This window comes from Nerophis lumbriciformis, linkage group LG23 (genome assembly GCF_033978685.3).
Source record: "Nerophis lumbriciformis linkage group LG23, RoL_Nlum_v2.1, whole genome shotgun sequence".
Taxonomy (NCBI): Eukaryota; Metazoa; Chordata; class Actinopteri; order Syngnathiformes; family Syngnathidae; genus Nerophis; species Nerophis lumbriciformis.
In genome coordinates this window covers 29,266,664-29,338,752 of record NC_084570.2, presented here as the reverse complement: position 1 = coordinate 29,338,752, position 72,089 = coordinate 29,266,664, and the positions used below count along the sequence as shown (strand labels likewise).

Genomic DNA, 72,089 nt, shown 5'->3' with positions numbered 1-72,089 from the left:
AACTTCTGCACACGGACTCCGGGCTTCTAAGTGTGTTCATTATTTTTTGCATGACGTCACCCCGCAGATATTTAACCACAAGACATAAAGGCAGTGTGTGAGAGCACAAAAGACAAAAGACAACTGTTTGGTTTGTGAAGATTACTTTTTCATTCGAGGTCAGGCATGTACTCGGCATGATGACGTGAGGCGCACATGCGATGCACCTGCGGATGACCTCACTGAATACCAACACGTGCAAGCACTCAAATAGTATCCTTGTCAGCAGAAAATAAAACATTTGTGTGCAAATACATTCATAAACTGATTTAAAGAAGCACTAAGTAACTTTTCAACCTTGATGAATTATTTTCATAACTTTTGGGACGATACATTACCTTACAACTAGATGAGGTATGAATGCTCCAATGCTGAAGTTGAACTGAAATGTTGACAGAATGTAGTATGAATGTAAAAATGGTTTAAATGTTGAAATCGTTTAAAGGCTCAAAATGGTTGGAATGTGGGAAAGGTTTGAATTTTGAAGAGTTTGAATTTCCAGGAAAACCGCAATTTGAAAAATGTTCAATTCATTTTGAATGGGAAAAATGTACCGGAAAACCTGGAATTCTGGGAAATCTGGGAATTTTTGGAATTTGTCAAGAGAAAACCTGTGATTCCCGAATAGGCTGAACAGTTTGAAGTTGGAACAGTTTGATTCGGGTGAAAAATGTGGAAGGTAGAACGCACCAAAATCTGGAGAAGAAGAAGAAGAAGAAGAAGAAGAAGAAGAAGAAGAAGAAGAAGAAGAAGAAGAAGAAGAAGAAGAAGAAGAGGCAATTCCTGAAGGAATTGCTTGTGAATGCTCCAATGCTGAAGTTGAAGTGAAATGCTGACAGAATGTAGTATGAATGTAAGAACAGTTTGAATGTTGGAATGGTTTGAATGTTGAAGAGTTTGAATATCCAGGAAAACCGGAATTTGGTTTGGAACTTAGGAAATTGTTAGTTTGAATGTCCAGGATGAGTGGAATGTGTTGATGTTTGAATGGTTTGAATAGCTTGAAAAATGTGGGAATTGTGCAACTTGGAAAAATGTCCCATTCATTTCAATGGGAACTTCCTGGAAATTTGGGAATTTGGGGGAAAGCGGGATTTAAAAAAAAAAATGATTTGGAACATGAATGTCCTGAATGAGCTACATTTGTTGGTGTTGGAATTGTTTAAATCTGGCAAAAAATGTTGAACCAGTAACAGTTTTTGAATTGAGAAATGGTATTACGAAATTTTGGGAAAAGCGGGGATTTAAAAAAAAATGGTAAAACAAATCGGTTGGTGTTGGAATTTTTAAAATCGGTCGAGAAATGTTGACGTAGTAACATTTTCAAATAAGAAATGGTATTAAGGAATTCCTGGAATTTCAGGAAAACCGAGAATTTTTGCAGTTCAAAAAATAACTTCATTTTATGCCCTGATTAAGAGGAACGTGTAGACGGTGGAATGGTGGAAGTGGGTTGAAAAATGTGGAAGGAGTTGTCGCCAGAAAAAAGGGTCAAGAAAGGGTTTGAAAAAACGGGAATTCTGTGAATTCCTGGAATTTCTTTTAACTGAGAAAAAAAATAGTTTGAATGTTCAAGATGAGTGGAATGTGTTGAAGGTGGAATGGTTTGAATCAGTTGAAAAATGTGGACATTTGAAAAATGGCCATTTCATTTTGAATGGGAAAAATGTACCGGAAAAGCTGGAATTCTGGGAAATCTGGGAATTTGTGGAATTTGTCATTTAGAACTTAAAGTTCTAAATGAGTTTTTCCAAATCGGTTGAGAAATGTTGAAGTAGTAGCATTTTCAATTGAGAAATTAAGACATTCCTGCAATTTCGACAAAACCGTGAATTTTTTCAGTTCAAGAAACAACTTTATTTTTGTCCTGATTAAGAGGAATGATTTGGACGGTGGAACAGTTGGTGTTGGAGTTGTTTAAATCTGGCAAGAAATGTTGAAGCAGTAACAGTTTTTTAATTGAGAAATGGTATTACGGAATTTCGAAAAAAGCAGGATTTTTTTCAAAAATGGTAAAACAAACTTGTATGTTCTGAATTGGTTGGTGTTAGAATTTTTCAAATCGGTCGAGAAATGTTGAAGTGGTAACATTTTCAATTGAGAAATGGTATTAGGGAATTCCTGGAATTTCAGGAAAACTGGGAATTTTTGCAGTTCAAAAAACCAATTAGTTTTTTTGTCCTGATTAAGAGGAATGTTTGGACGATGGAACGGTTGAAGTGGGCTGAAAAATGTGGAAGGAGTAGTTGCCAAAGAAAAGGGTCAAAAAAGAGTTTGAAAAAACGGGAATTCTGGGAATGTGTTGAAGGTGAAATGGTTTGAATCAGTTAAAAAATGTGGAAATTTGAAAAATGGCCAATTCAATTTGAATGGGAAAAATGTACCGGAAAACCTGTAATTCTGGGAAATCTGGGAACTTTTGGAATGTGTCATTTAGAACTTTAAAGTTCTAAATTAGTTTTTCCAAATCCGTCGAGAAATGTTGAAGTAGTAGCATTTTCAATTGACAGATGGTATTAAGAAATTCTTGGAATTTCGACAAAACCGGGAATTTTTGCAGTTCAAGAAACAACTTTGTTTTTTGTCCTGATTTAGAGGAATTATATGGACGATATAATTGTCCATATAACCCAATATATATATATATATATATATATATATGTATGTGTGGGAAAAAAATCACAAGACTATTTCATCTCTACAGGCCTGTTTCATGAGGGGGGTACCCTCAATCGTCAGGAGATTTTAATGGGAGCATTCGCATACCATGGTTTATATAGGGCACAGAGTGGGTGGGTACAGGCTGGCCTAGGGGCGTGGTGATTGGCTCATGTGTTACCTAGGAGGTGTTTCCGTCTATGGCGGCATGTTGTTACAATTTCGCTGCGCTTGTTGAGGGATGACAGGTCTGGACGGTAAATAATAAACAGTTTCTCTTTCAAGCATAGGTTGCATCTTTTATTACCACTATTGTAAGGTGTGCTGGATGCAAGAATTTGAAAGTGACGTCAAGGAAGTTGACGGTTTGCTTGTTGGCTTCAATCGTGATCCGTAGGCCGTTCTCTTTGAAAATTTGGCATATGCGCTTCTTGGTATTCTCGCTGCTCCTTGGCGAGGCGCGACACACTGCCAGTCCGTCATCACGGTAAATACCAAGGTTCAGATTGAGGCTAGCGAGCTGGGAGAGGAGGAAACTCCCAACGAGTTCACACGTTTCTGCTCCGTCAAAACTTCCCATAGTGACGTCAAATGTTGCATTGTTCTTTTTTTGCCATGGTGTACTGTTGTGGATGAGAATGGAGTTTTTTGCGTGGATGATGATGTTTCTTTCGTTGCCTGTGATTGAGTCGTAGTCTGAGGCGAAGTCTAGTGCTTGAGTCAGTAGGTCTTGCGTGATGGAAGGGTAAAATTCCTCGATATCAAAGGAGATAAAGTTGTGCTGTTGTTTGTCTTGGATGTTGTTGAACCATTTGATTACTGCTGCTGTATTTCTCCACTGGCAGTGTGTCGCGCCTCGCCAAGGAGCAGCGAGAATACCAAGAAGCGCATATGCCAAATTTTCAAAGAGAACGGCCTACGGATCACGATTGAAGCCAACAAGCAAACCGTCAACTTCCTTCACGTCACTTTCAACCTGAGAAATAACAGCTACCAACCATTCACGAAACCCAACACAACACTCCAATATGTGCACCATGACAGCAACCACCCACCCACCACCACAAGAAGTATACCTACCGGAATCAATAAAAGGCTATCGATGCTGTCATCTAGCAAAGCTGAATTTGACCAAGCAACCCCCCCGTACCAAAAAGCCCTTGATGAAAGCGGATACAATTTCACCCTCACCTATGAACCCACGCCAGGAAACCAGCCAAAAAAGAACAGAAAACGAAACAGCATCATCTGGTACAACCCCCCATACAGCAAAAACGTCTCAACGAACATTGGACACAAATTCCTCAATCTGATTGACAAACACTTTCCCAAAGACAACACCCTAAGAAAAGTATTCAACAAGAACAACATTAAATTGAGCTACAGCTGCATGAACAATATACGACAAATCATCTCAAACCACAACAAAACAATTGCAAATGAGCCGTCGACCCCCAGTCAGAGCGACTCCAAAACCAACAAAGCATGTAACTGCCGAAAGAAACCTGATTGCCCCCTCAACGGGGGGTGCTTACAAACATCAGTTGTCTACCAATCTAAGGTAATACGCAAGGACATTAACACATCCGACACATATGTAGGATTAACCGAGGGTGAATTCAAAACCAGATGGAACAATCACAAGGCTTCTTTCAGGAACAAAAACCTGCGAAATACCACAGAACTCAGCAAACACATTTGGGACCTCAAAGACAATAATGTTGAATATTCAATAACATGGCAAATTCTTGCATCCAGCACACCTTACAATAGTGGTAATAAAAGATGCAACCTATGCTTGAAAGAGAAACTGTTTATTATTTACCGTCCAGACCTGTCATCCCTCAACAAGCGCAGTGAAATTGTAACAACATGCCGCCATAGACGGAAACACCTCCTAGGTAACACATGAGCCAATCACCACGCCCCTAGGCCAGCCTGTACCCACCCACTCTGTGCCCTATACAAACCATGGTATGCGAATGCTCCCATTAAAATCTCCTGACGATTGAGGGTACCCCCCTCATGAAACAGGCCTGTAGAGATGAAATAGTCTTGTGATTTTTTTCCCACACATACATATATTGCGCTCTACTACGGTATCGAGCACTATTTTTTGGATAACCTTATTAAGACATATATATATATATATATATATATATATATATATATATATATATATTGGGTTATATATATCTGCCTCACAATACGAAGGTCCTGAGTAGTCTTGGGTTCAATCCCGGGCTCGGGATCTTTCTGTGTGGAGTTTGCATGTTCTCCCCGTGACTGCGTGGGTTCCCTCCGGGTACTCCGGCTTCCTCCCACCTCCAAAGACATGCACTTGGGGATAGGTTGATTGGCAACACTAAATTGGCCCTAGTGTGTGGATGTGAGTGTGAATGTTGTCTGTCTATCTGTGTTGGCCCTGCGATGAGGTGGCGACTTGTCCAGGGTGTACCCCGCCTTCCGCCCGATTGTAGCTGAGATAGGCTCCAGCGCCCCCTGCGACCCCAAAGGGGAATAAGCGGTAGAAAATGGATGGATGGATGGATGGATGGATATATGGACGGTGCAACAGTTGGCGTTGGAGTTGTTTAAATCTGGCAAGAAATGTTGAAGCAGTAACAGTTTTTTAATTGAGAAATGGTATTACGGAATTTCGGGAAAAGCGGGGATTTTTTTCAAAAATTGTAAAAAACTTGAATTGGTTGGTGTTGGATTTTTTAAAATCGGTCCAGAAATGTTGAAGTAGTAACATTTTCAATTGCGAAATGGTATTAAGGAATTCCTGGACTTTCAAGAAAACCGGGAATCTTTGCAGTTCAAAAAACAACTTTGTTTTTTTTGTCCTAATTAAGAGGAATGTTTGGACGGTGGAACAGTTGAAGTGGGTTGAAAAACGTGGAAGGAGTATTCTCCAAAAAAAAAGGGTCAAAAAAGGGATTGAAAAAACGGGAATTCCTGGATTTTTTTTTTTACTTGGAAAAATAATAGTTTTAATTTCCAGGATGAGTGGAATATGTTGAGGGTGGAATGGTTTGAATCGGTTGAAAAAATGTGGAAATGGTGGAAGTTTGAAAAAATGTGGAAATGGTGGAAGTTTGAAAAATGGCCAATTCATTTTGAAAAATGGCCAATTCATTTTGAATGGGAAAACTGGGAATTTTTCAAGGGAAAATGAGGAAGTTAGAGCGTGCCAAAATCTGGAGGAGGAAGAGGAAGAGGAAGAGGAAGAGGAAGAGGAAGAGGAAGAGGAAGAGGAAGAGGAAAAGGAAGAGGAAGAGGAAGAGGAGGAGGAAGAGGAAGGGGAGGAGGAAGGAGAGGAGGAAGAAGAGGAGGAAGAAGAGGAGGAAGAAGAGGAGGAAGAAGAAGAAGAAGAAGAAGAAGAAGAAGAAGAAGAAGAAGAAGAAGAAGAAGAAGAAGAAGAAGAAAAAGAAGAAGAAGAAGAAATAGATTCATTTTGGTGTAGATAACCGTATGTGTGAATGTTTTGGAGCATTCACACAACTAGTTGAGTGACACCTGAGGGGGTCTGTGTCGCTCTAATTGGCACTAAATGACTTTGAGAAGGTGGGCAGGAACCCTGCCACACAAAAAACTACAATTGTGCTGACTTGCTTTACGGCATACGTCACTCCCCCTTTCCCCATTTCTTGAAAAGACGGAAGTCGATGTGAACGCCTGCGTGCAATTACTGATATCACAGTCGAGGCTGCAAAAGAACCAAAGAAACGAAAAGTTTTTAAATTATATATTTTTTTTAGCTCCAAGAACTAGGAGAGTAGTCAGAATAGAGGGAAAGATGAATGCAGAAACATCCTGGATGAAAACCAACACTTCCCCAAGTTGTGGTAACATTAAGATTAAGCTTCCATTATTACAGTGCATCAAGTCCATCACCTGTTCCACATGTTGTTATGTTACAGCCATTTTTATCCTCAAAATTCTACACACAATACCCCATAAGACGATGTTAAAAAAACATTTTCCCTTATAAATGATGTTTTTTAGCACCAGGAACAGGGAGAGTAGTCAGAATAGAGGGAAAGATGAATGCAGCAATGTACAGAGACATACTGGATGGAAACCAACACTTCCCATCCAACCTGACGGAGCTTGAGAGGTGCTGCAAAGAGGAATGGTTGAAACTGCCCAAAGATAGGTGTGCCAAGCTTGTGGCATCGTATTCAAAAAGACTTGAGGCTGGAATTGCTGCCAAAGGTGCATCAACTAAGTATTGAGCAAAGGCTCTCAATACTTATGTACATGTGATTTTTTTTTAAATAGATTTTTAGTGTAAAAGCAGCACTAAGTAACTTTTCAACCTTGATAAAATACTGTATGTTGATAACTTTTGGGACTATACATGAACTAGTTGAAGGACACCTGAGGGGGTCTGTATCGCTCTCACTGGCACTTAGTGACTTTGAGGAGGGGGTCAGGAACCCTGCCACACAAAAAACTACAAATGTGCTGACTTGCTTTACGGCATACGTCACTCCCCCTTACCCCAGAAGTCCATGCGAACGCCTGCGTGCAATTACTGCTATCATGGCAGACGCTGCAGAACAACCAAAGAAACGAAAAGTTTTGTCTGAGGAGACAAAGAAAAAGGGAGACTACCCGGATGAAAGGACAGTCAAGGATCAACATTGCCCTGCTTTTCACTTGGAGGCGTGAGCTCAAAGACGAGGCATTTTTAGAGCGATGCTGCCTTGGCTCTGTTCCTGCTAAACTAGGAAGTGACTTTCCATGCTTAAAACAAAATGCTAATGCTAAAGTAAGCAATCGGAAATTTGCGCTGCAGCAGTAAATAGCCACCAGCGTGATAGTTCCATACTACTTCCGCCGGTCTTTCTTTGCTTGGGACCTGCATCCGCCCCGATACATTCTTGCTAGTAGCGTCATGTTTGTAGAACAATCCAAGATCATTTCTTGAGTGTCTGCTATTTAACATCAGCCATTAGAGACAGAATGTTTGTGACAATATTACATCATGTCAGTGTGACGCTATATGCGCTAGGCATCATGGGAAATGTGCTCATTTTCCGGTAAAACACTACCGCCTTGGTCCACTGGTGCCGCCAAAATCAACCAAAACTGAAAGTTCTTAAACCTGTTGACCTTAGCTTACTTCCTGTAATGCACTAATGGGTCATTCATCAGCGAACAATCCATTGCCGCTCATGTTTTTGAGATCAAAAGCATTTGACTCCCTTTCACACAACTCTTGAGTTGATGAGCTATTAAACGCCACATTTATTTGGAGTGCAGCTGCACTTAATCATAAAGAAGATATTGAACATACTTGGCGCGATACGTCTCTGGCAAAATTGAGAATGATCACAGCCAAGTGAAAGTGAAGAGCCAATGTTGTCATTATTGTGTTATTATAAGTGAGAACATAAAGACACAAATCATTTATTTACAAAACCCAAAAGCAGTGAAGTTGGCACGTTGTGTAATTCGTAAATAAAAACAGAATACAATGATTTGCAAATCCTTTTTTCAACTTATATTCAATTGAATAGACTGCAAAGACAAGATATTTCATGTTCCAACTGAGAAACTTCTTTTTTATTTGCAAATAATCATTAACTTAGAATTTAATGGCAGCAACACATTGCAAAAAAGTTGTCACAGGGGCATGTTCACCACTGTGTTACATGGCCTTTCCTTTTAACAACACTCAGTAAACGTTTGGGAACTGAGGAGACAAGTTTTGTAAGCTTCTCAGGTGGAATTATTTCCCATTCTTGCTTGATGTACAGCTTAAGTTGTTCAACAGTCCGGGGTCTACATTGTGGTATTTTAGGCTTCATAATGCACCACACATTTTCAATGGGAGACAGGTCTGGACTATAGGCAGGCCAGTCTAGTACGCGCACTCCTTTACTATGAAGCCAAACTGTTGTAACACGTGGCTTGGCATTGTCTTTCTGAAATAAGCAGGGGCGCCCATGATATCGTTGGTTGGATGGAAACGTATGTTGCTCCAAAACCTGTATGTACCTTTCAGCATTAATGGTGCCTTCACAGATGTGTAAGTTACCAATGCCTTGGGCATTAATACACCCCCATACAATCACAGATGCTGGCTTTTGAACTTTGCGCCGAGAACAATCCGGATGGTTCTTTTCCTCTTTGTTCCGGAGGACACAACGTCCACCGTTTCCCCCCAAAATATGAAATGTGGACTCGTCAGACCACAGAACACTTTTCCACTTTGCATCAGTCCATCTTAGATGAGCTCGGGCCCAGCGAAGCCGGCGGCATTTCTGGGTGTTGTTGATAAATGGCTTTGGCTTTGCATAGTAGAGTTTTAACTTGCACTTACAGATGTAGCGACCAACTGTAGTTACTGACAGTGGGTTTATGAAGTGTTCCTGAGCCCATGTGGTGATATCCTTTACACACTGATGTCGCTTTTTGATGAAGTACCGCCTGAGGGATCCAAGGTCACGGGCATTCAATGTTGGTTTTCAGCCTTGCTGCTTACGTGCAGTGTTTTCTCCAGATTCTCTGAACCATTTGATGATATTACGGACCGTAGATGGTGAAATCCCTAAATTTCTTGCAATAGCTGGTTGAGAAATATTGTTCTTAAAAAAATCGCCCCAAAGTGGTGACCCACGCCCCATCCTTGTTTGTGAATGACTGAGCATTTCATGGAAGCTGCTTTTATACCCAATCATGGCACCCACCTGTTCCCAATTAGCTTGTTCACCTGTGGGATGTTGCAAATAAGTGTTTGATGAGAATTCTCAGTGTGAACATTAAATATCTTGTCTTTGTAGTCTATTCAATTGAATATTAGTTGAAAAGGATTTGCAAATCGTTGTATTCTGTTTTTATTTACCATTTACACATTGTGCCAACTTCACTGGTTTTGTATATGCTGGTTAGGAGTGTTTCTACATAACTTTTTCACTTCCGATACAATAACTATATCAGAGCCCTGAGTATTGGCTGATAACGATTTCGATCCAATACGATATCACCACGAATTATACATTATTTTATTGTAGTGTAGAATACTAAGGCTTGGTCAAGTGAAATCAGTCAAACAGAGAAGATGAAAAACACTAACCTGTTTATTATTGACCATTTATAATGGACTTATGCTGTCTTTAGGTTGAAGTGGAATAAGTAAAAAAAAAAAAAAAAAAATCATGTATCATCTGCAGATATATATGTTGTGAAATGAGTTATTTACACATAAATATGTTGTAAATGTTTATTTACATACCTTAATCGTTTCCAAACGGTGTCTGTAACACGGCAGTAAAAGGATGGATCAAACAAAACAGAAGTCATCGTCATGGACCCACCAGCTGCGCGAGCTCGCTCTCCAATCAGCTAAACAGACTCAATAACTCCATGGTGACATTTTGGTGAATTTACTGAGGAATTTGTGAAACTGAAACAATACAAAAGAAATGTCGTTGTAAGTTAATAATACTAACACAGACACTCGTAAACCTGTTAGCATATTAGCTAATGCTAAAGACGCTAGCTTCACCACACAAATATGCATAAAAACACTTGTACAGACATCAGTAAGTAAGTAAGAATTGTTGTAGTTATATTCTAAAACTTACAAACGTTGGGATGAATGAAGAAGAATCCATACGAGTAGAAACGCTACGGAGGACTAGAAGACCAAATGACACTTCTACTTCCGGTTGAAAGCTTTAAACAGAAGGAAATACTGTAGATGTTCACCCCGCAGCACCTGCAGTGCGCCAACTCCTCCAAAAGATGGTGCCACAGTACAAACAATAACACACCTTTGCAGCGTCTGCTAAAACTATATGGCTCCAAAGGACACAGGATTTTGCAATGCATTGTGGGGGCTGGGAGGCCATTGTTGCTGGATGTGGTTTTGTTTTCAGAGGTAAATCAACAGAAATTGTTACTGTGTGGTGTCTCCTGGCATTAATGTGGCGAATATTTAAAGACTTCTCAGTTATTGGGAGATTGCTTTTTTCCCCAAATACTGTGCATTGTTTGTAACCCGCAGCTAACTTAGCCAAACTTAGCTAACATCTTACTATATGCTACGTGTGCAACAGAATAAAACAAGCTTTGATTCAAACTTAGCAGTGTGAACATGTGGTGAACACTCCAGCATGTACCAGGTGATGGCATTAAAAGTCATGTTTGATGGTCTCTCGGCTGCGAGCCAGGCTATTCATCGTGTCTTTATTAGCTCACGCTTTGCTTTGCTTCTGGAAATGACACAAATCTCACCAAATATGTTTATTTTCCCCCGAAGTCACCATGACGACCATTGTGGAAGTTAATGATGTCGCATGTTCACGACACATTTGGAAGAAAAAAACAACTTTAGGACAGAGTCTGGCATTCAACCTAATGTAAAGATGCTATTCCGCTGTAGTAAGACCCATGATGCATTGCATTTCCATGTCACACTTTCAAGGCCTTTTTGTTGACATCAAAACGTTATGGCCGTTAGCGAAGAAAAATCCATTAATTTGTTGCACTGTTTTATAAGCCGCAGGGTTCAAAGCATTGGAACAAAAATAGGAATTTATGGAAAGTAATATGCCATTAACATAAAAGTCATATATAGCTATTTTATTCTTGACAAATGTTGTGTTTTAGATTGCAACATTGTTCAATTAAAGACACTTATTACATATGTCTAGCTTGTTTGCTCTCGTGTGCTTAGCTGTTGTGTAGCTGCTAGCATATAGACTACCATCTTATTGTCCTAAAATCTAGAATAGTCTTCCTGCCGATGTGAGACGGGCCTCAACATTGGCGATGTTTAAATCCAGCCTGGAAACACTTTTATTTAATTGGGCGTATGACTACTGGGGAGCGTGCTTTATCAGTATCATGCAGTATTATTATTAAGCTGTGCGCCACATAACGTGCTCATTGTAGTAATTAATCCCGATTTCCTCATTTTGCAAAAAAAAATAAAAAATTGTACGAATTGTTTTATTCATGTTTGTTTTGATTGGATTAGTTGAACATTGGTGGAGTTTCAAAAACACAATTAAGAACATAATTAACTTAAAATTAGCCATCAAACTATTTGGGATTGAACAAAATACGAAATAAGTAATAAACAAAAACTCTCGTTGGTATCGAATACCTCATTTGTCACGTCCACGTATTGATTGTTTTTTCCCGGAATTTCCGGTGATTTTCTCCCTATTGACAATGAATAGGAAACTGCATATCCTAAATGTCTTATCCCATTGGAACCGTTTCACCATCTACACACTCCACTCCCCTTGGACAATCAAAATACTAATTTCCAAGTTAAAAAAAATTCCAGAAATTTCAGTCCACATTTTTCAACCGCTTTTGACCATTCCACCTTCATATCATATCTCTTAGTTGGGAAAACAAAACTTTTGGGGTTTTTTTTCATACAAATTCCCGGTTTTCCAAAATTATAGGAATTCTGAATTACCCATTCTCAATTCAAACTGTTACTACGTCAATATTTTCCAACCAATTCAAAAATTTCCAACACCAACCCACTCATATCATCTAAGGCAATTGTGCTAATATCAAAATTTTCAAAAATTCCCGGTTTTCCCGAAATTCCCAAATTTCCAGGAAATTCCCATTTAAATGAATGGACGTATTCACAGTTCTACAATGCCCAAAATTCTCAAAGGTTTTTTTTTTTTTTTTACCTGATTCCGACCTTTCAACCATCAACACACACTACTCTTCCCATATGTCGAACGCAAAACATGTTTTGCGTTTCCCAAAATTCCAGATTTTCTGGTAATTTTCTCCCCTTTGACAATGAATAGGAAATATCCAATCGACTGCATATCCTACATTTCTCATCCCATTGGAACCGTTTCCACATCCACACACTCCACTCTCCTTGGACAATCAAATTACTTTTTTCCAAGTTCAAAAAAATTCCAGCAATTCACCTCTTCCTGGAAAGTTTTCAGTCCACACTTTTCAACAGCTTTTGACCATTCCACCTTCATATCATATCTCTTAGTTGTGACAACAAAAGTTTTTGGGCGGGTTTTTTTCATACAAATTCTCGGTTTTCCCAAAATTCTACGAAGTTCGAAATACCCATTCTCAATTCAAACTGTTACTATGTCAACATTTTCCAACCAATTCATAAAATTCCAACACCAACCCATTTATATCATTTAGGACAATTGTGCTAGTATCAATATTTTCCCGAAATGTCCAAATTTCCAGGAAATTCCCATTCAAATGAATGGATGTATTCATAGTTCTACAAATTTTGTTTTACCAGATTCAGACCTGTCAACCATCAACACAAACTACTTTTCCGATATGCTGAACGCAGAACATGGTTTGCCTTTCCCAAAATTCCAGATTTCCCGGTAATTTTCTCCCCATTGACAATGAATAGGAAATGTCCACCTATTCATCCTACGCTAACCCAACAAATTATAAGAAACAGAAACCAGCATTCTGCTTCCACTTTTCTCATTTGTCAAACTGGGACAGACACTTTGTTAAAACGAGGGTGCCAAAGCATGATGTGTTCGAAGAAATGGTTGGTTTTACGTTTCATGTGGGTCAAGGGGGAGGAGCCACAGCCACGCTTTACTGTGCTCCTCTTGCTTGTCCCCCGGTATTAACCGTTTGCTTGCCTGCCAGAATTGCTATTGAGACATCCAGTGGACACTTTTAGAACAGCGGTTTCTTTCATTAAAAACATTGCAGCCCATTTTTTTACTTAAACTCATCTTGCGGGCCGGATTGAACCTGTTCAAAGGCTTGATCCGGCCCACGGGCCGTAAGGTGTTAAGCATGTCTGGAACAAATAAATCATAACCATAACCACTGGTCCTAAGTTCTCCTGTCATTCCCCGGCGCATATTCCACATTGGTGTCACCAGTTTTTGGTTTATGAGGAAAATATGTTTCTGTTTTTCTTTCCGCATGCAGACTCGGCGACATGACTAAAAAAGGAGATCAAGTCGTTTAAAAGCCGGAGCTGTTTGCCACAGTGAGAGACGTGGACGTTGGAGAGCTGATTGGGTGCGGCGTTCACAAGAATGTTGCCACAGGATGTTGTCTCATCTCTCGATGTGTCGATGCACATTTCGCTACGACCCCAATCGACACTGACTTCCTGTCCTTCCCGCTGGGAATAGTCACGACTAAAGTCCCGCACGTTGCCTGCGAACCAAAGAGCGTCTTCAGTGAATGGCAGAACATGGCCCTCTGATTAGCACACAGAACGTGGGTTTGGACCCCGGCCTAGAAAGCAGCTGTTCAGAAAGCAGCTGTTGCAGATTAGAACAGCACGGAAAAAAAACATGCTTTCATGTTTCCTGCAGTAAAAACAAGTTGGATCCCAATAAATATCACTCCTCTAGAATCAACAGGTAGAGCGCTCTGCAAACATTGGGCCCTTTGTTGTCCGTCCCAGCACTGCAGGCCGGACGACTTGCATTCCACAGGTCATGTGACGCTTGGCACGTGGAGGAACAAACTTTTGCAATTATGCTCCAATGTTCAGCACCGCTAACGAAGTGCTAACATTCCACTTTTAATAGGATGCATTTTTGGTGCCAGGACTTGACTGCAATGCATGTTTGCACTTCTGAGGTTGACTGTTTGGCCTGAAGAATATCAACACTTGACCTGTTGCTCTGATGGTTTTTGTGCTGGAAATACTTGCTTTTTTTCATTGTGTGAATGTCCAAACATTCACACATATACAATTCTACACCAAAAAATCATCTATTTATTATTTTTTATTGTGTGAATGTTCAAACATTCACACATATACAAATCTACACAAAAAAAAACATATATGTATTATTGCTATTATTAAGTGAATGCCCAAACATTCACATATACAATTTTACACCCAAAAAATCATCTATTTATTATTATTATTATTATTATTATTAGTGAATGTCCAAACAATCACACATATAAAATTCTAAACCAAAAAATGTTCTATTTGTTATTATTAATATTATTGTGTGAATGTCAAAGCATTCACACAAATACAATTTTACACCAAAACATCATCTAGTTATTATTATTATTATTATTGTGTCAATGCCCAAACATTCACACATATACAATTCCACACAAAAAAACCAATATATTTATTATTATTATTATTATTAAGTGAATGTCCAAACAATCACACATATACAATTCTAAACCAAAAAATCATCTATTTGTTACTATTATTATTATTGTGTGAATGTCCAAGCATTCACACATATACAATTTTACACCAAAACATAATCTATTTATTATTATTATTATTATCGTATAAATGCCCAAACATTCACACATATACAATTCCACACCAAAAAAATTATATATTTATTATTACTAATTATATATTACTATTATTACACCACAAAAGTTTGGCGGACTCCACAGCCCACAGTTTTCATACGATTGGAACCGTTCCAGTATCAAATCGTTCAGCTCGACCGAAAATCGTGAGCTCCCAGAAAATGTTTTTAAAGGTGTCCCAGATTACCCAAAATTCCCTGTTTTCCGAAACAAAAATTAATGGGCCATTATTCGACCTTGAACAACTCCCACATTTCTCACCCGATTCCAACCGTTACACTATCCACACACTCCACTCACCTTGGACAATCAAACTACTAGTTTCCAATTTTAAAAAAACTTCCAGGAATTCCCGGTTTTCCAAAGCCTTATTCTCACCTCTTCCTGGAAAGTTTTCACAGTCCACATTTTTCAACCGCTTTTGACCATCCCCCCTTAAAATCATATCTCTTGGTTGGGACAACAGAAGTTTTTTTGTTTTTTTCGTACAAATTCTCGGTTTTCCCCGAAAAAATTCTAAAATACCTATTCTCAATTCAAAATGTTACTACGTCAACATTTTCCAACCAATTCAAAAAATTCCAACACCAACCCATTCATATCATTGAGGACAATTGTGCTAGAGTCAATATTTGTATAAAGTTTTTTGCCCAATTCCAACCTTTCAACCATCCACATACACTTTTCTTTCGATATGTCAAACGCAAAACATGTTTTGTTTCTCCCAAAATTCCAGTTTTTCCAGTAATTTTCTCCTTATTGATAATGAATAGTAAATATCCAATCGACTGCATATCCAACATTTCTCATCCCATTGGAACCGTTTCACCTTCCACACACTTGGACAATCAAACTACTATTTTTCAAGTTCCAAAAAAATCCAGCAATTCACCTCTTCCTGGAAAGTTTTCAGTCCACATTTTTCAACCACTTTTGACCATTCAACCTTCAAATCATATATTATGTTCGTATAAATAACAGATTTTCCCGAAATTCTAGGATTTCCGAAACACCTACTCTCAATTCAAACTGTTACTACGTCAACATTTTTCAACGAATTCAAAAAAATCCAACACCAACCCATTCATATCATCTAGGACAATTGTGCTACTATCAATATTTTCAAAAATTCCCAGTTTTCCCGAATGTCCAGGAAATTACCATTCAAATGAATGGACATATTCATAGTTCTTCTTCTTCTTCTTCTTAAGCCTTTAAATTCCCTAAGGAACATAGGCCATTGATGAAAATCCTCCATCCCCTTCGGTCTTGTGCCCCCCACTCCAGTTGTTGCCATGACAGCCCTTGCGCCTTCATCTCCTGCTCTGTGGTTCTTCTCCAGGTGGCTCTAGGCCTTCGTCTCGCTTTGCGGGCTCCATGTTAGAGCATGTTTCGTGATTGATCTATTGTGTCTACGCAGTGTGTGACCAATCCAGTTCCATTTCCTCCTCATGATTTGTGTTTCTATTGTGTCTTGTCTAGTGAGGCCCCGCAGGTTGGCATTGGAGATGGTGTTAGGCCAGTAGATACCTAGGAGGCGACAGAGGCAGCGGTTGAAGAATGTCTGTATTTTGTTGTGTATGTTGGCGGTGGAGAGGAGGCTACGCCGGATAGTCGAACCTCGGATCCAGGAGGAACAGTGTGGTTTTCGTCCTGGTCGTGGAACGGTAGACCAGCTTTATACTCTCGGCAGGGTCCTTGAGGGTTCATGGGAGTTTGCCCAACCAGTCAACATGTGCTTTGTGGACTTGGAGAAGGCATTCGACGGTGTCCCCCGGGAAGTCCTGTGGGGAGTGCTCAGAGAGTATGGGGTATCGGACTGTCAGATTGTGGCCGTCCGCTCCCTGTATGATCAGTGTCAGAGCTTGGTCCGCATTGCCGGCAGTAAGTCGGACCCGTTTCCAGTGAGGGTTGGACTCCGCCAAGGCTGCCCTTTGTCACCGATTCTGTTCATAACTTTTATGGACAGAATTTTTAGGCGCAGTCAGGGCGTTGAGGGGATCCGGTTTGGTGGCTGCAGGATTAAGTCTCTACTTTTTGCAGATGATGTGGTCTTGATGGCTTCAACTGACCAGGATCTTCAGCTCTCACTGGATCGGTTCGCAGCCGAGTGTGAAGCGACTGGGATGAGAATCAGCACCTCCAAGTCCGAGTCCATGGTTCTCGCCCGGGAAAGGGTGGAGTGCCATCTCCAGGTTGGGGAGGAGATCTTTCCCCAAGTGGAGGAGTTCAAGTACCTAGGAGTCTTGTTCACGAGAGAGGGAAGAGTGGATCGTGAGATCGACAGGCGGATCGGTGTGGCGTCTTCAGTAATGCGGACACTGTATCGATCCGTTGTGGTGAAGAAGGAGCTGAGCCGGAAGGCAAAGCTCTAATTTACCGGTCGATCTATGTTCCCATCCTCACCTATGGTCATGAGCTTTGGGTTATGACCGAAAGGACAAGAATTTAGTACAAGCGGCCGAAATGAGTTTCCTCTGCTGGGTGGCGGGTCTCTCCCTTAGAGATAGGGTGAGAAGCTCTGTCATCCGGGAGGAGCTCAGAGTAAAGCCGTTGCTCCTCCACATTGAGAGAAGCCAGATGAGGTGGTTCGGGCATCTGCTCAGGATGCCACCCGAACGCCCCCCTAGGGAGGTATTTAGGGCACGTCCAACCGGCAGGAGGCCACGGGGAAGACCCAGGACACGTTGGGAAGACTATGTCTCACGGCTGGCCTGGGAACGCCTCGGGATCCCCCAGGAGGAGCTGGACGAAGTGGCTGGGGAGAGGGAAGTCTGGTCTTCTCTGCTTAGGCTGCTGCCCCTGCGACCTGACCTCGGATAAGCGGAAGAAAATGGATGGATGGATGGATGTTGGCGGTGATATTGCAGGTTTCTGAACTGAAGAATAAGGTGGATTTGACGTTTGAGTTGAAGATTTGCAGTTTGGTCTTGAGTGATGTGTTGTTTGCTTTCCAAATTTTATTCAAGATAATAAATGTGGTCCTTGCTTTTCCAATTCTGGCACTGACATCCACCTCGGTTCCTCCGTCCACAGCAATAATGCTTCCTAGGTATATAAAGGTGGCAACCTCGTCTAACTGGTTATGATCCATGTTTATTGGGGAGTTGTTCTTGTTGTTGATACGCATTAAACTTAGTTTTTGATGTGTTGATTTTGAGTCCAAGCGAAGCAGTTGTAGTTTCCAGTTTGCATGTTTTCTCCTGCATATGTTGGTGTGTATGTGCTAGGAGTGCTAAATCATCAGCAAAATCCAGATCTTCCAACTGCTCGGTCAGGCTCCACTGTATGCCGGTTCGGTTATTGCTTGTTGCTTGTGTCATGGTCCAGTCTATACAGAGGACAAACAAGAAGGGCGAGAACATGCATCCCTGCCGCACCCCAGTCAGGACCTCGAAGGGCTCTGACAGGCAGCCTTCAAGGAGGACACGACACGGCATCCCTCGGTAGGTGTTCTTGATAAGGTTAATCAACTTTGGGGGAATGCCATAGTGAGCCATCAATCTCCCGATCCACACTGTCAAAAGCCTTTTCAAAATCAATTAAGTTGACGTAGACAGGAGAGTTCCATTCAATTGACTGTTCAATGATAATTTTGAGTGTGGCTATTTGATCTACACAGGATCGGTTGATCCTGAAACCAGCCTGGTTTTCCCTCAGTTTCCCATTGACTGCCTTTTGGATTCTCTCCAGTAGGATGCGGTTGAGCACCTTCCCTGGCGTTGAAAGCAGCTTTATGCCTCCGTATATTCATAGTTCTACAATGCCCAAAATTCTCAAGATTTTTTACCCAATTCCGACCTTTCAACCATCCACACACACCATCCTTCCGATATGCCGAACGCAAAACATGTTTTTGCCTTTCCTAAAATTCCAGATTTTCTGGTCATTTTCTCTACATTGAATATGAATAGGAAATATCCAAATCGACTGGATACCCCACATTTCTCGTCCTATTTAAATCTTTCCCACATCCACACATTCCACTCATCCTGGACATTCAAGCATTGCAGTTCCACTCACGCATATCGGCAGTTCAGCGGTTTGCAGACATAGGGCATTCACACACAATTCCTATGGGAATTGCAAATTCGTTGCACGTGTAATCCTTTATCATGCACTATTGCACACAAAAATAAATATATTTCTCCCCCGACAAAATGATAAAATAGTGATACTTATGCTTGTCTTTTATTCTTTTTTTTTTGGTTGAGGCAAATGTGAGCCAGATGCTTGGCTCAGCCGAAAGTGGATCACAGAGGGACAACAAAAGAGTGAAGAGCTTTGAATGAGAAAAGTAATAAAGGACGTCTGAGGTCTTACAGTTCCTTTTGTTGGCATCCAATTCAAATTTGAAGACATTATTCCCCAAATATTTATGGAAAATGGAATTACTTTTGTTCCAGAGTAAATCTCTTGCCATCAAAAAAACAAACACCATTTTTAAGTTTAATTGTATCAGTATTAACAGTCATAAGTAGGGATGTATAGTGTTATGATTTTATCGATACCAAAAACGGTATTTATCGGTACTCCTAACAGTACTATAGGTAGTTTGTGTAATTAAAGACGTGGAAAAAAAGGTTGTGCACCAGCAACATCATGTAACATCTCACAGTAGGGAAGTATTTGGTCAACACCTGCTTTTCAAGTCTTAAACAAGTCAATTATGTTTGCTAATGCAGTTGTGATGTCATCAACTTGTAAAAACCATATATATATATACATATATATATATATATATATATATATATATATATATATATATACATATATATATATATATATATATATATATATATATATATTTTTTTTTTTTATGTATACGTATACATACACATATATACATATCCATGTATACATATATATACACATATATACATACATGTATATATACACATACACATATACATATATACATACATATACACACACAAACATATATATATATATATATATATATATGTATATATATATATATATATATATATATATATATATATATATATACCGGTATATATATATATATATATATATATAAATAAATAAATAAATGTATAATAACCACATGCATAGGCAAGTTCATGTATTACTCACTGTTACAAGCAACCCTCTGAGGGCAGCCATGACTGTGATGTGGCCTTCAATGAAAACCAGTCTGACACCCCTGCCTTGAAGTGATAAAATCGTGATAAAAGTACTTTCAAAGCGACATCTTCTGGTCACACCAACTCATAAGACTACTTGAGAATGTAATTCTAAAAGAAGGGAGGCCAAGGATTGAGTTTGTAGTTGCATGCAATGATCAAAAATAATCACATGACAACATCTAAACAAGGCAGTTGGAGGCCAATAGAGCAATTACAGCTGGGCGGACCTGTTCCATCTTTTTGCAGGTTTTTCGTAATGCCCGGGGATCGATCGACGATCGACTTGCGAGAGCGCCGGTCAATGAGCATGCATAAGCTCATTGTTCGGCGAGCACTGAGAGTGAACGTAATGTGTCAGGCAGCCAGGAAGCGAGATGCCTGGTGAAGAAAGAGGCGGTGGGACCTCGAGAGGGAAGAAACAAGCCAAGAGAAGGAGGGAGGGGACAAGGAGGAGAGGGAGGAAGGGTAAGGCAGCAGGGAGAAGGAAAGACGCACAACTTGTGACCGCACAAAAGAGGGCAGAGGCAGGTAAGAGACTTGGTGTTTATTTTCAAAGTGGGCGGGTCAAAAGATAAGAATCCAGGTAGACTATGTGATGTGAGGTTGTGTTTCCATGGTAACGTACGAAGTGGTACCCTGTGGTTGTGGATCGTCGTCTTTGTAAGAGCAGTGTTCAAAAGCCTTTTTGTCCAAGGGTTTGACAGAAAAGACATACTTTGAAAGAGGGAGAACATTTCAGGCATGCACTCTTTGAAAAGGAAAACATGAAGCTTAATTGATCAAACCCACGTAATAACGCAGCTTCTATGAAACAAATCACAATCATTTTGGTTATTCTGCAATAATTAGTCTCCACGCCCTGATGGACGCCACAGATGCAGATTTGGGCCACGCCCACATGAGAAAATGTTCTGGCAACCGTACTTGAAAGTAATGAAGAGAGTCTGTTGGTACAGAGGGCTTTCGGGGGGGGCACATGTTCTTCTGCAGCTTTCCAGCCGAAAAGCCAGTTTTTCATGCAGACACAAAATGAGATGCACTCGTACTCAAACGTGAGCAACAGAGCAAATCTGTTCCATCACTTCAGCTGTGGTAAAGTTTATTAAACAAAGGATTGGCAGTGTTCGGAATAAGTAACTTTTACTACTAACGAGTAATCTAATTAATTACTTTTAGGTTCGTTAAAACGCCGTTAGCGAGAGCGTGATGTACCGTGGCACGCTACTTCTGATGTGGTTTTATGTCGACAACAACAACAAGATGTGATTGGAACTTAATGAAAAAGACTGAAAATAAGCCGGGGGTCTTCGGTCCGAAGGTCTCCAGCCAGGGGTTAACGGGGGCAACCCTCCCTGAAGCTCCTGGTTTTTCAGCAATTGAACATGCAAAAAAAACAAAACCATTTAAAGTCTTTAAATAATTGATAAATGATCAACACAGTTGACATAAATACATACCTCATTCATCCAAATGAATCACTATGTCTGTTTCAGTCACTATGTTATTTAGTCACTACAGTAAATGTGTTCACATCCACAGGAACCACATGGGTTAGCCTACTCTATACAGTATTTACAACCTTAGTAGTGTTCACTTCACTGCCTCAGACAGTTCATCTACTTGTTGACATTATTTACACATTACTATGTATGTTTCAGTCACTATGTTATTTAGTCACTACAGTAATTACATCTTGTGTTCACATCCACAGGAACCACATGGGTTAGCCTACTCTATACAGTATTTACAACCTTACTAGTGTTCACTTCACAGCCACAGATGGTTCATCTAGTTATTGATATTATTTACACATTACTTTGTCTGTTTCAGTCACTATGTTATTCAGTCACTACAGTAATTGTGTTCACATCCACAGGAACTACATGGGTGAGCCTAGTCTATACAGTATTTACAACCTTACTAGTGTTCACTTCACAGCCACAGATGGTTCATCTAGTTATTGACACTATTTACACATTACTTTTTCTGTTTCAGTCACTATGTTATTCAGTCACTACAGTAATTACAACTTCATCCACAGGAACCACATGGGTTAGCCTACTCTATACACTATTTACAACCTTACTAGTGTTCACTTCACAGCCACAAATGGTTTATCGAGTTATTGACATTATTTACACATTACTTTGTCTGTTTCAGTCACTGTGTTATTTAGTCACTACAGTAATTACAGCTTGTGTTCACATCCACAGGAACCACATGGGTTAGCCTACTCTATACAGTATTTACAACCTTACCAGTGTTCACTTCACAGCCACAGACGGTTAATCTAGTTATTGACATTATTTACACATTACTTGGTCTGTTTCAGTCACTATGTTATTCAGTCAATACAGTAATTGTGTTCACATCCACGGGAACCACATGGGTGAGCCTAGTCTATACAGTATTTACAACCTTACTAGTTTCACTTCACAGCCACAGATGGGTCATCTAATTAGTGACACTATTTACACATTACTTTGTCTGTTTCAGTCACAATGTTATTCAGTCACTACAGTAATTACAACTTCATCCACAGGAACCACATGGGTTAGCCTACTCTATACAGTATTTACAACCTTACTTGGGTTCACTTCACAGCCACAGATGGTTTATCTAGTTTTTTACATTATTTACACATTACTTTGTCTGTTTCAGTCACTATGGTATTTAGTCACTACAATAATTACAACTTGTGATCACATCCACAGGAACCACATGGGTTAGCCTACTCTATACAGTATTTACAACCTTACTCGTGTTCACTTCACAGCCACAGATGGCTAGTTATTGCCATTTACACATTACTTTGCTTCATTCACACATTACTTTGGGCATTTTTGCTTTGATGGCTCTGACATGAGCCTTCCTGGCAAACTTCTGAGCAGTTTGCATTTTCCTTTTTGTTTCTGCTTTAGTGGATTCTGCCTTGAATTTTATAGCCAATTTTTGTCTCTTCGACTCCCTCTCCACTTCTAACTGCTCCAAATGCAAAAATCATAAAGAGTACAAACAATGTTTATTCTATTCGCTAACTTCCTTTATCTGAAGGAAGAGAATCCCTCTAACATCTTCCACTAGTTGTTTTAATATATAAACCTCCCGCTTGAATTTTCCCTCTTCTCTTCTCCAACTCTCTCGTTGTCATTTGGGATGTCTGTTGTGATTTCTCTTCCTGTTTCCATGACCCGCCCTATCTTGTCTCTGATTGGTCTGTTCGTAATGTTTTACCCCAATCTTAACCAATCGTGACTCATCTTAGTAAACCCACCAACCAATCATGGATGTTCGTATACGTAAACCAACCAATCATCATTGATGTTTCCCGTATATTTTGTCCCCTGCCTGTGGAGTTGCTTCGCTACGTAACTTCGATTTTTAACTTAGTAATTTTTAATAGAATACCGTATTTTTTACCACTGAAATATCAGAAACTGTACTCATTACGGGAAAACCGTAGTTGTTGGTAGGTATGGCAAAGAGACGGATCAACATTTTAACAGACATTGTTGGTCGGAATAAACGAAGAAAAAACGGAAATATTTTTTTATATTTTACAGAGATAAAAAAAGGACTGATTTCCGACTATAGTGGGAAAAATCCCATGCCTGGACAGCGTCATAAGTGCAGCAAGTTCTAAGCAGGAAATTTATTTTTACTGGTGAACGCAACAAGCAGTATCGCACTAAAATGTACTCGATATCAAACAGGAAGAGGCAACATCACACTGTGACACAGCAGACAACAACATACTGCGATGGGAGTAATGAACAACAAATCAGTGATTGAAGTGACAAACTTGTCATCCAAACAATACACCGTTTATTGACAAGAAGATATGACAGCCATGGAAGCACATTCAATCTCTTTATTAAGCAAAGGTAACACAATTAAAAGATTGAAACAAGCTGGCGCCTAACTGCTCGAGTTAAAAAAGCACAGCTCTGCTGAAACCCTTGATGATGTCACACATCACTAGGCAACAGGCCCCGCCTTTTAACTGCACAGACAGCAGATCTCTCAAATGCATATGCCAGATATCTAAAGTTGTTTTAAGTAACGTACTAATTACTTTCCCTTAGTAATTAATTACATTTATTAAAGAGTAATTTTGTTAGTAATTCAATTACTTGTTTTGTAAAGTAACAAGTAACTATAATGAATGACTTTTTAAAAGTAATTTTCAGAACACTGTGGTTCTTTTCACCTCGACATGAAACTTTATGTCCTCTTGTTTAGAAGCTCAAAGGATGACAAACATCTGCAACTTTTTTTTTCTTCTCAGAGCTTCAGTACTTTTACCAAATGAAAAAAGGCAGAGAGCTACTTATTTGTGTAACATGTATTTGCATTGCCGGTACAAACCCTAAAAAACAGAAGCTTGTTTTGCCAGATCATTGACAAAATGTTGGTAGCTACTCGGGCTGTGAATCTTTGGGCACGTCATGATTCCATTCGATTCTTGGGAATAATAATTCGATTCTCAATTCAAAACGATTCTCGATTCCAAATCAATATTTTTTATAACATTGAGTGCCAGTTCTATGATTAACTACATTCCTCCATAAAATAAATAAACAGCACGGATAAATGTATATTTTACTTAAAAGAAAATGGTTTTTTTTTAAATAAAATTCTACCCAAACATTTGATAAAGTCAAATACAAATAAGGCAAGAGGAGAAGTATCCAACACTTCTCTTTTCTAAGGTAAACCTGTACAGCAGATATAGATCATCTACATCAACAATATGATTTATATGAGTGGCTGGACAGGACAAATAAAATGTAAAAAAAATTGAAAAGGCAATTTTTTTTTTTATCTATTAAAAATTGTTACAAATAGGAATCGCGATTAATTTGAAAAAGTTGTTTTTCTTTTTTTTTTACAGCCCTACTATCAAATATTCTTATTTCACCACAAAACCTAAACCTATTATAGTTCATCATTCATAGTTCCCTGCAGTTGCACACATTATTGTGGTGTTTTTAAGCCGGTAAGGGATGTTGCTTTAGCAAGCTTTCAAATGGGCATTGGGTGGTAGTTTGTTTGGCTCGGTAAAGGTTGGATCCCACAAAGAGAGAGGGACACTTGTGTCAGTTCAAAAACTCTTTAAAGGGCCCCCATAACCAAGTTCGCACATTCTGACTTTAAATGTTGTTACAGTGTTGGATATTCATGTTAAACAATGCTAACGCGCCAAATCATAATGTTCACGCATTTGGCGTTAGCTTGTACAAAGTTTTGGAAGCCACGCGACGTGACAATGGTATGGCATGGTATGGCATGGTATGGTATGGTATGACATGGCATGGCATCATATGGTATGGTATGGCATGGCATGGTATGGCATAGTATGGTAGGGTATGGTATGACATGGCATGGTATGGCATGGCATGGCGTGGCATGGTATGGTATAGTATGGTATGGTATGGTATGCCATGGTATGGTATGACATGGTATGCCATGGTATGGCATAGTATGGTATGCCATGGTATGGTATGGCATGATATAGTGTGGTATGGTATGGTATGCCATGGTATGGTATGGCATGGCATGGTATGGCATGGTATGTTAAAGTATGGTATGCCATGTTATGGTATGGCATGGTATATAATGGTATGGCATGGCATGGTATGGCATGGTATGCCATGATATGGCATAGTATGGTATGCCATAGTATGGTATGGCATGGTATAGTATGGTATGGTATGCCATGGTATGGTATGGCATGGCATGGCATGGTATGGCATGGCATGGTATGCCATGGTATGGCATAGTATGGTATGCCATGGTATACCAGATTTTCCGGGACATTTTTCACATTCAAAATGAATTGGCCATTTTTCAAACTTCCACCATTTCCAAATTTTTCAACCGGTTCAAACCATTCCACCTTCAACATATTCCACCATCCTGGAAATTAAAACTACTCTTTTTTCCAAGTTCAAAAAAATTCCAGGATTTTCCAGAATTCCTGGTTTTCAAAGCCCTACTTCCACCCTTTACTCTGGCAACTACTCCTCCCACATTTTTAAACCCACTTTAACCGTTCTACCGTCAAAACATTCCTCTTAATCAGGACAAAAAACTAGGTGGTTTTTTTTAACTTGAAAAATTCCCGGTTTTCCCGAAAGTCCAGGAATCCCGTAATACCATTTCTCAATTCAACATGTTACTACTTCAACATTTCTCGACCGATTTGAAAAATCCCAACACCAACCATTTCAACTCATTCAGACCATTCAAGTTTTTTACAATTAAAAAAAAAATAATCCAGATTTTCCCGAAATTCCCTAATGCCATTTAATACTTCAACATTTATTGCCCGATTTAAACAATTCCAACACCAACCAATTTAGCTCATTTAGGACATTCATGCTCCTGATCATTTTCCAAAAAAATCCCGCTTTTCCTAAAATTCCCAAATTTCCCAGAATTCCAGGTTTTCCGGAACATTTTACCGATTCAAAATTAATTTCAAACTTCCACCATTTCTAAATTTTTCAACCGATTCAAACCATTCCACCTTCATTCAACACATTCCACCATCCTGGAAATTCAAACTTCCCTTTTACCAAGTTCAACAAAATTCCAGGATTTTCCAGAATTCCTAGTTTTCGAAAGCCCTATTTCCCTCCTTTTTTCTGGCGACTATTCTTCCCACATTTTTTAACCCACTTCAACTGTTCCACCGTCAAAACATTCCTCTTAATCAGGACAAAAAAAACAAAGTTGTTTTTTTAACTGCAAAAATTCCCGGTTTTCCCAAAATTCCAGGAATTCTGTAATACCATTTCTCAATTCAACATGTTACTATTTCAACATTTCTCGACCGATTTGAAAAATTCCAACACCAACCATTTCAACTCATTCAGACCATTCAAGTTTTTCACCATTTTCAAAAAAATTCCCGATTTTCCCGAAATTCCCTTATACCATTTATGACTTCAACGTCTCTTGCCCGATTTAAACAATTCCAACACCAACCAATTCAGCTCATTTAGGACATTCAGGCTCCTAGTCATTTTCCCCAAAAATCCCGCTTTTCCCAAAAATCACAAATTTCCAGGAAGTTCCTATTGAAATGAATAGGACATTTTTCCAAGTTGCACAATTCCCACATTTTTCTACCTATTCAAACCATTCCAACAATAACCCATTCCACACATCGTGGACATTCAAACTAACACTTTCCCAAGTTCCAAACCCAATTCCGGTTTTCCTGGAAATTCAAATTCTTCAACATTCAAACCATTCCAACATTCAAACTATTCTTGCTATCCTACATTTTGTCAGCATTTCAGTTCGACTTCAGCAATGGAGCATTCACATGCAATTCCTTCAGGAACTGCTTCATCTATCCATCCATCCATCCATTTTCTACCGCTTATTCCCTTTGGGGTCGCGGGGGGCGCTGGAGCCTATCTCAGCTACAATCGGGCGGAAGGCGGGGTACACCCTGGACAAGTCGCCACCTCATCGCAGGGCCAACACAGATAGACAGACAACATTCACACTCACATCCACACACTAGGGCCAATTTTAGTGTTGCCAATCAACTTATCCCCAGGTGCATGTCTTTGGAAGTGGGAGGAAGCCGGAGTACCCGGAGGGAACCCACGCAGTCACGGGGAGGACATGCAAACTCCACACAGAAAGATCCCGAGCCCGGGATTGAACCCAAGACTACTCAGGACCTTCGTATTGTGAGGCAGATGCACTAACCCCTCTACCACTGCTTCATCTAATTAATATTTATTATTACTGTTTTAATTTGCAAGGTTTTACTTGCTTTTAACTTATGTGTCCTGTAAAGCACCATTGTGATGTTGTAAGGTGCTATACAAAAAAAAACCTTGATTGATTGATTGTTTTTTCCAACATGCCATGCACTGCAGTATTGATGTGATATGCGTATAATAGATATGGAATCACATGTACTGTGTTAGGTTAGGTCTTGCACGTCTTCTGTTGAGGCAGCGGTCAGACATGATAAGACAGAAAACAGTGCAAGTTGTTCTGGTCTCTGGGGTGCAACGAGGGTCTGGAAGGCTCTGGATGACCGAGAGGGAAAAGGAAGGGGTGTGACAGAGAATGTTGTCAGGAGGAATCTTGTTTTTCCAGGCAGAACAAATGCTGTGTGGAAGGTTCCTGCCCCGTGATTCATAGGCGATGTTTACCTAAGACTTTCCTGACTGTCCGAACACCAGGATTAGAACATAGGGGTGTTTGAGGGTTGACAGGTGCCGCGCACTATTTTCTTCCACGGTGTAAGGTGGGATTCTTCAATGTGCTTGTGGTGATGAGGCAAACATCTGCAGTGGTGCTTGTGTAAGCATCCATCTGTGTCACACACACACACGCACACACACACGCACACGCACACACACACACACTCACACACACACACACACACACACACACACACACACACACACACACACACACACGCACACTCACTCATACACACACCAAGAATCAAGTTTATCCAAATGGGGACCATGAAAGAGGAACTGCAGTTTTTTGGTGAAGTTGTCTATCGTTCCCACTTAAAGTTAAAGTTAAAGTACCAATGATTGTCACACACACACTAGGTGTGGCGAGATTATTCTCTGCATTTGACCCATCACCCTTGATCACCCCTTGTTATGAGAGACAAGAACACACGTCTTTTATTTATAGGATTTTAAAGATGATACAAACGTTTGAAAGATGCAGCTAATAGGAGTCACCGTGGTAGCCTTCAAAATCTCTAAAACTACTTCAAAACCCTTTATCAACGTTGTATATACACACTACAAGTACGTTTGTATATATATATATATATATATATATATATATATATATATATATATTTATATATATATATATATATATATATATATATATTTATATATATATATATATATATATATATATATATATATATATATATATATATATATATAATGTAGTAACATACCTTGGTAACAATATGTAATATGTACAATATACACACTACAAGTATATATATAATGTAGTAACAGACACCTTCATAACAATATGTAATATGTATAATATACACACTGCAAGTATATATATTAGGGGTGTGGGAAAAAATCGATTCGAGTTCGAATCGCGATTCTCACGTTGTGCGATTCAGAATCGATTCTCATTTTAAAAAAATCTATTTTTATATATTTTTTTATTATTTTAAAAACATTTATTAATTTATTTTTTTTAATTAATCAATCCAACAAAACAATACACAGCAATACCATAACAATGCAATCCAATTCCAAAACCAAACCCGACCCAGCAACACTCAGAACTGCAATAAACAGAACAATTGAGAGGAGACACAAACATGACACAGAACAAACCAAAAGTAGTGAAAAAAAAATTTAAATGATCAACAACAGTATCAATATTAGCTACAATTTCAACATAGCAGTGATTAAAAATCCTTGATTGACATTATCATTAGACATTTATAAAGAAGGGAAAAAAAAGAACAATAGTGTCACAGTGGCTTACACTTGCATCGCATCTCATAAGCTTGACAACACACTGTGTCCAATATTTTCACAAAGATAAAATAAGTCATATTTTTGGTTCATTTAATAGTTAAAACAAATTTACATTATTGCATTCCGTTGATAAAACATTGTCCTTTACAATTATAAAAGCTTTTTACAAAAATCTACTACTCTGCTTGCATGTCAGCAGACTGGGGTAGATCCTGCTGAAATCCTATGTATTGAATGAATAGAGAATCCTTTTGAATCGGGAAAAAAATTGTTTTTGAATCGAGAATCGTGTTGAATTGAAAAAAAATTGATTTTGAATCGAATTGTGACCCCAAGAATCGATATTGAATCGAATCGTGGGACACCCAAAGATTCACAGCCCTAATATATATAATGTAGTAACAGACACCTTTATAACAATATGTAATATATACAATATACACACTGCAAGTATATATATATAATGAAGTAACAGACACCTTCATAACAAACCTAGCCTAACAAACAGACCTACTCAGTGGCCTAGTGGTTAAAGTGTCCGCCCTGAGATCGGTAGGTTGTGAGTCATACCAAAGACTATAAAAATGGGACCCATTACCTCCCTGCTTGGCACTCAGCATCAAGGTGAAGAATTGGGGGTTAAATCACCAAAAATGATTCCCGGGCGCGGCCACCGCTGCTGCTCACTGCTCCCCTCACCTCCCAGGGGGTGATCAAGGGTGATGGGTCAAATGCAAAGAATAATTTTGCCACACTTAGTGTGTGTGTGTGTGTGTGTGTGTGTGTGTGTGTGTGTGTGTGTGTGTGTGTGTGTGTGTGTGTGTGTGACAATCGTTGGTACTTTAACTTTAACTTTTAAAATGTAATATGTACAATATACACATTGCAAGTATATATATAATGTAGTAACAGACACCTTCATAACAATATGGAATATGTACAATATACACACTGCAAGTATATATATAATGTAGTATATTGTACATATTACATATTGTTATGAAGGAGTCTTTTCCTACATTATATATATACTTGCAGTGTTTATATACTTGCAATGTGTATATTGTACATATTACATATTGTTATCAAGGTATCTGTTACTACATTATATATATACTTGCAGTGTGTATATTGTACATATTACATATTGTTATGAAGGTGTCTGTTACTACATTCTATGTATACTTGCAGTGTGTAACAGACACCTTCAAAACAATATGTAAAAAGTACAATATTTACTGTATTTTGATCATTTTAATTATTGCCAGGACTGATTTTTTCAGCGCATTCTGTTTTCAAAGCAGCGCGTTCAATGATTTATTTGATCAATACAATGTACCCAGAAATCATTTTTTTAATTGTATCTCTTTAAAACACGCTGTAAATAAATGCATATCCTCTGAAAGTATGTCTTTAAATAGCCATGAACTGGAAGATGCACATTTTTAATGAAGATACAATTAAGAAATTAATTAAACTATTTTATGGAATAATAAATGAACGCCACACTAGAAATGCAAATAATGCATGTGTTCGGAAATGGATGATGGACTTAAACATTTTAGATGAAAGAGACATATCACGGAATGATATTTGGAAAAATGCCAATAAGCCCTATAGAAGCATTAAAGATAAGCTGACTCAATTTAAGATATTGAATATATTGTAATTCACATCTTCTCAGCTGTTTAAAATTGGTGTAGTAGATAGCAAGTTATGTATGAAGTGTCGGGCAGCCGAGGCAACTCTTGTTCATTCATTTTGGGAATGTCAGAGAATAAAAGAGTTTTGGTTGAAAACAACAAAAGAAGCAATCACATTCCTTAATATAAACATCCCAATGACACTGCAAACTTGTATTCTTGGGGATCTCCATCAATTTAGTAACATATCATCAAAAAGTAAAAATGCATTTCTTTCAATATGCATTATAACAAAAAGGGTAATATTTAAAAAATGGATAGATGTTGATAGTCCAACTCATACTGACTGTTATACACAAGCTATGGAGATGATATCCGTAGAAAAAACTGCATTTAGTTTAGATAATAATGAGTCATATATTGGAATATGTGATCCATTATTTAAATTTGTATTAACTATTAAATGAACCAAAAATATGACTTATTATATCTTTATGGAAAATATTGGACAGAATGTGTTGTCAAGTTTATGAGATGTGATGCAAGTGTAAGCCACTGTGACACTATTGTTCTTTCTTTTTTTTATGTATTTATTTTTTATTAATGTCTGTAACGATAATGTCAATGAGAGATTTTTAATCACTGCTATGTTGAAATTGTTACTAATATTGAGACTGTTGTTGATAATATTCATTTTTGTTTCACTACTTTTAGATTGTTCTGTGTCATGTTTGTGTGTCCAATTGCTTTGTTTATTGCTATTCTGAATGTTGCTGGGTCACGTTTGGTTTTGGAATTGGATTGCATTATTATGGTAATGTTGTGTATTGTTTTTGTTTGATTGATTAATAAATTCTAAAAAAAATAAAAATAAATAAAAATAAATAAAAATAAATAAATAAAAAGCAGCGCATTTCCAACTTCTGGCAACAAATGTGTGTTCTAAACATGGCAGAAATGATAACAGATAACGAAGATGACTTTTTTTGGACAAATGAAGATTCACAACATTATCTTTCTGAAGCTGAAAACACTGAGGATGAACTACTGCTTCTAGAAGCAAGCACAAAGGAAGAGTGAGACATTGGAGCAGACGGAAGCTGACAGAGTGAAGTGAAAGCGACTCAAAGCTGCAAAATGGAGAATTTGAAGCCAAGCTTTTTTGACATAAATGGAGTGTTTACCCAAATAAACCGGACATACACTGTCTGGCTAGCTGTGTACAAACAAAACATGAAATAATACTTTACAGATACTGTAATAGGATTGTTCATGTTTTTCACTCATTACAGATTGCTGTCCTATCACATTGTGTTGTGTATTACTAACTCAAATGTGTTTTGTGTTGACGTAGAAGCTACCTTATCTCTTTCTGTGGTTAGCTTACACGGCTAATACCATAGCACGCTGATGCATTAGTACACCAGAAAAAGAGTTCCTCAGTGTTCACTCTTACAATAACAATGTTGCTACAGTTTGGTTATTATACAGGTTGCAGAACATACATGAAGTATTGTTGACGCTTTTTGAATGTATTTTTAAAGTGATTTAGAAGTAGAATTGATTGCTAAAATTGGCTGCATTGCTAGCCACTAAAAACAAGACCATTGTTATATGTTACAATGACCATTGTTATATGTTACAATGCAAAAAAAACAAAAAAAAACTTTTGTCTTCTTGTCTCTCATAATGATTGTGAACGATAGGCAAAACAAAAAAAATAAAAGTGCAGTTTCCCTTTAAGGCATCTGTGAATCCCTGCTTTAGATTAGATTTTGCATTCCGTTCAGTCCAGTTCTGAGCAGGGCTCGGGTCCTTTCCTGGACCTGCGGTCTTCCCTTAGGGCTGATCTCGACAAAAGGGTCTTTATCCCTTCTCTCATATTAATTTTTCCCTTAAGTATTAATTTCCTGTCTGTCTGATGTTGTGAAGAACAATATTTCCACTCGGGTGCTCGATCACACAGCGGTGGAGGGTGTAGAATAAGTGCAGGCCAAGTAAAAGGTCTACTCACTTTTGGCCTGATCTACTAACATCCAAATACATTTTCTGCAATATAGAATCACAATCTAGACAAGAGAAACTGTTTTTAGCTCACCGGTGGTGGACAATCACAACACCACAGCGCCTGGCATGATCTAAGCGGAGCAACATGCATAGTGCAAAAGTGGGTTTTTTTTCTTATAGAAGATTTATTTTTATCAAATACAAACCCCTAAACCAGTGAAGTTGGCTCGTTGTGTAAATGGTAAATAAAAACAGAATACAATGATTTGCAAATCCTTTTCAACTTATATTCAATTGAATAGACTGCAAAGACAAAATACTTAATGTTCCAACTGGAAAACTTTATTTTTTCAAATATTAGCTCATTTGGAATTTGATGCCTGCAACATGTTTCAAAAAAGCTGACACAAGTGGCAAAGAAGACTGATAAAGTTGAGGAATGCTCATCAAACACTTATTTGGAACATCCCACAGGTGAACAGGCTAATTGGGAACAGGAGGGTGCCATGATTGGGTATAAAAGCAGCTTCCATGAAATGCTCAGTCATTCACAAACAAGGATGGGGCGAGGGTCACCACTTTGTGAACAAATGCATGAGCAAATTGTCAAACAGTTTAAGAACAACATTTCTCAACCAGCTATTGCAAGGAATTTAGGGATTTCACCATCTGCGGTCCGTAATATTATCAAAGGGTTCAGAGAATCTGGAGCAATCACTGCACATAAGTGGAAACCAACATTGAATGCCCGTGACCTTGGATCCATCAGGCGGTACTGCATCAAAAAGCGACACCAGTGTGTAAAGGATATCACCACATGGGCTCAAGAACACTTCATAAAACCACTGTCAGTAACTACAGTTTGTCGCTACATCTGTAAGTGCAAGTTAAAACTCTACTATGCAAAGCGAAAACCATTTATCAACAACACCCAGAAACGCCGCCGGCTTTTCTGGGCCCGAGCTCATCTAAGATGGACTGATGCAAAGTGGAAAAGTGTTCTGTGGTCCGACGAGTTCACATTTCAAATTATTTTCGGAAACTGTGGATGTCGTGTCTTCCGGACCAAAGAGGAAAAGAACCATCCGGACTGTTATAGGCGCAAAGTTTAAAAGCCAGCATCTGTGATGGTATGGGGGTGTATTACTGCCCAAGGCATGGGTAACTTACACATTTGTGAAGCACCATTAATGCTGAAAGGTACATACAGGTTTTGGAGCAACATGTGTTGCCATCCAAGCAACGTTATCATGGCTGCCCCTGCTTATTTCAGCAAGACAATGCCAAGCCACGTGTTACAACAGCGTGACTTTGTAGTAAAAGAGTGCGGGTACTAGACTGGCCTGCCTGTAGTCCAGACCTGTCTCCCATTGAAAATGTGTGGCGCATTATGAAGCCTAAAATACCACAACAGAGACCCTGGACTGTTGAACAACTTAAGCTGTACATCAAGCAAGAATGGCAAATAATTCCAATTCAAATATGTTTCTCCTCAGTTCCTAAACATTTACTGAGTGTTGTTAAAAGGAAAGGCCATGTAACACAGTGGTAAAAAATGCCCCTGTGCCAACTTTTTTGCAATTTGTTGCTGCCATTAAATTCTAAGTTAATGATTATTTGCAAAAAAAAAAAAAGAAGTTTCTCAGTGTGAACATTAAATATCTTGTCTTTGCAGTCTATTCAATTGAATATAAATTGAAAAGGATAAGCAAATCATAGTGTTCTCTTTTTATTTACCATCTACACAACGTGCCAACTTCACTGGTTTTGGGTTTTGTAGATCAGGCCCTAAGAGCAGTTTCTACACCCTTGTGAACAATATTAGGTACACTTGTACAATTACGCTAAAACACTTGCATAACTTTTAATTGGCATAATGTCTGGTAAGTACTCATTTAACAATATGTTGACTATTTGTTTGCTGTGGAAGAAGAATTGCACAAGATATTACAGAGAGGTAATATTTAAAAAAAAAATGTTTGTCCTTACGTGGGTAAATGTTCTTAAGAAAACCTCCGTGCAGTTGTTTTGGATGTCTTTAGGGCACCGGTGTCAAACTCAATGCCCGGGGGCCAAATCTGGCATGCCACATTATTTTTACGTGGCCCCCGAAAGCCTGGAAATAATATCTGTTAATGAAATCTTTTCTTACTAAATATATTTGTTCTTTCCCTTTTGACATTAAAAATAATACACTGCATGCAATTGCATATCTTATAAAATTCAATATGATCAAACTCTAAATATTATATTATCATGTTTACCAAAAATATTTGTTGTTAAAATAAAGATGAATACTGTACTTAAATATCTGCTTGACTTATGATTTCAAAACAAATTATTAATCAAATTGTAGACTGTAAAATTGACGATAGATTTTACAGTTACATACCGCCGATTGAGTTTGTACCGTAAAATCAACTTTGGTACTGTTTTTTTCATACACAGTAAGACACTAAAACATTGAAAAAAAAAAAAAAAACATTAAAACAAGATTTTACGTTAAAAAAAAAAAACTGGCAGCTCCGTTGCTTGAATTTTACCGCTAAAAACAGTGGTATTGTTTCTCTATTCCATTCCATTTATTCCATTTATTTATATGTTACATCAAAAACCCACTGCGTTTACTGTGAAATTCCGGTGACTGAGCTGCAGTTTTTTAAAGTAAAATGTTTTTTTTTTTTTGCAGCTTATGTAAAAAAAAATATATTGTCAATGTATTATATACATACACATGTATATTCATATATTACTCTTTGTTAAAAGCGGCCCTCTGAGCAACCATAACTGTGATGTGGCCCCACCCCTGCTTTAGTGTGTGCTAGCATACTACAATGTCTCACCAGGAGGTGAAAACACAAACAAGCAACAAAACATAATCAAGTACAGGCTAATTATGGTGCGAAAACATGTTATATAATATGCTTTTTTTTTTTATCTCAGTCTCTTTACTTAGCTAAAAGTTGTGGAAACATTAAGATTAAGCTTCCATTATTACAGTGCATCCAGTCCATCACTTTTTCCACATTTTGTTATGCCTTATTCCAAAATGGAATAAATGTATTTGTTTTCCTGAAAATTCTACACACAATACCCCATAAGACAACGTTAAAGGTTTTAATTTTTTTATTTTTAAATGATGTTTATAGCACCGGGAACTGAAAGAGTGGTCAGAATAGAGGGAAAGATGAATGCAGCAATGTACACAGACATCCTGGATGAAAACCAACACTTCCCATCCAACATGACGAAGCTTGAGAGGTGCTGCAAAGAGGAATGGTTGAAAGTGCCCAAAGATAGGTGTGCCAAGCTTGTGGCATCGTATTCAAAAAGACTTGAGGCTGGAATTGCTGCCAAAGGTGCATCAACTAAGTATTGAGCAAATGCTCTGATTACTTATTTTTTTTAGATTTTTAGTGTAAAAGCAGCACTAAGTAACTTTTCAACCTTGATAACATATGTTCATAACTTTTGGGACAATACATGAACTAGTTGAAAGACACCTGAGGGGGTCTGTATCGCTCTAACTGGCACTTAGTGACTTTGAGGAGGGGGGCAGGAACCCTGCCACACAAAATACTACAAATGTGCTGAATTGCTTTACGGCATACGTCACTCCCCCTTTCCCCATTCCTTAAAAATACGGAAGTCGATGCGAACGCCTGCGTGCAATTACTGCTATCATGGCAGAAGCTGCAAAACAACCAAAGAAACGAAAAGTTTTGTCTGAGGAGACAAAGAAAAAGGGAGGCTACCCGGATAAAAGGACAGTCAAGGATCAACATTGCCCTGCCTTTCACTCGCTGACGTGAGCTCAAAGACGAGGAATTTCAGAGCGATGCTGCCTTGGCTCTGTTCCTGCTAAACTAGGAAGTGACTTTTTATGCTCAAATCAAAATGCTAATGCTAATGTCAGCTATTGGAAATTTCCGTGATAGTTCCACACTACTTCCGCCTGTCTTTCTTTGCTTGGGACCTGCATCCGCCCCGATACATTCTTGCTAGTAGCGTCATGTTTATAGAACAATCCAAGATCATTTCTTGAGTGTCTGCTATTTAACATCAGCCATTAGAGACAGAATATTTGTGACAATATTAAATCATGTCAGTGTGATGCTATATGCGCTAGGCATCATGGGAATTGTGGTCTTCTTCTGGCAAAACACTACCGCTTTGGTCCACTGGTGCCGCCAAAATCAACCAAAACTGAAAGTTCTTAAATGGGGCTGGAACAAATTTTCAAAATTAAAAAAAAATACATATTTCCCATTGTCAATATGGGGTATTGTGGGTAGAATTTTGAGGACAAAAATAATGTATTCTATGTTGGAATAAGGCTGCACCATGACAAAATGTGAATGTACCTGCTTATGCACCACACATGTAAATACAGCAAGCTCATCTGTTGTCTTCCTTACTTAGTCAAGGGAGTTTAAAATAGTTTCATTAAAATCTTCCTCGTGTAAAAATCAGCTTCAAGGTCTCTGCTGTGCAGGTGGTGTGTTGTGGTCATGACGTGTACCGCCACAGGGTTATAGATGTTATAAAAAAATTTAATTACAACCACGTTGTTAGTTCTTTCTTGAAGCGAACAAAAAAGATATCTATTTTAGGCGTGGAGTTGATTTATCCAGGGAGAAAAGTGCATACATACAGTTTCTTGCCAAAATGCTAAATCTCGGTTATTGCATCAAAACATGAAGACAGGAAGTTAAACGTAACTAGCAAACTCAATCATGTTCTGTTCCTCATTGGACTGTTTTGACTTGGTGTGAGACGTGGTGCACACCCTGGAATGGTCGCCATCCTATCACAGGACAGATACTGTATTTTTCGGACTATAAGGCGCATTTAAAATCCTTTCATTTTCTCAAAATCTGACAGTGCGCCTTATAACCCGGTGCGCCTAATGTAAGAAATAATTTTGGTTGTGCTTACCGACCTCAAAGCTATTTTATTTAGTACCTGGTGTAATGATAAGTGTGACCAGTAGATGGCAGTCACACATAAGCGATACGTGTAGACTGCAATATGACTCAAGTAAACAACACCAACATGTTATTTGTTCCATTGAAAATATCAAACATTACACACGGCGCTCAAAAATCAATCAAAATGTTTTAGTACGACTTTGGTAAGCTATGAAGCCGCACCGCTTGATGGATTGCACTGTGCTTCAACATAGGAGTATTATTATGGTGTGTGTATAAGGTAAAACATATTATCTGGTGTTTTTTCTCGCAATATTATGCAAAAGCAACTTTTCTTACCTTCTGGTACCTGTTGATGTGTATTTGGGATCTGCATTAGTCTTGAAAATATGTGCGCGTCCACCTTTATAGTCCGTAGTCAATAAGCTTCTTCTTTTTCTCTACCTTCTTGTTATGGGACATTCATCCTTCGCTGTTGCCATTTCTAATATAAAGTAGTGTAAAGTTCTTACTTATATCTGTCAGTAAACTCGCCATGGAAGCGCTAAACCATACCGGTGTAGTTAGTTTACATAATACACCCAAGGAATGTTTATTTATTAGAGAGTTCCGGTCGGACGGTTTTACACGGGACACATTTCCTGCGTTGTTGTTGCACTAGTGAGCTCCGTTTTTGATTTAAGTCAAGTCTGAATGTCATTAAAACAGTTTAGCTCCCGAAGGTGACTTACTTAGACTTAGTTCCTCCCGTTCCTATTAGAACGTTGGGTGACGAGTCCCCTCCATTTTCTCCGGTCTCTGGCGGCTCTTCTTGCTCCGTGCCAGTTGACACTCATCTCCCCCAGGTCTTCCTTGGTTGTCTGTCTCCACGTCTTCTTCGACCTCCGTCTCTTCCTTATTCCACCTTCTAGCATCCAGTCCATTGCCACACTTGCCGGTCTCTCTCTTGGCAATCGTAGTATGTGCCCCATCATTCTCCTTCTCCTTTCGGAGACAATGTCAGACAGTGCTGCTACAACTGCCCTTCTCATCACCTCCTGGTTGGAGATGTGGTCTCTCAAGGAGATCTTCAGTATGGATCTGAGGCATCGCCGGTTGAAGACTTGCAGCTTGTTGGTGATACTGGCTGTCTTCATTCACGTCCCACAGGCGTAGGTTGCTGTTGGTATGACCACTAGCTTGATGGCCGTTGTGATGGCTAAGGACGACCATATGTTTCGGCACCGTTGGAACACTTCTGCAGCTTTGCTAATTCTGTTATTGACATCTTTCTCCACGTCTCCTGTACTTGAGATGTTACTTCCAAGATAGGTGAAGTCGTCAACATACTCTAGGTCATGTTTGTCTATAGTGAGTGGTGGAAAGTGTTGTATTTGTCCAACGGCCATGGCCTTGGTCTTTTCTTGGCCGATCCGTAGTCCGATTTTTTCTCTGTGCTCGTGGAGATTGTTGGTCATCTCTTGGAGTGCGCGCTGAGTATGGCTAACCAGAGCCAGGTCATCCACAAAGTCTAGGTCGGTTAATCCGCCCTCTCCCCACTTGATGCCAAAGTTTGCCCCGGTGACGGACTTCTTCATCACGAAGTCAATGACAATTATGAACAGCTATGGCGACAGGATGCAACCCTGCCTCACATCGGTCACAATGTCGAAGTCGTTGGTTGGGCCGTTGTTAGTTTTGACTCTGCAAGTAGAGTTGTGGTTCATTCCCGAAGGTGAGCCACGTAAATAAGACTGCCCACAAAACGGTGTATCCTAAAGCGACTGTCAGAAAGCCACATTTTGACCAAAGTACCACCATCAGTCCATTCATCTTCTTCCACTTATCCGAGGTCGGGTCGCGGGAGCAGCAGCCTAAGCAGGGAAGCCCATACTTCCCTCTCCCCAGCTACTTTGTCCAGCTCTTCCCGGGGGATCCTGAGGCATTCCCAGGCCAGCCGGGAGACATAGTCTTCCCAAAGTGTCCTGGGTCTTCCCCGTGGCCTCCTACCAGTCGGACGTGCCCTAAACACGCGTAGGGGTTCGGGTGGCATCCTGACCAGATGCCCGAACCACCTCATCTGGCAAAGAACCACCATTACATGTTATGTAGACCACAAGGAAGTGTTTTCAATTTAGAAAATAAATTATAATAATATGACCCCTTTAATGCGCCCTTAAAATCCGGTGCACCTTTTGTATGAAAATAGACCTGAATAGACCCGCTCATCGGCAGTGCGCCTTATAATCCGGGGCGCCCTGTAGTCCGGAAAATAGGGTACATGTACAGCACAGTCACTTTCACACCTTTGGATGATTTACAGTCTCTGAAAAATCCAACATTCAGGATTTTGGGATGCGGGAGGAAGGCGGTGTTCTGAGAAAATGTGCTACCCATAAAAAATGTGCTACCCAACGCTACTGAGCACATCCACCGTGCGCATCCACGCTGAAAGTTTCCTCCAGCGAAATAACCACAACAGTTTAGGTGAAAAAAGTTGATATATTGTGGTTATTTTGTAGCAAAACAAAAACAAAAACAGTATAAACCTTGATTAACCTGCCAATAAGTTTTATTGGGCCCACGGGATGAGTTTGCGAAGTATAAAAATGAGCTGAAATTTTTGAAAGGAAGAAACTGCTGTTCTAAATGTGTCCACTGGATGTCGCAATAGCAATTATTTGTATTCCCTGCCGAGAGAGCTCCGCCCCCTCCGTGTTTGGACACTATGTACTTATGCTGCTTATTAGTCATAGTTGTTGTGACATTTACCAAAATAAAGTATTTTGTGTTGTACTTATGAGTGGGGACGCATTTTCTGGGCGCACATAAATATGCTGAAATAATATGTATCCGAGTCCGTGTACCTTCCGTTCATTATCAAATTCTTAAATGCAAATCAAAAAACCACATTTCGGACCCATCCATCCATTTCCTACCGCTTGTCCCTTTTGGGGACAACAGGGCCAACACAGATAGACATAAAAATATAAATATGTATATACATATACATTTATATATACATATACATAAAAATATACATATATTCCCATATACGCACATGCTGTGACGATCTGTCACTCCATTTCTGTTTGTGCTTCTTTGTTTTGTGTTCATTTTCTATCAGTGCTCTGAGCGCTGTTTTCCCCTCACCTGCCGTTGATTGGCATCCAGGCCACACTTGGTGCTAATCAGCAGCAGGTCAGACGAAAACAGCGCTCAGCGGAGACATGCAGAAAATGGATATCAATATAAGAGCACTGATAGGGAATAAACACAAAACAAGGAAGCACAAACAGAAATGGAGTGGCAGATCGTCACACACACATACATACATAAACATATACTGTACATATATACCCATATAAGCACATACATATATACATTCCATTTTTTCTATTTTCATTTCTGAAACAAAAGTTATTTATTGAGACTTTTTTTAAATGACAATAGGACGCCTGCTGAACAAAGATGTTAGCGTCATGCTAAAAACACGCTAAACGCAAAGGAAAGGCTAAAATACTGCTTCCGGTTCAATTTGTCATCACACATAGCCACTCATTTTTGCATTTTGGATGACTTTTTTTTTTTGTTTTTTTTTTTTTGTATTTTTGTGTTTATCTGGAAAAAATCAAATCCATTAAAAGGAAAACAGCACAAAATCCAATTTTATGGCAATATTTTAATGAAAATCTGCCATGTATAATAAAAATCAAAAAACAGCCCTTATTTTTTATTTTCTTTATTTGCGTTTCAGAATTGGAAATAGAAAGAACGGAAGGTACCTATCCCCTTCTAACCTCATGTGTGATTCAAGAAATGAGTCTAAATTGACAAGTTTTGTTGCAGAATAAACCACATGATGTTAGTTGAGGAAAATGAAAAAAATACATTAATAACATCCTGTCATTTGATTTTGATATTATTATACATTTCATCTTCAGATAAACTAAAAAATAAGACCAGTGGGAACATTTTAAAACTTTCCCAGACTCAATTCCACCTGTTTGATTGATGAACATTATCACATCATTTATTCAGAACGTATAAATAACAACAAATGAAGATAAAATACTATTAACCGCAACATGTAAGTGTAAAAACAACATTATGATGTCTCCATTTTCAGAATGTCCTTGCTTTATTTTTAAACAAAGAAAAAAATGTAAAGTTGTCTTTATTTTTAAATTATCATGCCATGATTTTACCAGTCCGGCCCACTTGGGAATAGATGTTCCTCCATGTGGCCCCTGAGCTAAAATGACTGACACTGCTCCATACTGCATGTTGACGGACTGAATGTCAAGCTTTTAACAAGCTCATTAATGAATAGTAATAAAAACTTTTGTTCCAAGACCTATTTCGGATATTTTCTGAAAACTTCATCCAAATCCGTCCATTACCTAAATTGCCTACTATCAGATAACGCAACTGGTTGCATTTTTTTTTTTTTATTAAGCAGCACTTTTTTTTCCTTTCAGAAAATGCACTTCCCAATGGGAACCCACTACTCCAGACCTGGGCAAATTAAGGCCCGTTAAGCTTTTCAATCTGGCCCGCCGGACATTCCCAAATAATTGTTTTAGATCTTTAAGATGGAAACTGTCGCTACCATTATGATGTGCAGTGATGTTTTTAAATGATCGTAAGTCCTGAACTATACTATACCTATATAACTATATAAATATATAACAATATATTTCAATGGTTGGAATCTGCCCTTTTGTATGATATACTAGTTACTATGGTAATCTAATGAGTTACTAAGGTAATCTAATTAGGTACTATGGTAATCTAATGAGTTACTATGGAAATCTAATAAATTACTATGGTAATCTAATTAGGTACTATGGTAATCTAATGAATTACTATGGTAATCTAATTAGTTAGATGGTCATCTAATTAGTTACTATGGTCATCTAATTAGTTACTATGGTAATCTAATTCACAGCAGCTCAGACGAGGCACCCAGTAGTGTGGGTGAGGCGCGTTTCCACAGAGTGTTTCCAGAGCGGCCAGCCTGAAATGTGGGTGTCAGGGACAGACGCGGAAGGAAATTTTTACAACAAAGTTCTAAAGCTTAGCGATATATGAAATATCAGATTGTAGGTGGGGTTTTTTACCCTTTGCGTTCATATTTCGCTGTGTTTGTTGCATTTTTGTTGCGTTTTGCTTGATTGTAAAATATGTGGATGGAGAGGGGAGTGTGACGTTCATATGTTGTCAATATTCAGTGTTCTATCCTTCATAGTTAATCTTGTGAATCCCACATTCTTTATTTTCATGTACTTCTGGGTGTCTCGTTCAGTAAAAAAAAGTTTAAATTCCATTCCGTTTTTTAAGGCGGTCTGTCATAACGTTTTTAGCATTCAATCAGACATTTTTGTGAGGTTTTGTATTAGTGTTCCTAAAAATAGATATACCGGCCTCCAGACACATTTTTTTCTCTAAACTTGGACCCCCGAGTCAAAATAATTGCCCAGGCCAAGTCCATCCAGGATTTGGCAGTTTTCTAGTAATGTCCAATAACATTGCTTCACCTTGTGATTTACCAAATGTGCTATCAATGTGTTTTTTTGGAACTCTGACACTGTAATGTGTGGTCGCATCGAGTCATTTGTATTTTGGAGCCTTCATATCAAAAATCAATTGACATTTATACAGGAAGGTGTACTGGGTTAATAATTTTGCAATGGAGTCTGCTGAAAATAATAGAAAGTGCCACTCTACATAGCAACTAACACTGTGGTCAGAGTTGGAAATGCCACAAAACACAGATATTCAACAGCTCAAGTGGACAGTACACGCCCCAAATCTGTCACGTTTCACGTGTCAGGTAAACCACGACAAATGAATCCCCTTCATACCGTACATGTTTGATCACAACATAAACGGTAAGTAATTAATGATTATAATCTAGGTTTCTACGGTATACAGTACTACTATAGTATTGCAGTACTAATAAATCAAAAACGGTACTATACTCTGTTTGAAAAGTACCGGTTCCCCATTTTTTGTTTTGTTTTCATTGCTGGTTTATGAGCAGAGGAGCATGTTCGGCAGCGCACACACACAGAGTACTTACAAGCAGACACATTTTGGCTTCAAAACTAAAGATAAAGGTGAAGTTATAACACTGAAACACCCTCAGGAAGAGGTGCTTTAAAACATGGCTAGCTAGATAGCAGCTAACATCCATCCGCAGTCTGCAGTGTTTTAGCTACTTCTAAATCACCAATCCTCGCCTCCGTGGCGACAAATAAAGTAAGTTTCTTACAAGTACCATTATCACTGGAGGACGAGGACTAGCTAAACATGCTTCACTACACACCGTAGGAGGATACAATAGCTAACGGCTAACAGCAAACTAGCGCTCCTCAATGTAAACAAAGGTCATGGGTGGATCTACAGCGAGTTGAGCTAAGCCTGGACAAAAGCAGCCATTTTGTTGGTCAGATTAAACATGAACCGTAAAAGGTGTGCGCCGTCACAGGACCAACAATAATCTGCATGTCTACGGCCCGTTAGTCGGGAAGAATTCCTGGATGGATCTTGTTTGAGAGGAAGGGGTTAGCATTTAGCAATGGAGTCTGCTGAAAATGATGGAAAGTGCCACTCTACATAGCAACCGACACTGTGGTCAGAGTTGGAATTGCCACAAAACGCAGATATTCAACAGACGCCCCAAAATCGTCACGTTTCACGTGTCAGGTAAACCACGACAAATGAATCCCCTTCCTACCGTACGTGTTTGATCACACTAGTGCATGCAACGTACGCGGAGTACAACAAACAGCTCCCTTATTGTCCACGACCTGTTCTGTCGTCCGCAAGTCGCAGACACTTCAAGTGTGGAACGTAAACTTTCCAGAATGTTCCGACACATTTGACGTAGATGTTCCCCTCATTCGTTGAGAACATTGTCAGAACTGTAGGAGGAAGTTACAGGGATTGGTCATCCCAAAATCCTGAAGGGTCTGACTAACAAAAATGTACTAGAATTAGGGTTGTACCAATACCAATATTTTGGTACCGGTACCGGAAAAAGGAAAAAAGATTGTGTGACGATAAAAAATATCGATGTAATCATAGTAGTATCGACTAGATACGCTATTATACTTGGTATCATTACAGTGGACGGATCTACCCATGGCATTTGTTTACATTCAGGTACGCTAGCTTTTGTTAGCGGTGACGTCGTTGAGCTATTGTATCCTCCTACGGTGTGTAGTGAAGCATGTTAAGCTATTCCTCGTCATGCAGTGATAATGGTACTTGAAAGACACTTACTTTATTCGTCATCATGTAGGTGAGGATTAGTCATAGTCAATAGTGAACATACTAGACAACTTGTCTTTTAGTAGTAAGTAAACAAACAAAGGCTCCTAATTACTCTGCTGACGTATGCAGTAACATATTGTGTCATTTATATTCTATTATTTTGTCAACATTAATAAGCACAAACTGTAAAAATGGATTATTAATCTACTTGTTATTTTACTGTTAATATCTGCTTATTTTCCCTTTTAACATGTTCTATCTACACTTCTGTTAAAATGTAATAATCACTTATTCTTCTGTTGTTTGATACTTTACATTAGTTTTGGATGATACCACAAATTCAGGTATCGATCCAATACCAAGTAGTTACAGGATCATACACTAGTCATAATTTAAGTTATCATGTGTCCAGAGACATATTTCCTGACTTTAAAAACATAATATAAATTTTTTTTAAAACAAAAAAAGAGTTTGTGATTCTAAAAAATATCGATGTAATCATAGTAGTATCCACTAGATACGCCCCTGTTGTTGGTATCATTACAGTGGATGTCACCCATGGCGTTTGTTTACACTGTGGCGCCGGTGAGCAATTGTATCCTCCTACGGTGTGTACTGAAGCATGTTTAGCTAATCCTAGTCCTCCAGTGATAATAATACTTGTAAGAAACATACTTTATTTTTCGCCATGGAGGCCAAGATTAGTGATTTAGAAGTAGCTAAAACACTGCCGACTGCGGCTGGACGTTAGCCGCTAGCTAGCTAGACATGTCTTGAAGCACCACTTCCTGAGGGCGTTTCAGTGTTATAACTTCACCTTTATCTTTACTTTTTAGGCCAAAATGCGTCTGTTCTCCCTTTTCTGTTTACACACTTTGTCGGCTTGTAAGTACTCTGTGTGTGTGCGCAGCCGAACATGCTCCTCTGCTCCTAAAACCAACAATGACACGACGTGACGATGCGCCGTCATGCCCGTTAAAAAAAAGAGGGGGCACCAAATATGATTCATTAGTATCGCCGTACTATACTAGTACCGGTATACCGTACAAACCTAACCAGAAGGAACAAAAACTTGTATAAATTGTGTTTTCTGTTCATTCAGGAGAATGCGGGCCGTCTCAGGACTCTTTTGCGCCTTGACGCTGCTCCTCCTGATGGGAGCGGTGCTCACCCAGAGGGTCCGGCCAAAAAAGCCCACCAGGCGCCCATTCATCCCCAGGGAGCCCGTCGTCCCCCAGCCGGAGCCGAAGGAGCCCACGGACATCCCTCCGGTCATCCTGGGCCCGCCCTCCATGTACCCCGACTGTCCCCGGGAGTGTCTGTGCTCTCCCAGCTACCCCAACTCTCTCAACTGCGAGAACCGGAACATTCGCGCCATCCCCGCCATCCCGCCCAGGGCCTACTACCTGTACCTGCAGAACAACTACATCACCGAGGTGACGGCGGAGCCATTCCTGAATGCCACGGATGTCCGTTGGATCAACCTTTCAAACAACCGCATCCAGCGAATAGAAAAACAGGTCGGACCGCTTCCTTAATTTCCAACATGATGATTATGAAATACCTGGAGCTTCTGATTTCTATTTTTATCTTCCACATAGGTGTTCCAGAAGATACCTGCTCTCTTGTACTTGTACGTGCAACGTAATCAGCTGAAAGAGGTGCCCTCGGGTCTTCCAGCAAGTCTGGAACAGTTGCGTCTCGGCAGTAATCGCATTTCCAAAATACCTGCGGGTGCTCTCAGCAAGATGGGCAATCTGACCTTGCTCGACCTCTACCACAACCAGGTGAAAGTCACAGTTTGGATAGCCAAAAGTATTTGGCCACCTGCCTTGACTCACGTATGAACTTGAAGTGCCATCCCATTCCTAACCCATAGGGTTCAATATGATGTCGGTCCACCTTTTGCAGCTATTAATTACAGCTTCAACTCTTCTGGGAAGGCTGTCCACAAGGTTGTGGAGTGTGTTTATAGGAATTCCCCACCATTCTTCCAAAAGCGCATTGGTGAGGTCACACACTGATGTTGGTCGAGAAAACCTGGCTCTCAGTCTCCATTCTAATTTATCCCAAAGGTGTTCTATCGGGTTCAGGTCAGGACTCTGTGCAGGCCAGTCAAGTTCATCCACACCAGACTCTGTCATCCATGTCTTTATGGACCTTGCTTTGTGCACTGGTGCACAGTCATGTTGGAAGAGGAGGGGACACGCTCCAAACTGTTCCCACAAGGTTGGGAACATGGAATTTTCCAAAATGTTTTGGTATCCTGGAGCATTCAAAGTTCCTTTCACTGGAACTAAGGGGCCAAGCCAAACTCCTGAAAAACAACCCCACACCATAATTCCTCCTCCACCAAATTTCACATTCAGCACAGTGCAGTCCGAAAAGTACCGTTCTTTTGGCAACCTCCAAACCAAGACTGGTCCATCAGATTGCCAGATGGAAAAGCATGATTCATCAGTCCAGAGAAGGTGTCTCCACTGCTCTAGAGTCCAGTGGCGACGTGCTTTACACCACTGCATCCCACGCTTTGCATTGGACTTGGTGATGTATGGCTTAGATGCAGCTGCTCGGCCATGGAAACCCATTCCATGAAGCTCACTGCGTACTGTACGTGGGCTAATTGGAAGGTTACATGAAGTTTGGAGCTCTGTAGCAACTGACCGTGCAGAAAGTCTTTGTAATATGCGCTTCAGCATCCGCTGACCCCTCTCTTGTCAGTTTACGTGGCCTACCACTTGGTGGCTGAGTTGCTGTTGTTCCCAAACTCTTCACTTTTCTTATAATAAAGCCGACAGTTAACTTTGAAATATTTAGGTGCGAGGGAATTTCACGACCGGATTTGTTGCACAGGTGGCCTCTTATGACAGTTCCACGCTGGAAATCACCCATTCTGTCACCCATTCTGTCACACATGTTTGTAGAAACAGTCTCCATGCCTAAGAGCTTGATTTTATACACCTGTGGCCGGGCCAAGTGATTAGGACACCTGATTGTCATGGGTGGCCAAATACTTTTGGCAATATAATGTATCGGTGTGTGTTCTTGCTCTAACTCTGAATGTCCCAGCTGAGTGACAGTGACCTGGGCAGTAACACCTTCAAGGATTTATCCAGCCTGATGCAGCTCAACCTGGCACACAATGTGCTGAAGAAGATGCCCGCCGGCATCCCCAACGGTCTCATACAGCTTTTCCTCGACAAGAACCGCATCGACGACATCCCGAAGCAAGTATACACAGGCCGTGCAGGCACACAGGGAACATAATCGCATAGAAACCTTTTGGGCGCAGCATTACGTACCACCAACAGACTCGGAAACATTTGTATGTGAATAAAATGGTAGGGCACAAACCGTTTGCGCTATTCAAAATCCTATTTATATGTCATACAACAAAATATTGGTGCCACACGGAAATGAAATTAGGTAAAAAAATTGGTAAGTAATTTATGACTATAAACTAGGGTTGTACGGTATCCCGGTACTAGTATAGTATTGCGGTACTAATGAATCAAAAACGGTACTATACTCTGTTTGAAAAGTACTGGTTCCCCTTTTTTTTTTTTTAAACGGGCATGACATTGCTGGTTTACGAGCAGACGAGCATGTTCGGCAACGCACAATCACGGAGTACTTACAAGCAGACACAGTGTGTAGACAGAAAAGGGATAATGGACGCATTTTGGCCTAAAAACTAACGATAAAGGTGAAGTTATAACACTGAAACACCCTCAGGAAGGGGTGTTTTAAGACATGGCTAGCTAGCTAGCAGCTAACATCCATCCGCAGTCGGCAGTGTTTTAGCTACTTCTAAATCACTAATCCTCGGAATAGCTAAACATGCTTCACTACACATTGTAAGAGAATACAATAGCTAACTGCTAACAGCAAGCTAGCGCTCCTCAATGTAAACAAAAGCCACGGATGGATCTACACCTGACATCAACTGTAATGATATCAAGTAATGTTGTGTCGTTCGCGAACGATTCGTTCGAACGAACGAATCTTTTGAGTGAACGTACTGAACCGTATCACTTCATGAACTGATTCTTTCCTTTCTCAGTTCAGTTGAGCTCCGCCGCGACCATGCCGGTATGAGTGGAACTGGCGCATTCTGTGACGTCGGCGAACGACGCAGCCAGCTACTCATCATGGGGGTGGGGGGGAGGGACTGAGCGAACGATTCGTTCACCGCGGATTAACGACATGAATCACTCAGTGAACGACAACGCTCTCGCTCTCTGCTCTGCTTGCCCCAATGCCGCGAGTGATTCTCCTCCCGTCGCGGGGATATGTTTCATGCCATTGGCATCCGTTCTCCATTCATCCTCCAAGCTAACGGCTAACATGAAAACAAACACACACACGCGCCCTGTCCCCATTATCTTAACACATAAAGTTATGAGAGTAGAGGAGACAGAAAGAAAGTCAGTGCAGGGCAAGGCTGAGCAGCAGCGACGCGAGGGGGAGGGGCGGGGGGTAAAGTGTAGGGCAGGCTGTTTGAGAAGATTTAAAATAAAAATAATAACTAATGTGTATGTACATATACATAGGCTATTATTTATCTTGATTTTTATATTATTTAAGCTATTTATTTTCTTTTTTATTGCATATTTAAGTTGATATTTCCATTTTTATATTTTTAAATGTAAGCTACAGAAATTTTTGTTTTAATGTTGGCTTTTCTGGCACTTGGTTTAATATTTGTTTTGTTTTATTTAAGGTAGCCTATTTATTTTCTTTTTGTTTGCACATTTAAGTTAATATTTTCTTTGTTATATTTTTAAACGTAGGCTACAGAACATTTAGTTTTTATGTTGGCATTTCTGGCTCTTAATTTATTAGTTTTATTTTGAAGGTATTTATTTTCTTTTTGTTTGCACATTTAAGTTTACATTTTCTTTGCTACAGAACATTTAGTTTTTATGTTGGCATTTGGTAAGGGTTTCTTAATTTAATATTTGTTTTTGCACTAAACAAACGAGGCCTATTTATTTAACTGTTGATTGCAAGCATTTTAGTAGGCTATAACTATTTTTTTTATTTCCCACTTTTATTTATTTCTTATTTTCATTTCAGTGCAATAAAACATATTTAACAACAGGACTCGCGAACCTACTGACACAGAGAACTGACTGTGTCGCGGAGGAGGACGTCACATTGAGGCTCTCGTTCAGTCACTGTGCGTGTCGTTCATTGGGTGCTGAGGGCTTGTGTCGTTCGCGAACTGACACACACCGAGATCTGCCGCTGGGGAAGCTGTTACTGACTGACTCATGATTCGCCGACCTGCCCACAGAACTGCTGCTGCAGAAGTGATTCGGTGATTCAGTGAACACATTTTTTGAACGAATCAATTTAAGGAACTGATTCTAGTGATTCAGTACAGTCAAAAGAACTGCCGATCCCATCACTAATATCAAGTACAATAGCGTATCTAGTCGATAGTATTATGATTACATCGATCATTTTTATAGTCACAAAATCTTTTTTCCTTTTTTAAAAGTTCATATTATGTTTATAAAGTCAGGAAATATGTCCCTGGACACATGAGGACTTTGAATATGTCCAATGTATGATCCTTTAACGACTTGGTATCGGATTGACACCTAAATTTGTGGTATCATCCAAAACTAATGTAAAGTATCAAACAAGAGAAGAATAAGTGATTATTACATTTTAACAGAAGTGTAGATAGAACATGTTAAAACAGAAAATAAGCAGATATAAACAGTAAATGAACAAATAGATTAATAATAATTTTTTTCCGGCTAGTCTCTCATAATGTTGACAAAATAATAGAATGCCAAATGACACAGTATCTTACTGCGTATGTCAGCAGACTAAGTTATCTAGTATGTTCACTATTTTATTTAAGGACTAAATTACAATAATAAACATATGTTTAATGTACCCTAAGTTTTTTGTTCAAATAAAGCCAATAATGCCATTTTTTTGTGCTCCCCTTTATCTAGAAAAGTATCGAAAAGTATCGAAATACATTTTGGTACCGGTACCAAAATATTGGTATCGGGACAACCCTACTATAAACATATTCATGCACTAAGGCGATAGACTTTTGGTAGATAAACATCATATCAGTTGAATTTGATTGTGTATATCTAAACTAAGATCACCGCTTTTGTTGGTTTTGTTCCATTGTTGAAAAATACATAACGATATTACAGTCTAAGTCTACATAATTAATGACCAAATTGGTTCAGTTCAAAACTTGGGAGACAGACTGTTTTGCAGCAAATTCCTAAAACCACTAGAGCAGGATTATTCAAATTATTCAAATTACATCTTCATTCTATCAAGTTGACCACTTTTGTCACAAAAAAATGTTTTTCAAAGGATATAAATTTGCTATCGAAAAAATGTGAGTGTTTTTTTTTTGTACTATTAAGTCATTATCCCAAAAACACAATCATTTGTTTTTTTTATATTAATACAAGACTTTTAAAAAAAAATTATCCTCACTTAATTAAGATAAATTTATTTTCGGAGTGTCCATCATGTCATCATGTTGCAAATAGCAAAGAAAATTGAAAAATGTATTAGTTCATCGTCTGGCGTTATTTGTATGTGTCAGTGCTGCCTTTTAATCATTTAATATCAGTGATAAAAGGTGGAATTTTCAGTTTTTTGGAAATGGTATGGCAAATTTTAAATGACGTCAGCCATGGTTACATAGACACAAATAATCGCAATAAAAGGTCCAATCAGCTTAAAAAAAACTAAATACAAACGCGTCAATCGGAAGATTTTTATCAGATACGATCCATTCAGACATAAATGTTATTCCGAACAAGAGTGGTGTTTTGTGCCGATCGTTATTCCGAACGGTGTTAATGTACACACCCATTTGCTTATTTATCGCAGAGTCGCAAACATGGTGGGATGGAAGACTAATGTGTCCGCTGCGGACAAAAAGGTTCGTAACATCAAGTTGCACAAAACAAGTTCATGAAAATATAATTAAAAAGTACAACATAAACAGACAGGACACGGGAGAGGAGGAAAATTGAACGAGCAAAGAATTGGGGACGGTTGTAAAAGAACTGGGGACGTTTGTAAAATCGGCAAAAGTAGTTTTTCCTTCTAGTATTTCTGGGGGAAAAAAAGACAACTTAAGATGGTTAATTCAAATGAAACGCTGTATACGCACATCATGAAAACAGTGAATTTGGAATTCCGATTAACTGAAGTTTAGATCTGATTGGAGAAGTTCTGTGCATGTAAACATTTATATACCGGATTTTCCGAAATACAAGCTGCTACTTTTTTTCCCAAGTTTTGAACCCTGCGGCTTATACAAAGGTGCGGCAGGGGTCGGCAACTCAAAACCTTGAAAGAGCCATATTGGACCGAAAATACAAACAACAAATCCCTCTGGAGCCGCAAAAACTGAAAAGCCATATATAAGTGTTGTAATGAAGGCAACACATGATGTAAGTGTCCATATTAGTTATATTAGCCTACTATCAAAATGACTATGTATCGCAGGCTGAAGCAAATCTTCGTTGACAGAAATGTTGAAATGAAATATTTATTCTACACATGTTTACAACACAAACCATTAGTAAATCAGAAGCTACTCAGAAGGTGAGCTAACTCCTGGAAATGACATAGATGTGTGTGTCCAAGTTAAAGGGAACTGCAGGCTGTCTTCTTCTAATGGATTTATTACAATCTTTGGCAAGCGAGGTAATGTTTGCTGTGGTCTGGAACAACATGGCACACAAACAACTATCAGAAATGCAGCCAAGATTACATACAGATAATGTGTCATGAGACAACAAATATGAATTATATACCGTACAAAGAGGAGAAAAGTAAAGGACATTAAATGAGCTCAAATATACCTACAAATGAGGCATAATGATGCAATATGTACATACAGCTAGCCTAAATAGCATGTTAGCATTGATTAGCATGCTAATAACATGCTTGATTAGCACTCCAACAAGTCAATAACATCAACAAAGTGCACCTTGTGCATTCTTGCACAGTATAAAATGTTTGGTTGACAAAATGAGACAAAGAAGGAGTGGAAGATTTTACATGTAAACAAACTGTTGCGTCACAGTCCACACTATGGTGAGTTCAAGAACCGCCGAAATTAGTAGGACAAAATGATGTTCACCAAATACTCTCATCAGTGAAGCATACACACAAACATATTAAACAGTGGGCTTTCTAACAACTTGGAAGGTTTGTGTCATATTTGTCCTCAAACAAAAAACATACTAAAACAAAAAAATATTTGTCCCCATCTTTTTCCATTTTTAAAAATGTTCCAGGGAGCCACTAGGGCGGCAGTAAAGAGCCGCGGGTTGCTATGGCCAACAGCCAACGGCTAAATTATGGAATGGACTAAGCAAAGAAATCAAACAAAGTACTATAATGATCCACTTTTGAAAAAAACTGTTCAAACTCAAAGTGTTAGGAAGAAGAATCCTGACAGATATCTTGAACCTTATTAAAAAAGGAGAAAATCGTATGTATCTCGTAAAGAATGAATAAAGACGTCAATGGCGTTTCTGTTTTGTCTGATCAGCCATTTTACTGCCGCGTTGCAGACGCCATTAAAGTATGTAAATAAACATTTACAACATCTTTCCATTTAAATATCTCATTCCACAATGTACTGGTATACATCTATACATCATATGGAAACGTTTATTTTCTTCTAAAATTTAGTGGGTGCGATTTATACACCGGTGTGGATTATAGTCTGAAAAGTATGGTATTATTCATGTAATATTGTATTTATTGTTGTAGTGGCAGTTTGCAGAGGTGCATAACTTCACAATAACATAGTGATAGTGTTTTCCAAAAGTGTGTCAGGTGTACCTAATGCTGTGGCCGGTGTACAGAGTGAACAGACCTAGGGTCATCATTGTCCTTTTCAGAGACTACTTCCAAGGCTTCGTTCACTTGGCCTTTGTCAGACTCAACTACAACCAGCTGAGTGACAAAGGCGTTCCCAAGGCCGTGTTCAACATCTCCACCTTGCTAGACCTCCAGCTCGCCCACAACCAGCTGGCCTCCATCCCACTCTTCAACAGTCACCTGGAGCACTTACACCTCAACCACAACAGCATTAATAGTAAGTCCAAGGCCGGGATTGTTGTTCACGCACATTTTTTTGGTTGTTGTTTTCAATTCACTGCTCCGAGACACTCTCCGCCCACCACGTCAGACAAGACCAGACTTGTGCAACGCCAAAGAAAGCCCTGTGTGAAGGTTTTGGGATTACTTCATCGGTATCAACTCACCACGCAATCATTGTTTTTATAAAACCCAAAACCAGTGAAGTTGGCACGTTGTGTAAATAGTAAAAAACAAAAAAAACTCAACACAAAGATTTGCAAATCCTTTTCAACTTATATTCAATTGAATAGACTGCAAAGACAAGATACTTAACATTCGAAATGGAAATATTTGTTATTTTTTGCAAATATTAGCTCATTTTGGAATTTAATGCCTGCAACATGTTAAAAAAAAGCTGGCACAAGTGGCAGAAAAGACTGAGAAAGTTGAGGAATGCTCATCAAACACTTATTTGGAACATCCCACAGGTGATCAGGTTAATTGGGAACAGGTGGGTGCCATGATTGGGTATAAAAGCAGCTTCCATGAAATGCTCAGTCATTCACAAACAAGAATGGGGCGAGGGTCACCACTTTGTCAACATATGCCTGAACAAATTGTTTAAGAATAACATTTTCCCCTCTTTGTGAACAAATGCGTGAGTAAATTGTTCAACAGTTTCAGAACATAATTTCTCAACGAGCTATATATTTGTAAAATCATCAAAAGATTCGGAGAATCTGGAGAAATCACTGCACTTAAGTGATAATATTACGGACCTTCGATACCTCAGGCGTTACTTCATCAAAAAGCGACATCAGTGTGTAAAGGATATCATCGCATTGGCTCAGAAACATTTCAGAAAACCACTGTCAGCAACTACAGTTGGTCGCTACATCTGTAAGTGCAAGTTAAAACTCTACTATGCAAAGCGAAAGCCATTTATCAAGAACACCCAGAAACGCCAACGGCTCATCTAAGATGGACTGATGCAAAGTGGAAAAGCGTTGTGTGGTCTGACGAGACCACATTTTAAATTGTTTTTGGAAACTGTGGACGTCGTGTCCTCTAGAACAAAGAGGAAAAGAACCATCCGGATTGTTTTAGGCGCAAAGTTGAAAAGCCAGCATCTGTGATGGTATGGGTGTGTATTAGTGCCCAAGACATGGGTAACTTACACATCTGTGAAGGAGCCATTAATGCTGAAAGGTACATACAGGTTTTGGAGCAACATATGTTGCCATCAAAGCAACGTTACCATGGACGCCCCTGCTTATTTCAGCAAGACAATGCCAAGCCACGTGTTACAACAGCATGGCTTCATAGTAAAAGTGTGTGGGTACTAGACTGGCCTGCCTGTAGTCCAGACCTGTCTCCCATTGAAAATGTGTGGCGCATTATGAAGCCTAAAATACCACAACGGAGACCCCGGACTGTTGAACAACTTAAGCTGTACATCAAGCAAGAATGGGAAAGAATTCCACCTGAAAAGCGTCAAAAATGGGTCTCCTCAGTTCCAAAACTTTTACTGAGTGATGTTAAAAAGAAAGGCCATGTAACACAATGGTAAAAATGCCACTGTTACAACTTTTTGCATGTGTTGCTATTAAATTCTAAGTAAATGATTATTTGCAAAAAGAAATCATGTTTCTCAGTTGGAACATTAAATATCTTGTCTTTGCAGTCTATTCAATTGAATATAAGTTGAAAATGATTTGCAAATCATTGTATTCTCTTTTTATTTACCATTTACACAATGTGTCAACTTCACTGCTTTTGGGTTTTGTATAGTGTTATGAAGGTGTCTGTTACCACATTATATACAGTATATACTTGCAGTGTGTATATTGTACATATTACATATTGTTATGAAGGTGTCTGTTACTACATTATATATACTGTATACTTGCAGTGTGTATATTGTACATATTCATATTATGAAGGTGCCTGTTACTACATTATATATATATACAGGACTGTCTCAGAAAATTAGAATATTGTGATAAGGTCCTTTTTTTTCTGTAATGCAACTAAAATCATGAAAATGTCATACATTCTGAATTCATTACACATCAACTGAAATATTGCAAGCCTTTTATTATTTGAATAATACTGATTATGGCATACAGCTTAAGAAAACTCAGAAATCCCATCTCAAAAAAATAGAATATTTCCTCAGACCAAGTAAAAAATAAAGATTTATAACAGCAAAAGAAAATCAAACATTTGAAAATGTCAATTAATGCACTCAGTACTTGGTTGGGAATCCTTTTGCACGGATTACTGCACCAATGCGGCGTGGCATGAAAGCAATCAGCCTGTGGCATTGCTGAGGTGTTATGGATGCCCAGGATGCTTCAATAGCGGCCTTTAGCTCATTTGCATTATTGGGTCTGGTGTCTTTCAGCTTCTTCTTCACAATACCCCACAAATTCTATATGGGGTTCAGGTCAGGGGAGTTGGCAGGCCAATCGAGGACAGTAATGCCATGGTCAGTACACCAGTTACTGGTGGTTTTGGCACTGCTGGATCATGCTGGAAAATGAAATCATCATCTCCATAGAGCTTTTCAACAGATGGAAGCATGTAGCCGTATTCCCATGGTCAAGCCACTTCTGATCTCAAGACAACGGAAGAAGCGTCTCACCTGGTGCTATGTGTATATATAACCTATTACATATTGTTATGAAGGTGTCTTTTACTACATTATATATATACTTGCAGTGTATATATAAAACATATTACATATTGTTATGGAGGTGTCTGTTACTACTAATACTTGCAGTGTGTATATTGTACATATTACATATTGTTATGAAGGTGTCTGTTACTACATTATATATATACTTGCAGTGTGTATATTGTACATATTACATATTGTTATAAACGTGTCTTTTACTACATTATATATATACTTGCAGTGTGTATATAACATGTTTATGGAGGATTTTGAAGTTGTTTTAGCGGCTTTGAAGGCTACAACTGTGTCCACCATTAGCCGCATCTTGCAAGCGTTTATTATCTTTAAAATCCAAAACCCAAAAAATACATGTGTTCTTGTTTTTCAATAATTGTGAACGTTGCCCTTTAAATAACACCCAAAAGCGTACCTTGCTCTTTCATTTCAACTTGAAGTAATAAGTAATTTTGTCTTTTATTATTTGAACATAACCACGTAAGTGCTCAGACCGAAGCTCACCCTTTCATTTGCACCTTCACAGACCAAACCGTTTCGGCCTCATCCGTGGAAACTCCAGCTGAGGTCATCAAAGTTAAACAGCCAATTACCTCAAATAAGCAATGTATTAATATCTCCAATTCAATTGTGTCTCCCATGACCTCGTTATTCCTGTTTCTCTTTGTCTTTGCAATCGTCCATGTGAGTGCGATGACTTCATGTCCCACTGTCATGAAACCTCACCATGCACTTTCTTGGCAGACATCAACGGGACACTGATCTGCCCACAAAACCTGCAGGCGCAATGGAGCGATCCGGAGTTGGTGCCAAAACTAAGGTACGTCAAGAGCGAGAGGAAGGCGTGTTCTGTAGTCAGGTGGCGACATGTCAAGTGACCTTTGTGTGCTTTCTCAGGTACCTAAGATTGGATGGAAACCACCTGAGCCCTCCCATACCCATGGATGTCATCATGTGCTTCAGACACCTCCACTCTATCGTTATTTAGGAAGCTCCACATCGAAGCTTACACAGGCTGCCTGCCAAAACGTCACTGAAACTACCACGGCGTTAAGGTCCCGAGGTTTCACGTGTTAGCGCGGCTAGCGGTTGAGGAGCGGTTGAATCGACTTATTTACGATTAGCCGTTTCGAGAAATGGCAAATTATCCACTTTTCTACACATATTCATTCTTCTATGACAAGCAGTGCATGCATGTAGTTCATATGTTCTCGAGCAGACCCGTTAACTACCGTGTAGTTGGACGTGTCCAAAATGGGCCCGCAGTTTTCACGCTCGCAAGTAAAAATGTCATGCCATTACTTTTTCTTCCCTGTACCGTCTATTATTAAGATGCTTTGTACAAATATTAAAACTTTTGTCTCGGGTTTTCTTGTTTGTCCATGCTTTGATAAGTGAGAAGAACACCACGCACCGACGGATAGCGTAGGTGACCTAACAGTGCTTCAAGAGAACGGATTTAAAGGGAAACTGCACTTTTGCTTATCATTCATGATCCTGATGTGCAAAACCCAAAACCAGTGAAGTTGGCACATTGTGTAAATGGTAAATAAAAACAATACAATGATTTGCTAATCATTTTCAACCTATATTCAATTGAATAGACTGCAAGGACAATATATTTAATGTTCGAACTGAGAAACTTTTTTTTTTGTTGCAAATAATCATTAACTTAGTCCATCTTAGATGAGCTCGGGCCTCGCAAAGCCGGCGGCTAGTTCCTGAGCCCATGCGGTGATATCCTTTACACACTGATGTCGGTTTTTGATGCAGTACCGCCTGAGGGATCAAATGTCACGGGCATTCAACGTTGGTTTGATTTCTCCAGATTCTCTGAACATTTTGATGATATTACGGACCGTAGATGATGAAATCCCTAAATTCCTTGCAAACGCTCATTGAAAAATGTTATTCTTAAACAATTTGTTCAGGCATATGTTGACAAAGTGGTGACCCTCGCCCCATCCTTGTTTGTGAATGACTGAGCATTTCATAGAAGCTGCCTTTATACCCAATCATGGCACCCACCTGTTCTCAATTAGCCTGTTCACCTGTGGGATGTTCTAAATAAGTGTTTGATGAGCATTCCTCAACTTTCCCACTTGTGCCAGCTTATTTGAAACATGTTGCAGGCATTAAATTCCAAATAAGCAAATATCTGAACAAAATACTAACGTTTTCCAGTTCGAAAGTTAAATATATTGTCTTTGCAGTCTATTCAATTGAATATAGGTTGAAAAGGATTTGCAAATCATTGTATTCTGTTTTTATTTACCATTTACACAACGGGCCAACTTAATTGGTTTTGGGATTTGTAAGACAAGAACACATGTTTTTATTTGTTTTATGCAGTCTAACAGAAGTGCAAGTGTCACAATTCAATTAAATGCAAAACAGAGGAACCCATGGATGCAGATGGATTGTGAGTAAAACAGTTCTTTACTTAATGAAAAAGGTACTCACAACAATGATCCAAAAACTAGGAGATAACAAAAAGCGACGGTGCGAAAAAGAGAACACAAAATGAGCACCGTGAAAAAAGAACAAAAGCAAATATACAAAACTAACTAAACTTGGGTCGGAGTTGCAAGACGTGCAAACTACCATCGTACATACCAAGCTGGATGGCACTGGAAATAGCCAAGAAGGGAGCAAGCAACAATTCAAGGAGCATAGGAGTCTTCGGACATGGAGAGTCAAGGAGTGGAATTGCGGAGTGCCATCCAGCTGTCGAGGTGCTGCTTAAATAGTATCGGGAAGATTGGACAGAGCAGATATTTTTCTAATGCCTTCTGATCTCTCTCTCTCTCTCTATGTCCACTACTTGCTGTACATATCCTACCAAGTCAGACCTACACTGTTTCAATATCCATTTCTCTGTTCTCAATTGTTGATGACTGATGATAACAACCCAACCTAACCGCCCCCCCCCCCCCCCCCGCCCCCGCCCCGCCCCCACACCCCGAATTGTAAATATTGTAAATAATTCAATGTATACACCCTGATGATTATCTTGTGTGATGACTGTATTATGATGATAGTATATATGATTGTATATATCTGTATCATGAATAAGTGGACCCAGACTTAAACAAGTTGAAAAACTTATTCGGGTGCTACCATTTAGTGGTCAATTGTACGGAATATGTACTTCACTGTGCAACCTACTAATAAAAGTCTCAATCAATCAATCAAGCTGTGCACGTCTCACAACTCTTCCCACAGAGAAACACAGGAACTCTAGGAAGAAGACAAACAATAAGAGCCAGGTCTGCTGCACCAACAAAGGCAAACTGAGCACACAAACCACAAGATGGCAGCAGGCGGTGACAGTAACCCCCCCACCCCCAATCAACGGACGCCACCTGGCAGACCTCCTGGTTTTCCGGGAAATCGTTGATAAAAATCAGAAATTAGTGATTTATCAATAATAAGGGAACGTGAAATCCAAGAACGATCCTCGGGCGGGTAACCCTTCCAGTCGATCAGAAATTGCACCCCCCTGGCCCCCTTCCTGGCGTCCAGAATGGTGTTGACAGTATAGGTTGGATGACCCTCCACCTGCTGAGGAGCTGGGGGAGACACTGGTGGAGGGCTAAGGTCGCCTGACTCAACGGGCTTCAGGCGGGAGACATGGTATACTGGATAAGACTTGAAAGACTTGGGTACCTTGAGTCGAGCTATGACGGGAGTGATCATCCGCTTCACCTCGTATGGTCCGATGAATCTAGGTGCCAGTTTCTTAGACTCTCCCGGCAGTGTAATATCTTTAGATGATAGCCAAACCTTCTGGCCGGGTTTGTAGTCGGGAGCTGGTCTGCGATGACGATTTGCCATGATCTGGTTACGACTGGCCGTGCGAGACAAGGCAGCACGGGTATCACGCCACACACGGTGCACACGGCGCAGGAAGGCAGTCACGGAGGGAACAGTGGACTTGACTTCTTGAGAGGAGAAAATGGGAGGTTGGAAACCATGCACCACATGAAAAGGAGACAGGCCAGTAGATGATCAGATGAGGGTGTTACGGGCATACTCCACCAATGGGAGATAGGTGGACCACAGTGATGGATGCTGGTGACAAACACATCTCAGGGCCGTCCCTAAGTCCTGGTTAGCTCTTTCCGACTGTCCATTAGATTGTGGGTGGTACCCTGATGACATGCTGACAGTGGCCCTTAACAAGTTGCAGAAGGATCTCCATGTAGCGGATGAAAATTGAGGACCTCTGTCTGACACCACATCCATGGGGAATCCCGTGAAGTCGAACCACATGGGTGACCAGAAGCTTGGCGGTCTCCAGGGAGGAGGGAAGTCTGCGAAGGGGGACAAAGTGTGTGAATTTAGAGAATCTGTCTACTATTGTGAGGATGACAGAAAACCCCCTGGAGATGGGTAGACCTGTGACAAAGTCCAGAGCGATGTGCGACCATGGACGAGAGGGGATGAGAAGGGGCTGCAGCAACCCCGCAAGAGCTTGATGGGAAGCTTTGCTCCTGGCGCAGACAGGGCATGCAGCCACAAACCTCTTAGTGACGGTGTGAATGGTAAGCCACCAGAACCACTTCTTGGAAGTGTGAGCCCATGACAAGACCTCTGGACGTAGAGTTCTTGGCACAAAAAGGCGGCCAGGAGGACATCCAGCAGGTGATGGGGAGTCCTTGATAGCCTCTGACACACGTCTCTCCACCTCCCACTGTACTGCGCCAAGGATCCAGGACTGAGGAAGGATAGTCTCTGGGGGATTGTCTTCTGTAGGAGGAGAGAACATCCTAGACAAGGCATCAGGCCTTCCATTGAGTGAGCCCGGGCAAAAAGTGATACAGAAGTCGAACCTTGTGAGGAAGAGGGACCACCGGGCCTGGCAGGGATTGAGACGTTGGGCAGAGCGGAGGTAGGCTAGGTTCCGATGATCCATGTAAATGATGAAGGGGTGTTTGGCACCCTCCAGCCAGTGCCTCCATTCTTGAAGGGCGAGGATCACAGCCAGAAGCTTTCGGTTCTCGATATGATAGTTCCTCTCCGCAGGGGAAAGGTGTTTGGAGAAGAAGGCGCAGGGGTGCAATTTCTGATCGGAACTGGAATGCTGGGACAAAACAGCCCCTACCCCGGTGTCCGATGCGTCCACCTCGACAAAAAAGGGGAGATCAGGATTAGCGTGGACTAACACAGGAGCGGAGGTAAAAAGGCATTTAAGGAGTCGAAAAGTGTGGTCAGCCTCCGAAGACCACACAAAAGGAACCTTAGCGGACGTTAATTTATTTAACGGTTGAGCTACTTTACTGAAGTCTCTAATAAAACGCCGGTAAAAATTAGCAAACCCTAAAAACCTCTGCAGCATCTTCCTGGAGGACGGTGTTGGCCAGTCTACAACCGCTTGGACCTTAGCCTGGCTTAACCTGCCCCCTCTCAACAATCACTCCCAAAAACGATACTGTGGGCAAATGAAAAGTGCACTTTTGGGTCTTGACAAATAAACCATTCTCCAAAAGTCTCTGTAAGACCAAACGGACATGCTGATGGTGTAATTTAATGGAGCGTGAAAAAATAAGTATGTCATCCAAGTAGACTACCACAAAACGGCCTATCATGTCACGGAGTACATCATTAATTAAACATTGAAAAACACCAGGAGCATTTGTGAGGCCGAATGGCATGACGCAATATTCGAAATGGCCAAGCGGTGTGTTAAAAGCAGTCTTCCATTCATCGCCTTCACGAATGCGCACGAGGTGATACGCGTTACGTTGGTCCAATTTCGTAAATACTACCGCCCCATGCAGGGGAGAAAATGAAGATTATAGCAGTGGAAGAGGGTATTTATGTCATGTCTGTGTTGATCATGTTTTTGTTTTAGTCATGTTTTGTTTTGTTTAGGTATTGGACTCTTTAGTTTCTGGTTGTTCACTCCCTTGTTTTGTTTCCATAGCCATCCAGCTGTCGAGGTGCTGCTTCAATAGTGTCAGGAAGATTGGACACAGCTGTGTACGTCTCACAACTCCGCCCACAGGGAAACATAGGAACTCTAGAAAGAAGACAAACAATAAGAGCCAGGTCTGCTGCACCAACAAAGGCAAACTTAACACACAAACCACAAGATGGCAGCAGGCGGTGACAGCAAGGGGATTTATACCTGTGTTTTATAGACCACTACAAAGCATTCGATAAAGTGAAACATAAAAACCATTTCCAAATCATGAATGAGCTGGATATTGTTGGGAAATACCTAAGGATGATCTGTACTGTACTCTGTACTGGGAACAAAAAGCAGCAGTCTGAATAGACTCTAGAAAAACTACAGAACATCCTGAGCACAGTAGTAGAACACTGTGGACGTTGTGTCCTCCGAACCAGAGAGGAAACAAACCATCTGGACTGTTCTAGGCGCAAAGTTGAAAAGCCAGCATCTGTGATGGTATGGGGGTGTATTAGTGCCGAAGGCATGGGTAACTTACACATCTGTGAAGGCACCATTAATGCTGAAAGGTACATACAGGTTTTGGAGCAACATATGTTGCCATCCAAGCAACGTTACCATGGACGCCCCTGCTTATTTCAACAAGACAATGCTAAGCCACATTCTGCAAGTGTTACAACAGCGTAGTAAAAGAGTGCAGTTACAAGACTGGCCTGCCTGTAATCCAGACCTTTTCTAAATCTTGAATGACTTAAAGTTAAAAAGTTAAAGTACCAATTATTGTCACACACACACACACACACACACCCACAATAGGTGTGGCGAAATTATTCTCTGCATTTGACCCATCACCCTTGATCACCCCCTGGGAGGTGAGGGGAGCAGTGAACAGCAGTGGTGGCCACGCCCGGGAATCATTTTTGGTGATTTAAACCAAACAGCAAATACAATTTTAAAATGTGTTGAAATATAATGAAGGTTGCAGTTCCACTAGAGTAGAGCTCAGTTTATAGGATTGTGTGGCAACTTGTTGCTAGGCAGAGTTCACAGGGCTCAACCATAACTGCCCCAGAGGCCATTGGAAATGTTGAAGGAAGTCTGGGAATATCTATACTTATCAATAATGTTTTTTTAATCAGCTAATCTCAGTAGTAAAATGTGACATATACAGAATTTTGGAAATATTTGTTTAATTGACATTAGCCACGGTTACACAGACTCAAATAATCTGAATAAAGGACCAATCAGGTAAAAAAGAATGTTCCATTGAAAGATTCTTATCAGATACGGTTCAGTAGAGTGCTGTCAGAGAGATTAACTTTGACTAGCTTTTTGTCAGACAGTCTTTAAAAAATTAAAAATAAACTGTAAATTACAATTTGTTTATTTTGCATGTATCCTTTCTTTTGTTGCCAAAGTTCCATGAATGAAAATTGTACTTGTCAGTCAAAGTCTTGTTGAACAGGTTTAAGTTTAGTTTATATAAAACATATTTAAATTATATCTGCATGTTCTCCCCGTGACTGCGTGGGTTCCCTCCGGGTACTCCGGCTTCCTCCCACCTCCAAAGACATGCACCTGGGGATAGGTTGATTGGCAACACTAAAATTGGCCCTAGTGTGTGAATGTGAGTGTGAATGTTGTCTGTCTATCTGTGTTGGCCCTGCGATGATGTGGCGACTTGTCCAGGGTGTACCCCGCCTCCCGCCCGATTGTAGCTGAGATAGGCTCCAGCGCCCCCCGCGACCCCAAAGGGAATAAGCGGTAGAAAATGGATGGATGGATGACATGCTCTTTTGAAGTGTGGTAGTGCCCGTAAAACATATTTAAATCATTTCTAATATATTGTACTGAAGTGTGTGGTAGTTTATGTAAAAAATATTTCAATCATATCCAACATTTTGTATTGAAGTGTGGGGTTAGTGCCTGTAAAACATATTTAAATAATATCTAACATACTGTATTGAAGTGTGGTAGTGCCTGTAAAACATTGTGGAGGGGAGCGTGGCCTGCGGACCTGCAGCGAAGCGGGGTGTGCCAGGACCGGCGTCGAGATCAGTGACAGGTGCGTGGATGGCCCATCTGGGCCTGCTTATCTAATCACCTGTCGCTCTGTTAAAAGGCAGCAGCCGGGGAGGAGAGGAGAGTTGGTGGTGGAGCAAGAGCGAGAGCGAGAGGGAGAGCGAGAGACCAAGAGACTTGCTGAAAGCACAAACAGAAAAAAATACTTATTGAAAAATAAAACAGTGTCTAAACCTTGAAACGGAGCGGTCATGTCGGTGATTGGTGGTCCGAGGAACCCGGAGAGAAGAAACCTCCACAATTTGGCACCCAATATGGCCGGACCACCCGAGGAGATGGAAGCCGACCCCCTGACGGATCTCTCGAGCGTGCTCGCGACGGTGACAGCGGCCAGCCCCCAACAGCTGGAGGCGATCTGCCAGCAAATGGCCCAACAGGGACAAATCTTGTAAGCGCTGGCGGACCAGGTGAGAGCGGCACGGCCAACACCAGCGGCCCTCACCGTACAGCGCATGGGGGAGGAGGAAGACCCCCATACCTTCTTGGACATTTTTATGGCCACGGCAAAGGCATGTGCGTGGCCAAAAAACGAGTGGGGAGTGAGGCTGTTGCCACTCCTAACGGGGTAGGTGCAGAGAGAGGCGCTCAGCCTTCCGGCAGCCTCCCGAGTGCACTTCCCGGACCTGAGGAGGGCGGTGCTGGACCGGACGGGGTGCACAGTCGAAGACCATCGACGCCGGTTCCGGTTGAAGCGCCTGGGGGAGGAGGACCGCCCGTTCATGTTTAGCCAACGGCTCCAGGAGGCGGCAACGCGCTGGCTGCAGCCGGGAGAGGGAGACGACCGGCTAATGGACCAGATCATCCGGGAACAGTTCGTGGAGGCATATATATATATATATATACACATACATATATATATACACATACATATACATACAGTACCTATTATAGTGGGGCACTAAATGTTCTCATCACCAGATTGGAGATGAGGCCAGCTCAGAGACATAGTCTGTCCAACGTGTCCAGGGTACTTTCTCGTGGTTTTCTGCCTTAAACACCTCGTGTACGGAGGCTTTCTGACCAAATGCCCAAACCACTTCAACTGGCTCTTCTCGATTGTGGAGGAGCAGCGACTTTACTCTGAGCTCCTCCCGAATGACATAACTACTCACCCTTTTTTTACAGAGGAAACTCATTTTGGCCACTTGTACCCGTGATCTTGTCCTTTCGGTCGCAGCCCAAAGCTCATGACCATAGGTGAGGATAGGGACGTAGCTTGACCAGTAAATTCAGAGCTTTGCCATGCGGCTCGGCTCCCTCTTCAACTCCACAGACCGATGCAGAGTCTGCATCACTGCCGACGTCGCAACGATCCTCCTGTCGATCTCACAATCCACTATTACCCCACTTGTGATCAAGACCCCAAGGTACTTGAACTCCTGATTTTGTCCCAAACCCAGGAATGACATCACCCTTTTTCGGGCAAGAACCCTAAACTCGAACTTAGAAGTGCTGATTCTCATTCCAGTCGCTTTACACTCAGCTTCAAACAGATCCGAGCTGAGGATCAACTCAACGCCTTGACTGCTCCTAGAAATTCTGTCCATAAATGTTATTAACAGAATCGGTGAAAAAGGGCGCACACTCACTGGAAACCTGTCCTGTTTCTACTGGGGGACTGGCAACAACAGTCAGACCCGGAGAGGCTAGATTGGGAGCATACCAAAAGTGGTGTTGTGGGACTGGACTTTTGTGTTCATCATAGATTTTCCTTTAAAAACACCATTGTCAGGCTTGCCCCTGACAGTTTGATTATGTTTTAGTTTTTGCTCTGTTTGTCTTTGTTTTCCTGTCATGGCTTTTATTTTGGTTGTTTCCTGCTTGTCTCTCTGAGCGCCGCTTCCCCTCAGCTGTGGCTGATTGGCACCTGGCCACACCTGGTGTCAATCAGCCAGCTACTATTTAAATCTGCCTTGCCATCCAGTCTGTGCTGGAGTATTGTCATTGTAACGGTAAGCTGTATTTTGTAGCTGTTTGCAGTTTTCTGTCTTTTTGTTCCTAGTTCCTGTTTGCTGGTTCCTGTTCCCTGTTTCCAGTTTGTCCGTTCCTGGTTCCTGGTTTGTGTTTTTTCTTAATTTTATGGTCATTAAATTATGTTTTCCCGCACAAAGCCTGCCTTCTCTGCATCTTGGGGTTTGACACCAACAACTTGTGACAGAATACTCCAGCCTAACACGAACCCTGCAGAGATTTCGATGGTGGAGAGGCTTGACAGGATTCTGATGATGATGGCTAAATTAAAGAATAGTTCGGCCTCATTCCAAGCCCTCTCCCACCCACCCCTGTCTGTGGGCCTATCTGGTGTTGTCTGGGATCCGTCCCTTGAGGGGGGGGGGGGGGGGGGGGGGGGGGCTATGAGTAGCTGTGCAGCTGGGGAGGCACAGCTACTTCCCACCCCATTGGGTCTGGAACAGACGGCGCCATCCTCTTCGGTGGGCCAGCAGACGCCACCATGCACTCCGGTGGACCAGCAGACGCCACCATGCACTCCGGTGGGCCAGCAGACGCCACCATGCACTCCGGTGGGCCAGCAGACACCACCATGCACTCCGGTGGGCCAGCAGACGCCGCCATGCGCTCCAGTGGGCCAGCAAACGCCACCATGCGCTCCGGTGGGCCAGCAGACGCCACCATTCACTCCTGTGGGTCTGCAACAGACGGCGCCATCCACTCCAGTGGGTCTGCAACAGACGGCGCCATCATCTCTGGTGGGCAGGTAGACACCACCATCATCTCCGGTGGGCCAGCAGAGGATGCCACCATCATCTCTGGTGGGCCAGCAGAGGGCGCCACCATCATTTCCGGTGGGCCAGCAGCAGAAGGCGCCACCATCATCTCCGGTGGGCCTGCAGCACAGGGCGCCACCATCATCTCCGGTGGGCCAGCAGCAGAGGGCGCAACCATCCTCTCCGGTGGAGGGCGAGGGTCACTACTTTGGGAAGAAATGCGTGAGCAAATTGTTTAAGAACAACATTTCTCAACCAGCTATTGCAAGGAATTTAGGGATTTCACCATCTACGGTCCGTAATATCATCAAAAAGTTCAGAGAATCTGGAGAAATCACTGCACGTAAGCAGCAAGGCTGAAAACCAACATTGAATGCCCGTGACCTTGGATCCCTCAGGCGGTACTGCATCAAAAACTGACATCAGTGTGTAAAGGATATCACCACATGGGCTCAGGAACCCTTCAGAAAACCACAGTCAGTAACTACAGTTGGTCGCTACATCTGTAAGTGCAAGTTAAAACTCTACTATGCAAAGCCAAAGCCATTTATCAACAACACCCAGAAACACAGCTGGCTTCGCTGGGCCCGAGCTCATCTAAGATGGACTGATGCAAAGTGGAAAAGTGTTCTGTGGTCTGACGAGTCCACATTTCAAATTGTTTTTGGAAATTGTGGACGCTGTGTTCTGCGGACCAAAGAGGAAAATAACCATCCGGATTGTTGAAAAGCCAGCATCTGTGATGGTATGAGGGTGTATTAGTGCCCAAGGCATGGGTAACTTACATATCTGTGAAGGCACCATTAATGCTGAAACGTACATACAGGTTTTGGAGCAACATACAGTATGTTGCCATCCAGGCAATGCTATCATGGACGCCCCTGCTTATTTCAGCAAGTCAATGCCAAGCCATGTGTTACAGCAGCGTGGCTTCGTAGTAAAAGAGTGCGGGTACTAGACTGGCCTGCCTGTAGTCCAGACCTGTCTCCCATTGAAAATGTGTGGGCAATATGAAGCCTAAAATACCACAACGGAGACCCCGGACTGTTGAACAACTTAAGCTGTACATCAAGCAAGAATGGGAAAGAATTCCACCTGACAAGCTTCAAAAATGTGTCTCTTCAGTTCCCAATCATTTACTGAGTGTTGTTAAAAGGAAAGGCCATGTAACACAGTGGTAAAAATGCCCCTGTGACAACTTTTTTGCAATGTGTTGCTGCCATTAAATTCTAAGTTAATGATTATTTGCAAAAAAAAATTACGTTTTTCAGTGTGAACATTAAATATCTTGTCTTTGCAGTCTATTCAATTGAATATAATTTGAAGGGGATTTGAAAATCATTGTTTTCTGTTTTTATTTACCATTTACACAATGTGCCAACTTCACTGGTTTTGGGTTTTGTACATTATATATTATTGTAATAAACTTGAATTTAATTTGATGCATGTTTGGTACTAAAACTAATGAATAATGTTATTTTTAGTGCAAATGTAAAAATGTTAACACAATTAAAACAAACCCTTCCTCCAACTTGGGATCTTACGTAACGCTGCGCACCCTGACGGACAGTGAGAACGTTTTGGGAAATTTAAATGACGTGGACGTTTTTACGTGCACTTCTTCACCCAAAACGGGGGCCCCCGTGGATGGTGGGGCCTGACACACGGCGCGTGATTTGTGTACAGGAAGTACAATGCTGACATCAGCAACTTTTGTCATCGCAGGGTGGCTCTTTGTCCCACCTGAAACAATAATTTGTTAGTCAAGGTCATTTGTTGAATCAGAGTTTAACAGGAAGCAGCAATACTCATTTGACCTTTAATCTTGGTTATTTTGATCTTCCGTTGTTTATTTCATTAAGAGATTGTAATTCATGAGGTGTTAGAATTACAATGTGTACCTTTCAGTCCCACTTATTATTACTTCATTGTGTTATTTCCTGTCCAGCTTATTTCTCAAGCCACTTCGTTTGTCTCCATTCCTATGGTCTGAGTGTTGGTGCCCTCGCCTGTTCCCCGTTGCCAGTTTTTGCTTTGTTCCTGAACGTGTTTATTTGTGTTTTGTCCTTCCTAGGCCTGCTCGAGCTTTGTGCACTTCCCTGCTGCACTTGCTTGTTTTTGTCATCAAATAAATGTTTACCTGCACTCCGCCTGCCATCTCTGCATCCTGGGTTCCAAACTAACAACGCCACAGCCGCGTGTTAAAAAGGGACTCTGCGGCCAGAAATCCAACATTTAAAAGTTTTAACACCTTAAAAACAGGAAGTGCCGTTATCACCCAAGAAAACACAAAAGACAACAAGACTGTTTACAAGTGATAACAACCGTAGGTGGTACAAAGATGCTTGTACTGATGCACACATGTGGCCTTATGTGTTCAGCTCTCGTTTAAAAAAGAATTTGCTTCTGACATAATGTTCGCCTCGAGACAAGTTTCTTGTCATTTTCTTTATTTCAAAGTGGATTTGTCATAACGTGTCATCAAGTTAGCCACTGCAAAAAAAAACTATAAATATATATGTTTAGTCTAAATAAAAGTACTATTTACACATAACATGTCATGTAGACTTAAACTAGTAGGTTCAAAAGTTGTTTTGTGAGGAAGTAAACAGTCGCCAGCTCCTACGCTATATTTTCTATTTTTGAACTAAAAAATTGCCCAAGTTTCGGGTTGGGCTCTGGGTGGCTGGGGCCGTACTTTGGCTCCCGCTCACACTGGGAGACAAATATATTGTACATACAAATATACACACCTACTCACATACACACAATTATACATACATATATACACACATATGTATATTCATTCATTAATACATACATGCGTGCACACATTGGTACTTACCCACATACTGTAGGTACCTACACTCCCACATACATACACAAATACATACATACATACACAAATACAGTACATACATATACAAATACAATATATACACAAATACAGTACATACATACACAAATACAGTACATACATACACACACAAATGCAGTACATACTTACACAAATGCATGCATACATACATAAATGCAGTACATACATACACTCACACATACATACATATACAAATACATACATACATACACAAATACAGTACATACCTACACAAATATAGTACATACCTACACAAATACATACATACATACACAAATACAGTACATACCTACACAAATATAGTACATGTATACACAAATACAGTACATACCTACACAAATACAGTACATACATACACAAATACATACATACATATATACACAAATGCAGTACATGCATACACAAATACATACATACATACATACATACATACACAAATACACACATACACAAATACAGTACATACATACACAAATACAATGCTTAAGGTTGCTTAAGGTTGTCCATCGTATCCGATGACGACAATCCATCTCTATGTTTTGTGAGTCCTCATGTGGCTGAATAGTCTAATCCGTGATCCACATGATCTGCCGCAAACAGAGCAGGTGAAGGCACTGACTGGGGGTGCAGGTGTGGCTTATTTTTTAGTTGGAAGATGGTGTTTGTGATGGTCAAGTCATGCTCAGCACAGAGGCTTAGCAGCCGTAGGCCTGCCAATAACACCACTCCACACCTTGTTGTCCTTTCCCACTCTGGCATTGAAATCGCCCAACAAAAAAATCTTGTCCTCCTTAGGTGTGCGACGGAGGGCCTCATCTAATGCCCGGTAGAAGCGGTCTTTAACATCTTCCTTTGATGGTAGCGTCGGTGCATAGGCACTAAGAAGGGTGGCATATCTTTTCTTAGCCAGAGGGATCCTGAGTGACATGAGCCTTTCACTTATGCCAACCGGTGCTTCTGGGAGTTTTGGTAGGAGGCTGTTTTTTATTGCAAGTCCCACACCGTGCTGATGCTCCCCTCCTGGAGGGTATCCTTTCCAGAAGAAAGTGTAACCTTGCCCTTCTTCCTTCAGGGATCCTTCATCCAGGAGTCTGGTTTCACTAAGTGCAGCAATATCAACATTGTAGCGGTTAAGTTCCGCTGCAATGAGTGCAGTTCTGCGCTGGGGTCT

At 40.4% G+C, this 72,089-nt stretch overlaps 1 protein-coding gene across 1 annotated transcript; it reads left to right on the top strand.

Annotated features, from left to right (window-relative positions):
- Positions 1–20,614: 20,614 nt before the first annotated feature.
- prelp (proline/arginine-rich end leucine-rich repeat protein) lies at positions 20,615–58,682 on the top strand. The gene is made up of 7 exons (XM_061984837.1): positions 20,615–20,693; positions 46,624–47,041; positions 47,123–47,308; positions 48,591–48,748; positions 54,440–54,636; positions 58,060–58,135; positions 58,213–58,682. The coding sequence occupies exons 2-7, from the start codon at positions 46,628–46,630 to the stop codon at positions 58,301–58,303; spliced, it is 1,122 nt and encodes a 373-aa protein (XP_061840821.1). The 5' UTR covers positions 20,615–20,693; positions 46,624–46,627; the 3' UTR covers positions 58,304–58,682.
- Positions 58,683–72,089: the final 13,407 nt, after the last annotated feature.

Excerpts from the sequence above, each read along its gene's own strand:
- prelp (XM_061984837.1), top strand. The coding sequence starts at position 46,628 with ATGCGGGCCGTCTCAGGACTCTTTTGCGCCTTGACGCTGCTCCTCCTG. Across the intron at positions 47,042-47,122 it reads TCCAGCGAATAGAAAAACAG|GTGTTCCAGAAGATACCTGC; the intron begins GTCGGACCGCTT and ends TCTTCCACATAG. Across the intron at positions 48,749-54,439 it reads CGCATCGACGACATCCCGAA|AGACTACTTCCAAGGCTTCG; the intron begins GCAAGTATACAC and ends TGTCCTTTTCAG.